At 59.7% G+C, this 59,272-nt stretch overlaps 4 protein-coding genes across 10 annotated transcripts; 2 read left to right on the top strand and 2 right to left on the bottom strand.

The window, feature by feature from the left end:
- Positions 1 to 446: 446 nt before the first annotated feature.
- On the top strand, positions 447 to 15,585 carry CACTIN (cactin, spliceosome C complex subunit). Its single transcript, XM_035284223.3, has 10 exons — positions 447 to 652; positions 3,732 to 4,215; positions 6,241 to 6,336; positions 6,431 to 6,576; positions 7,566 to 7,728; positions 7,807 to 7,921; positions 11,787 to 11,979; positions 12,787 to 12,909; positions 12,995 to 13,308; positions 13,898 to 15,585. Exons 1-10 carry the CDS (start codon positions 486 to 488, stop codon positions 14,386 to 14,388), a joined length of 2,292 nt encoding a protein of 763 aa, XP_035140114.3. The 5' UTR covers positions 447 to 485; the 3' UTR covers positions 14,389 to 15,585.
- A 3,714-nt stretch (positions 15,586 to 19,299) lies between these two features.
- TBXA2R (thromboxane A2 receptor) lies at positions 19,300 to 34,913 on the top strand. Of its 3 annotated transcripts, none has more exons than XM_054250730.2 (4): positions 19,300 to 19,662; positions 27,779 to 28,657; positions 33,741 to 33,937; positions 34,609 to 34,913. In XM_054250730.2, exons 2-4 carry the CDS (start codon positions 27,872 to 27,874, stop codon positions 34,856 to 34,858), a joined length of 1,233 nt encoding a protein of 410 aa, XP_054106705.1. In that variant the 5' UTR covers positions 19,300 to 19,662; positions 27,779 to 27,871; the 3' UTR covers positions 34,859 to 34,913. The 3 variants fall into 3 exon arrangements, with proteins under 3 accessions (XP_054106705.1, XP_035140115.1, XP_078217660.1); XM_078361534.1 differs by lacking the exon at positions 19,300 to 19,662 and adding an exon at positions 22,170 to 22,400; XM_035284224.3 differs by lacking the exon at positions 34,609 to 34,913 and having other exon boundaries at positions 33,741 to 34,535.
- Positions 34,914 to 36,401: 1,488 nt separating this feature from the next.
- Positions 36,402 to 43,624, bottom strand: GIPC3 (GIPC PDZ domain containing family member 3). Of its 2 annotated transcripts, none has more exons than XM_078361510.1 (6): positions 43,171 to 43,624; positions 42,319 to 42,504; positions 41,999 to 42,179; positions 41,025 to 41,137; positions 40,667 to 40,761; positions 36,402 to 40,568 (listed from the first exon to the last, which is right to left on the bottom strand). In XM_078361510.1, exons 1-6 carry the CDS (start codon positions 43,390 to 43,392, stop codon positions 36,662 to 36,664), a joined length of 4,704 nt encoding a protein of 1,567 aa, XP_078217636.1. In that variant the 5' UTR covers positions 43,393 to 43,624; the 3' UTR covers positions 36,402 to 36,661. The 2 variants fall into 2 exon arrangements, with proteins under 2 accessions (XP_078217636.1, XP_078217637.1); XM_078361511.1 differs by having other exon boundaries at positions 40,021 to 40,568; positions 40,680 to 40,761.
- A 6,058-nt stretch (positions 43,625 to 49,682) lies between these two features.
- On the bottom strand, positions 49,683 to 55,922 carry HMG20B (high mobility group 20B). 4 transcript variants are annotated; one of them, XM_035284666.3, is made up of 10 exons: positions 55,872 to 55,922; positions 55,523 to 55,595; positions 55,070 to 55,178; positions 54,295 to 54,498; positions 53,220 to 53,340; positions 52,579 to 52,625; positions 52,250 to 52,322; positions 51,766 to 51,981; positions 50,466 to 50,598; positions 49,683 to 50,222 (listed from the first exon to the last, which is right to left on the bottom strand). In XM_035284666.3, exons 2-10 carry the CDS (start codon positions 55,558 to 55,560, stop codon positions 50,210 to 50,212), a joined length of 954 nt encoding a protein of 317 aa, XP_035140557.1. In that variant the 5' UTR covers positions 55,561 to 55,595; positions 55,872 to 55,922; the 3' UTR covers positions 49,683 to 50,209. The 4 variants fall into 4 exon arrangements, with proteins under 4 accessions (XP_035140557.1, XP_035140558.1, XP_078217651.1 ...); XM_035284667.3 differs by having other exon boundaries at positions 52,579 to 52,622; XM_078361525.1 differs by having other exon boundaries at positions 55,523 to 55,578.
- Positions 55,923 to 59,272: the final 3,350 nt, after the last annotated feature.

The following is a 59,272-nucleotide window of genomic DNA, read 5'->3' as shown; positions in this document are numbered from 1 at the left end:
CCTTTTGGAGCTGCCTGGACTTTAAGACATTCTAGTTCCTCGCCTTTCGGAGACCTTGCTTCCCAGACACGCCTCTCCTGGGACACGCCCATGAAGCGCCACTTCCGTCCTAGACCGTCCTCTTATAGGTCCCGCCTCCGCAGGCTCCGCCCCTCACAAATTTTCTAATTTGCTCTTGCCCCGCCCACGGTCCCTCCGTTCCCCTGAGGTGCGAGGACCTGCCTGAGGCTGCCTCCAGCACTGCCTGAAGGGAGACTGCCCCACCCTGGAGGCGACAATCCCACCGGAGTCCATCACGTGACCACATTTGCAGACGGAGGGGAGAATCTGGGGGGTCGGAGTCCTCGCGCCCTGGAACGGCGGGACGAGTTGCTCTCTCCAGGCTCAGGCATGGATGGGGCAGCCTGGAACGCGCCGCGAGCAAGGAAGGCCCCCGACGGAGGCCCAGGCTATTGGTGTCGGCGCCGTGGCCACCGGCCCAGCCGATGGGTCGGGATACGCGCTCGCGCTCCCGGTCCGCGGGTCGCCGTGGCCGGAGGCAGCGGAGCCAGAGCGGGAGCCGAAGTCGGAGCAGGAGCCATGGGCGCCGAAACCGGCGGCGCCGGGAGGACGAGGGACGGCACAGACGGAGGCGGCGGAGCCAGGAGCGCAGGTAGGGTCGCTGCGGGAGCAGCGCTGGGGATCCGGCCCCTACTTCACCGAGGAGTTGGAGATCCCGGGGAGCTGAGAGGCCCCCGACGTACTCGGGGAGGGCTTCCTGGAGAAGGGAACAGCTGACCACGAGTCGGAATTAACTAGGCAGCGGAAGGAAAGCGAGAGGCGTTTCATACAGGGGACCGGGTGAGCGAGGCGGCGGGGAGGTAACGAGAGACCAGATCATACCGACTCCTGTGTGCTCAGCACGTTAGATGTTGGTCATTAGTCGGAGGGAAGTGGGGAGGCCTGAGAGGAATCTGGGCAGGGGAGTGACGCGGACTGACTTCGTGGCAAGCTTTCTGGCTTTGAGGTGGAGAAGGGGTGGAGAGGGGTAGGCAGGAGCGGCAGCAGAGGAGGGCGGCACAGTTGTCCGGACGGTCGATGATGAGAGGGAGGCTATAGGCACCCACAGCAGGGAAAGTGCGCAGATTTCGGAGGGATTCTGGAAGTAGAGGGGACAACTGTGCTATGGAGGTGGGCTGTGGGAGGGACGAAGACTCGGAGTCAGGTGGCAGGAGTCACAGCTGACTCCTCGTACCTGAATCTCGGCTTCCCCTCGGCCCACGGTCCTTTTCTTCTGGAGATGGAGCACTTGGGACTTGCTTTGAGCCGGCTCCAGTACAGAGAAACCAGCATGGTGACAGGGACTGATTCCCAGACCAGAGCCCCAGTCCCGGCCCAGCCCCTTCGTGGCTGTGACACTCACACCAGTCTTACCCCACACTGGGCCAAGTTCACTCATCTGTTCGTTCGTTCTTTCTTTTCTTTTTGTTTTTTATTTTTTTTACAAGATGGGGTTTCACCATGATGGCCAGGCTGGTCTTGAACTCCTGACCTCAGGTGATCCACCCACCTCGGCCTCCGAAAGTGCTGGGATTACAGGCATGAGCCACCGCGCCCGGCTCTTTTTCATTTTTTAAGGCAAGGGTTGCTCTGTTGTCAGGCTAGGGTGCAGTGGCACATACTCAGCTCACTGCAGCCTCTGCCTCCTGAGATCAAGCAATTCTTCAGCCTCAGTGTCCCAAGTAGCTGGGATTACAGGCGCGTGTCGCCACATCCAGCTAATTTTTGTATTTTTGGTGGAGATGGGTTTCTTCATGTTGGCCAGGCAGGTCTTGAACTCCTGGCCTCAAGTGAGCCGCCTGCCTTGGCCTCCCAAAGCGCTGGGATTACAGGCCTGAGCCACCGCGCTCGGTCGTAAGTCTTGCTAATGTCATCTTTGTGTTTTTTTCATCTGCCATTTTCTGGTATTGGAATTATTTGCAATAATTTGCCACAATAGATATGTAATTAGAATTAATGTTTATGAAAAGTCAGTCAAATTTGTGGCTGATATTTAAGGGCTCTGAAATAGTTGGTTTTCATTGTTTGGGTTTTTTTTTTTGAGACAGATTCTCACTCGCCCAGGCTGGAGTGCAGTGGCGTGATTTCAGCTCACTGCAACCTCTGCCTCCCAGGTTCAAGCAATTCTCTGCCTCAGCGTCCCTCATAGCTGGGATTACAGGCATCCACCACCATGCCTGGCTAAGTTTTTTGTTTTTTTAATAGAGACGGGGTTTCACCATTTGGGGCAGGCTGGTCTTGAACTCCTGAAGTGATCCATCCACGTTGTCCTCCCTGAGTGCTGGGATTACAGGCGTGAGCCACCGCGGCCAGCATGGTTTAGGTTTTTTGACATAAGCCTAGTGGCTAGAGCGTTTAACAAAACATTTGGCAGCTCTCTGTGTATAAACAGCTGGGTGCAGTGGCTCACGTCTGTAATCCCAAGACTTGGGGGCGCTAAGACAGGAGGATTGCCTGAGTCCCTGAGTTGAAGACCACCCTGGGCAACATAGCAAGACCCCCTCTGTACAAAAATATGTGAAAAGTTAGCTGGGCGTGGTGGTGTGCAACTGTAGTCCCAGTTACTCAGGAAGCTGCGGTGAGTGGATGACTTGAGCCCAGGAGCTCTGGTCGTGCCACTGCATTCCAGCCTGGGTGACAGAGAGAGACCCTGTCTGTAATAAATAAAAATGTAGACTTTGTCTCTAATAAACTCTATCTCTAATAAATAAAAATAAACGGCTGGGCACCGTGGCTCACGCCTGTAATCCCAGCACTTTGGGAGGCCGAGGCGGGCAGATCACGAGGTCAAGAGTTCAAGACCAGCCTGGCCAAGATGGCGAAACCCCGTCTGTACTGAAAACACACACAGAAAAATTAGCCGGGCGTGGTGGCACGCGCCTGTAGTCCCAGCTACTCAGGAGGCTGAGGCAGAAGAATCGCCTGAACCCAGGAGGCGGAGGTTGCAGTGAGCCAAGATGGCACCATTGCACTCCAGCCTGGGCGACAGAGTGAGACTCTGTCTCATAATAATAATAATAATAATGGCAGCCCCTGAGCCACCCCCAGGGTTTTGCATATTCCACTCCCTTCACTCTGTTAACTCCTGTCCATCCTGTGGGACCAGTTCAAATACTGCTTCCACCTGAGAAGCTCTCTGTTGACCACCTAGATGCCGTCGGGTCCCCCGCTCATACTCTGATAACTCCTGCACCACCGGCCCCCTCCCTGCCCCTGCCTCCTCCCTCTCCTGTGCACCGTCTCAGCCGCACAGCCCCCTCGTTGTTCTTAGCGTGTGCCAGGTCAAGGCCGGCCTCCAGGCTGTTGCGCTTGCTCCTGCTCTGCCTGGAGCACTCTCCCTGCAGGTCCTCCCGTCGCTGCCTCCCCACTCCTTGCGGGCCTTGGCTCAGTGTCAGCTCCTGAGAGAGCCCCTTTCTGCCCTCAGCCCTACAGCCCCAGGCCCTGTGCTCACCGTCGTTCCTCTGGGGCCTCTGCCTCTGCCGGGTCGCACAGTGTGTTTACTTGCTGATGTCTTACTTGTTGGGGCCCACCAGAGGGTGAGCCCAGGAAGGCAGAAGACATCACTATTTGGGTCACTGGTGCGTCTCCAGAACCTAGAACAGGGCCTGGCCCCCCGAGGGCACCCCGTGAGCTTCTGTGGAGCAGATGACAGCAGCGGGCACTGAGCGGGCATGTGTGGGTCCTCTCCGCAGGTCAGATTCAGAAGAGCGGTGGCAGCGCTCAGGGATGCGAAGCCGGAGCCCCCCGAGGTCCCGACGGCGCTCAAGGGATGGGTCCTCTCAGTCGGACTCGGGAGAGGAGCCATCACGGGACCAGTGGTCTCGGCGGCGGCGGCGGCGGCGGCGGAGAACGCGCTCCTGGTCCCCGGGCTCCTCGGCCTCCAGCTCCGCATCTCCTGGGCGATCCCAGAGCCCCCGGGCGGCCGCGGCCGCCCTGAGCCAGCAGCAGAGCCTGCAGGAGCGCCTGCGGCTGCGCGAGGAGCGGAAGCAGCAGGAGGAGCTGATGAAGGCCTTCGAGACGCCCGAGGAGAAGCGCGCGCGGCGGCTGGCGAAGAAGGAGGCCAAGGAGCGCAAGAAGCGGGAGAAGATGGGCTGGGGCGAGGAGTACATGGGCTACACCAACACCGACAACCCCTTCGGCGACAACAACCTGCTGGGCACCTTCATCTGGAGCAAGGTGGGCCCCGCCGGGCGCCCGCGTCTCCGCTGTTCCCGGAGACCCTCCCAGCCTGCGCGCGGTCGTGAGTTAGTTTTACGCACGCACGGATAAGCCAGCTTCTGCCGCCGTCAGCTTTTTTTTTTTCTTTGACGCAGTGCCCCGATCTGTCCCCCAGGCTGGAGTGCAGTGGCCTGATCGTAGCCCGCTGCAGCCTTGACCTCCTGGCCTCAAGTGATCCTCCCACCTCAGTCTTTTGACTTGCTGGGACCACAGCGCTGCCACCACACCCAACTAATTTTGTATTTATCTGTAGAGATGGGGTCTCACTGTGCTGGCCAGGCTGGTCTCGAATTCAAGTGATTTTCCCAGCTTGCACTTCCAAACTTCTGGGATTACGGGCATGTGCCACTGGGCCCGGCCCACCATCACTTTCTTGCCATTAGCTGTCTCTTGCAGTGTATGGCTTCGGTCATTCTTTCCCCAAGCACCAGCCAACCTGAAACGTGTCTAGAGAGCAAGCTGTTGGCGTCACGTACCCAGGACGGGGTTGCACGGTGCCCGGCGCGCTGTCGTCTGAGCTGGTTGGTTTGTTCTTTGCCAGCCGCTTAGTCATCAGCTGCGTGTGGCGTAAAACGATAATTTACCGTCTCTTCTTTCTGGAGGGCAGGAGTCCGAAATCAAGGTGTGGGCAGGGTCACAGTCTCATCAGGGGCCCAGGGGAGGCCGCTCCTGTGTCTCCCAGCTCCGAGTCGTGGCCGGCCATTCCTTGGCCCTCCCTGGCTTGTGGCCGCAGCGCCCGGCCTCCTGTTTTTCACAGCTGGCTCTTCCCCCGTGTTTGTCTCCACGTGGCGTTCTCCTGAGTGTGCCTGTGTCTAAGTGTCCCTCTTCTCATGAGGACACCAGGCATTGGATGATGGCCCGCCACCTCCAGGATGACCTCATCTTACCTATGTTTACAAGACCTCATTTCTTTTTTCTGAGATGGAGTCTCTCTCTGTCTCCCAGGCTGGAGTGCAGTGGCGTGATGTGGCCTCACTGCCACCTCTGCCTCCTGGGTTCAAGCGATTCTCCTGCCTCAGCCTCCTGAGTAGCTGGGACCACAGGCACGCGCCACCACACCCAGCTAATTTTTGTATTTTTAGTAGAGACAGGGTTTCACCATGGTAGCCAGGATGGTCTCCAACTCCTGGCCTCACAATCCTCCCGCCTCGGCCTCCCAAAGTGCTGGGATTACAGGCATGAGCCACCGCACCCAGCCAAGACCTCATTTCAAATAGGGTCATAGCTCTAGCTGCAGGGATTCGGATGGGGATGTGCCTGTGGGGGACACAGTTCATCCAAAGTGGTGCCCCCTGGTGGAGGGGGTGAAGCAGGCAGCGTGTGGGCTGGGCGGACTCCACCTGCTCCAGTTGCGCATTTGGGAACCATGGGGTCCCCAGGTGGCTTCTGCTCAGTGTTGGGAACACATTGAGGTCCTTCCACCTCAGGACCCTCACACCGCCCTGGCCCTGCCTGGACATGCTGCGCCCCTTCCCGGCTGTCCTCCTCCGCCACACCTCAGCTGACGGCTCCTCTTCAGAGAGCCCTTCCTGGCCCCGGGCCCTCCGGACCCCCCAGGGCTTCTTTTAAGGGACCCACTGCTGCCTGGCCCTTCATTGCCACCGTGTGCTGGGCACTGCCGTGGGCCCTGCGTGGGCAGCCGTGGAAGTGGAATGTGTGGTCACCATTCATGTGTGTGGCAGCGGCCCCAGGCTGGGCTAGAGAGACCACAGAGTGGCCCGGGCATCGGGGGTGGTCCCCAGCCAGGCAGCCTGTGTCCCTGGAGGCAGGTTCTTCCGGGCAGGAGGGTTCTTGGAAGCCCCTCATGGGACAGGGTGCTGGGAGCTTGGGGAAGGCGGTGGGGAAGTGGGTGCTCCACATCAGGCTCTCAGACAGCTGCCAGGAGAAGCCAGCTTTGAGGGTGTCCAGGCTGGGGTGGAGCTATCAGCGGCAGCGGTGGGGCTGGTGCTCCGTGCTCAAGGCAGGTGTGCCTGGTGCTTCCAGGCGCTGGAGAAGAAGGGGATTGGCCACCTGGAGGAGAAGGAGCTGAAGGAGCGGAACAAGAGGATCCAGGAGGACAACCGGCTGGAGCTGCAGAAGGTGGGTGCCCCTCCCCGGGCCAATCCGTGTGCCAGGACAGTTGGGCGGGGCCGGGCTCCCGTCACAGGCCGCCCTCAACCTCCTGTGCCCGCAGGTGAAGCAGCTTCGGCTGGAGCGGGAGCGGGAGAAGGCCATGCGTGAGCAGGAGCTGGAGATGCTGCAGCGGGAGAAGGAGGCGGAGCACTTCAAGACGTGGGAGGAGCAGGAGGACAACTTCCACCTCCAGCAGGCCAAGCTGCGGTGAGCGGCGGCCCTCCCCACCCTCCCTCTGACCCAGACATGGCAAGCTCGCACCTGCCCCGGGCGGGGGCACTGGCTGTCAGTCTGTCTGGAAGCCATGACTCTCCCATCCTTCAGGGTCCTTCAAGGTACCTCCTGGGGAGGCCCACCCTGATCCCTTCCTGGGTAGCCAGGCTGTTGCCTCCTGCCCTCGCCCACTGGGCTGGGTGCACAGGAGTCGGACCCAGGTGGACACACCCCACGCCATTGTGCGTGCTGGATGCCGGGTCTGCACCAACTGTGTCCCTCTCACACTTAGCCCACGAGGGCGGCGCCCTCATCCACCCGGGTTACAGACAGGAAAGCTGAGGCTCCAGGTTGCTTTGGGCCCCCTGGTGGGTATCCGAGCCCAGGCCCAAGTGTGCCTGCTCCCCAGCCCAGCCCTGGCCCCTGCCTTGCCCGGCGGCCTGCACCATTCCCAGCAAGGGGCTGACACTGGGTGACATCAGGCTCCTCCCAGCTCGGGCCTGCCTGGTGATGGGCTCCCTTGGGTTGGCCCAGGGCCCGCTTGTCATGTACCCCCCTGCAGGTGAACAGCAGAAGCCCTGGCTCCCCGCCCCAGTGGCCTGCCTGGGGGAGGCGGTGGATGCAAGGCAGTGACTGCTTTGGCTCCCCACCTGCCTCTGCTTCAGCGCCTCCACTCTTCCCCATCAGAGCTCATGGAGAAGCCACCCTCCCAGGCACCATCCCAGAGGCCTCTGGGAAGCCCCTCCCACCCAGCCCACCCTCCAGGTCCATGCTGTGTGCACTTTGTCTGCCCTACTGACCTGTGTCCTCTGGCTGACCCAGCTCACTCTACCTTATGCCTCCTCCTCTGGGAAGCCTTCCCTGACCACCACCCAGCGGTCAGGCTCCTTTCCAGCTCCCACTGGTGCAGTCAATCCAAGGGCAGGGTCTTCAGCAGGGAGGGTACAGACTGGGCTCTGATGCCGCCTCCCCTGCCCCCACAGCTCCAAGATTCGCATCCGTGACGGGCGGGCCAAGCCCATCGACCTGCTGGCCAAGTACATCAGCGCCGAGGACGACGACCTGGCCGTGGAGATGCACGAGCCGTACACGTTCCTCAACGGCCTCACCGTGGCCGACATGGAGGACCTGCTGGAGGACATCCAGGTACTGCCGCCTGTGCTCCGCCGGCCCTCGGGCTGCCCGTCTGCACGCGGCCCTGACCCCGCCCCCGTCCCCCACCAGGTCTACATGGAGCTGGAGCAGGGCAAGAATGCTGACTTTTGGCGTGACATGACCACCATCACCGAGGATGAGATCTCCAAGCTCCGCAAGCTGGAGGCCTCGGGCAAGGGGCCAGGTAACCGCGGCCGGGCGCCTGGGCTCAGGGGAGCTGCCAGGGGCTGCAAGGTTCACCCGGAAGCCCCGGACTTGCTGTGGGGCCCAGTGCTCTCTGCAGACCTCAGTTTCCCCAGCTGGGCTCTCTGGGCCAAGCCACCAGGGGGCAGCAGCGGGCAGCAGGCCCTGGGAAGGTTGGAGGGGTGGCGCCCTGTCTGGGGTGCAGGGCCAGCAGCGGCTAGACCTGGAGCTGACTCGGCGGGTTTCCGTGCTCTCAGCGGCTCTGCCTGGTCAAAGGCCGTGCAACCCTCGTTCCCCTCCCATCAGTCAGTTCGTGCCCCTCCAGCCTGATGGGCTTCTAAAATCACGCTTCCCTCCCCTGCGTGCAGTTGCACACGGGGTCCCCGAGGATGCTGTACAGCGTCTCCCCCAGCACTGCGGACCTTCGGGCTAGGCGGGGCCCTAGGGCGGGGCCAACCTGGGCACTGCAGCGTGCTGAGCAATGTCCCTGGCATCCACCCACTCCTAGTCCTGACAAGCATAAATGTCCCCAGGCATCGCTTAGGGTCCCCTTGGGGCAGAATTGCCTTAGATGAGACCCCCCCTGGAAAGAATTCCTGGGGGCAGAATTGCCCTAGGTGACACCCCCCTGGTCTAAAAGCCAACCACAGCAGCTCTGGCCCCTGTCCCCCAAGACCCACTCCCCTCGGTGGCTGTAACAGCCCCTGTGTCTCGTGGGCCTCGTCCCTGCCGGTAGACCCGGCCCTTCCCCTCCCCACTGTCTCTCAGGCCCTGGCTGCCGGCAGCCCATGGTGGCCAAGGATTGTGGGGAGGCTGGGTCCGTGTCATCTGCAGCCCTCAGCTGGTCTGTGGCAGAGCCTTCCCATAGGAAAGAGCCCGTGGCTTTCCTCTTTGTCAGTGGAGCTGTCTTCCCAGAGGCCGCGCAGTCATCCTGCCCCTCACGTGGCCCCTCCGCTGGCTGAATCCTCCCGTAACCTCAGAGAGAGGCAGGGGAATTCTGCGACATTAGAGGGGTCTTTGTGTGTTCCTGCTGGTGGCAGCAGGACCCGGGGAAGACTTCTGGGGGCTGGCCGTTTTCCTGCTGAAGCCCCAGAGCCCACCCACCGGCAGCTGGAAGCCTGGGACACTTCTCCAGCAGGCCCCATTGCCCTGGGCCCTGGGCCTCTCCCGCCACTCCCAAGCCCAGTCACGTGCAGCCTTCTCCCTCCGAGACGACCCTCTGCCCGCCTTCCGCTCACGTGTTACCGCTGGGGACCCCCGGTGGCTTCCGTGGCCTCTGAGGGAGTGTCTTCTGATTCTTTCAGCCTGATTTCCAGGAGCAGCGAACCGTGGGGTGGGTCTCCCCAGAGACCCACAGAGCCCTGCCTTGGTCCCCTCCGTTAAACCGGACTTTTTCTTGTCATTTTTCGCAGACAGGGTCTCACTGTTGTCCAGGCTAGAGTTCAGTGGCACAACCATGGCTCACTGTAGCCTCGATTTCCGGGGCTCAGGTGATCCTCCGGCCTCAGCCTCCCGAGTAGCTGGGATTACAGGCTCTCACCACCATGCCCAGCTAACTGGTTTGCAATTTTTATTTTTGAGGTGGAGTCTTGCTCTGTCGCCAGCCTGGAGTGCAGTGGTGTGATCTCGGCTCACTGCAACCTCCGCCTCCCGAATTCAAGCAATTCTCCTGCCTCAACCTCCCGAGGAGCTGGGACTACAGAGGGCGCACCACCATGCCCAGCTAATTTTTGTATTTTTATTAGACATGGGGTTTCACCATGTTGGCCAGGCTGGTCTCAATCTCTTGACCTCAGCTGATCTGCCCGCCTCAGCCTCCCAAAGTGCTGGAATTACAGGCGTGAGTCCCCATGCCCGGCCAATTTTTTTTTTTTTTTTGAGATGGAGTTTCGCTCTTGTTACCCAGGCTGGAGCACAATGGCGCCATCTCGGCTCACCGCAACCTCCGCCTCCTGGGTTCAGGCAATTCTCCTGCCTCAGCCTCCTGAGTAGCTGGGATGACAGGGGTGTACCACCGTGCCCGGCCTTTTTTTTTTTTTACTTTTTGTGGCGATGGGTCTCGCTGTGTTGCCCAGGCTAGTCTGGAACTCCTGGCCTTGAGCAGTTCTGCCTCCCTTCTGAAAGGGCTGGGATTAAAGGGGTGAGCCACTGCAGGCTTTTTCTTTTTTGACAAAGTTATGTAAGTTTTTATTTCTGTGGGTTATTGGGGAGCAGGTGGTGGTTGGTCGCGCGAATGAGCTCTTCAGTCGTGATCTGTGAGACTGGTGCACCCATCAACTAGCTTTCTCTTGGAAATTCTAACCCTACCATAGCATGTGCAGGAAAAAGTGGGTCTCATCCCAGCTCGGCCTCCTTAGCCTCCCACCCTGTATAGGGCCTGGCCTCCCCCAGGCAGCCTGGAGCTCTTGGCCTGCAGCCCCTGCCTCTAGCAGCTGCTGGGACCCCTACTCAACCCCACGGCCCCCTTGTGGATACTGGGGAGGCGTCCAGACCCAGCTTCTTACACAAGCTGCCTCGGCGCTTGGCTTGCAGGCCCTGCCCCGGGCTCTTCCGCTTGGGTTTCAGTGTTCGTGGCAGCCCTGCCTGTCTGAGCAGAGCCGCACTCTGCTTGGCTGGGGCTGCCACGGATTCCTGGGCCACTTAGGGCCCCGCAAACGGGCTGCAGCTCTGGGCCGAGTCCAGGTTCCCAGGCGATTGGCTGGAGGGGACTCGGGTCCCTCTAGACGCTCCAGTTCCCTGTGGTCTGGGTGTGGGCCTCTTGAGCCTCTGCCCACCACCGGGGGCTGGAAAAGGCAGGTTTCCAGCAGGGCACACATGCTGGTCATCCCCGCCTGGCATGTGCCCAGCAGCTCTGCACGGAGCTCTCCATGGGCCCAGCATGGCTCAGGGAACAGCAGCAGTTGAGCCCCAGTGCCCGCCTCGGGAAGCTGCCGTCGCTGGATGGTCAGGGAGGACTTCCTGATGGAGGAGAGGTTCTCCTGAGCATGGAGGATGAGAGGAGTTCAGGAGGTGGATGGGACAGAAGGACGGGTGGCTGGGAGGAGGCACAGCGTGTGCAAAGGCCCAGAGGTGGTAGGGGCCAGGTATGAGTGGCAAGGGGCAGGCTCATGGGACGAGACCAGACCCAGCAGGGTGGACGGCAGTGGCCCCCTTAGGCCGCCAGCATGCCATGGCATCTGCCCCGAGTGGGGTCAGGCTGGGGCTCCTGCCTCCCAGCATCTCACTCCTGCCCTCAGCAGCCTCCCCATCTAGTGAGGAGGGACTTGAGCCTTGGGCCCCAGGGCCAGTGATAGATTGCACACGGACTCCATGTGGGATGGGTGGGCAGCGAGGCATTTGTCCTGGGGCAGCCCCAGGGCCAGAGGGTGGCCTTTGCCTGGGCAGAGCCCCTCATTGGGCTTCACAGAGGAGAACCAAGGCCCAGTGATGGGGCAGGCCGCTCACCCATGGTCACACAGCCTGGGCTGGCAAAGCAGGTCTGAATTCCAGGGAGCTTGCTCGGTAGGAGCACATCCTCCACCCCCTCCAAGGCCTACCCAAGGTCAGGGCAGAGTTGGGCGAGGTTGGTGGGCCTGGCACATGACCAAAGTCCTCAGACTTACCCAGGAGGGGCTGAGAATGCCAGCCCCAGCCTCCCCCTGCCTGGGGGCCTGAGCCTCCAGGGCAAGGCCTTGGCATCTGCATTTAACACGGCTCCCAGCCATTCCCGGCTCTGGCCACGGTGGGGGTGACCTGAGACCAGGGAGGAGGTGGGACCCCGGGGAGGGGAGGGGAGAGGACTCCCCTGTGGCAGGGGCGGAGGCACTGATGGGGCGGAGGAGAGCCTGGGAAATGTGGAACTGCCCCCCCATGCCCGTCCCCTGCAGGCGAGCGCCGAGAGGGGGTCAACGCGTCCGTCAGCTCTGACGTGCAGTCGGTGTTCAAGGGGAAGACCTACAACCAGCTGCAGGTCATCTTCCAGGGCATCGAGGGCAAGATCCGCGCGGGCGGCCCCAACCTAGACATGGGCTACTGGGAGAGCCTCCTGCAGCAGCTGCGTGCCCACATGGCTCGGGCCCGGTGAGCGCTGGCCGCGGGCACTTGGGGCGGTGCTGTCCAGGTGGGGTGGCACTCGCCCCTGCCTGGGACCTTGGGGGGGTCGTTGTCGGAGAGGTGTGGTGGCTCTTGCCCTCTCCTGTGACCTTATAGGGGTGGGCAAAAGAGGTGCTGACTGGGGGGGGGGCCCATTCCTGACGGGGGGGGGGGATGCAGGCCCTAGGGGGAAGGCCCCAGGAGGCTCCAGTTCCCCCCACCCGGAGCTGTGAGCCAGGTAGTCAGCGGGGCCTCTCCGGACTCCCCAGCAGCTTCCGCCCTTTAATGTGGACCTGGCCGGCTCCAGCAGCCCCAGCATCACAGGAAGCCCGGAGGTAGCCTGTCCATGCCTTCCGCCCAGGCCGGCGCCCCCCCAGCGCTGCTGCCTCCTCTGGCTGTGTACAGATTCCTGGAGTGTTTGGCACCGCTGTGTAAATACGGTGTCTCCTCTGCTAATTTGTAAATGTCTCTAAATTTATCATGCTCCTTGGCTGGTGTCCTGCTGGGCCCCTTCTGGCCAGCCCCAGCCACAAGGCACTGAGACTCCAACCTGAGATAGAGACCCGCCCCTCCCTGCCGCAGAACAGTTCTCTGGGGTCCCTGGGTCCCCTCGTCCTCGCTGCCATAAGGCCTGACCCTGAACTGGCAAGGCCTGGGCAAAGGTCCCAGCCGGAGCCTTGGCTGCTCGCCACCTTCCCAGGGTCCTTGCAGTAAGAGGGGATGTGAGAATGTCGGTGGGGGTGGGGCTCGGAGCCCCTTCGCCTCCACGTGGGTAACCCCGGCCCTGTGTCCCAGGCTGCGCGAGCGCCACCAGGACGTGCTGCGGCAGAAGCTGTACAAGCTGAAGCAGGAGCAGGGCGTGGAGAGCGAGCCGCTGTTCCCCATCCTCAAGCAGGAGCCCCAGTCCCCTGGCCGCAGGTAGGCCCAGCGCGCACCCTGGGCAGGATGGAGGAGCCGCGGACAGTCTCCGCGCCTTCGCCCTGCAACGCTGTCTCCTCCCCAGCCTGGAGCCTGAGGACGCGGCCCCTACCCCGCCCGGGCCTTCCTCGGAGGGCGGCCCCGCAGAAGCCGAGGTGGACGGCTCAGCCCCTACAGAGGGTGACGGCGACGGTGATGGTGACGGTGACGGCGAGGGCGAGGGCGAGGCAGTGCTCATGGAGGAGGACCTGATCCAGCAGAGCCTGGATGACTATGACGCCGGCAGGTACAGTCCGCGGCTGCTCACGGCGCACGAGCTGCCACTGGACGCGCACGTGCTGGAGCCGGATGAGGACCTGCAGCGCCTACAGCTCTCGCGCCAGCAGCTCCAGGTCACGGGTAAGGGCGGGGCCGGAGGGGTAGGGGGCGGGGCCGGTGGAGCGAGCTGGGGGCGGGGCTGTGGCTCAGGGGCGGGGCCAGTGGAGGCCAGTGGGGCGTGGCTTGTCTCTGGGTGTACGTCGAGTCCCCTGTGCGCACTGGGGCATTCGCTCCTTCATTCTGGGCTTGCTGGCCCGCTGGCCTTGGGGACATGGGTGGTCGGAGCTTTCACAGGCCACTGTCAGCCCTCTGGAGAGCGTGGTCCCAGGACAGAGGAGGAAACAGGCCTCAGAAAATCCCTAGGCCGGGGTCCTCTAGGGGTTCTTGCGCGGGGCTGGGTCCCGCAGCCAGGCCCTAACCACCAGGCTCTCGCGCTCCGCGCTTGGTCCCTACCCAGGAGGACGATAGATGTGACGACCAAGGTCCGGGGCCCAGGGCAGGTGGTGCGGGTCTCAGGGTCCCCCAGACCCTGTCCCCGCCGTGTGTCTTCATTGGCCCCAGCCTCAGTTTCCCTTCTCGGGAGGCACCAACAGCTGCCCTTGCGGGAGGCTGAAGGAAGACTAGGACCCGGGGGGGAGGCCTGGGCCCGCGTTAACACGGTCCCCTGCAGGAGACGCCAGCGAGAGCGCCGAGGACATCTTCTTCCGGCGGGCCAAGGAGGGCATGGGCCAGGACGAGGCGCAGTTCAGCGTGGAGATGCCGCTCACGGGCAAGGCCTACCTGTGGGCAGACAAGTACCGGCCGCGGAAGCCGCGCTTCTTCAACCGCGTGCACACGGGCTTCGAGTGGAACAAGTACAACCAGACGCACTACGACTTCGACAACCCGCCGCCCAAGATCGTGCAGGGCTACAAGTTCAACATCTTCTACCCCGACCTCATCGACAAGCGCTCCACGCCCGAGTACTTCCTGGAGGCCTGCTCCGACAACAAGGACTTCGCCATCCTGCGCTTCCACGCGGGGCCGCCCTACGAGGACATCGCCTTCAAGATCGTCAACCGCGAGTGGGAGTACTCGCACCGCCACGGCTTCCGCTGCCAGTTCGCCAACGGCATCTTCCAGCTCTGGTTCCACTTCAAGCGCTACCGCTACCGGCGCTGACGGCCCGGGAACGGCGGGGCACCCTCGGCCGCGATCAGGGGGCTCCGTGAAGCTGGCGGTCACTGCGCTGAGGGGCCACGGGGTCACATCCCACCTCAGGGTGCATCTTCCCCTCACCAGGCCTCAGTTCCCCCCTATACAAAAGGGGGGTCACCATCAAGCCCGCCTCGGAGAGCTGAGGGGACGCTGGGACAGGCTGGCCCAGGGTCCCGATGCGTCAGAGGGGGCACTGCCCGTCTTCAGAGCCGGCTGACCTCGCCGTCCAGGCGGACACACTACCCCCTCAGCCAGGCTGGGTGTGGGGCCCACAGGGTCTGCCCCAGCCGAGACCACACGGGGTGCTGTGGGGATGGGCCACAGGGTCCTGGGCGTGGCGGTGCCTGGCTTGTGAGAGGCAGGAAACTCAAGGCCAGCCCCAACACATCGCAGGGTGCCCATCAGGCCTGAGGCAGAGCCCGAGGCACGGGGCAGCTGCAGCCCTGCCCACAGGCCGCCCTCACCCTCATCAGCAGCACTGAGGCTGGGACCCTGCTGGCGCCTGATCTGTCGCTGCAGAAGAGACCGTCGGTGGACACGTGCTTTCTGTAGAGACTGGCCCCCGACTCACCCCTGTGCCGGCTGTGGGGCCTGTTTCCCTGCAGCAGAGGAGGAGGAGGAGTTGGGGTCCCCAACTCCTTCAAGGTTATGGGAACCAAGGCTCGCTGAGCCGTCCTTGCCCGCCTCTGAGCACAGGGCCTGGGGGACGGGCTCCCCAAAGCCCGGCCGGTTAGAGGTTGGTGAGGGGCTTCCCCTGGGGATGCCCCCAGCTGGCCTGGTCACAGGGCCTTGGGGCATGAGACCAGTGACCCAGAGTTCCTGCCCGTGTCAGGACAGTGGTTCCTTGCTCCCCTTTCTAAGGCAAGGAGGGCTGAGGCCACATGGGTGCCACAGCCCTGCCTAGAGTGGCCCAGCAGGCAGGTTGGTTCCTTCAGCGTCTGCAACTGAAGCGAAGTGGAATGTGCCTCCCAGACCCCCAGAGGGCCACACCCAATCTCCCCAGTCGCCAGCCCCAGACCACCCGCAGCCCCTGCCCCATCTGGAAAGAGTTTCATTTGTTTTCTTAGACTTTTGTAGGTGGGGAAAAAATCTTTTATTCTCACGGAATTGGCCTGGTGGCAAGATTGCATGTTTTTAAATAAACATTTTATTTTAGAATAATCTCAGGTTTGCAGAAGTGCGGAGAGGGCAGCGTCCCTGGTGCCCACACCCACTGCCCTAGTTGCTGGTGGTGTTTGTGACTGGACCCATTTGTCACAAGGAAAGAGCCTGGGAAACAACACGGCACCCAACTGGGGACCGCCAGTCCCTCTGGGAGCTGTGTCAGGGCCTGAGTCTCCATCTTTGACCCCACCCCCCTGCCTTGTCTCCCACAGCAGGGGCAAACGTGCATTATTCCCCAGATGACAGGAGGGAGGGTACGAGGGTGGACTCAGCTGCGGGCCTGGGCCCAGGCTCTCGGGGCAGCACCTGGCCACACCTGGGGACAATCATGGTGGTCCCACCTGGGGCTGCTGCTGGCATGGAGTGGATGGAGGCCAGGGATGCCACCCAGTGTGCAGCCGTGTCCAGGATGAGTCTCCCCACATGTCCTCACCGCAGCAGGCAGAGGTGGGAGGCAGGTCCTGAACTTCCCCCGGGACACTGGTCACCTCCCAGCCCTGACCTGAAACAAGATCCCGGGAGTCTGGCACAGGGGCTTGGGGCTGGCCAGCTAGGCGCATCTGATCAAGGTGCCCCCTCTCCACATTGCAAATCCGGGCCCACCCTGCCCGGCCTGCTCCAGAATGCCCAATCGCAGTGCCGCACCCAGCGCCGCCATCCGGGGCCCAGCCTTTACCAGACATCACGAGTAGACAGCAGATGGCCAGAGCCGTCTTAGAAGCCACTGGGAAGCCTCTCGCATGGGTCCCTGGCCACTTCCACCGCCGATCGGTACAGGACAAGCCGCCGTGGGCAGCGCTGAGCCCGGGGGGCCCTGGGAGGCACTTTGTATGTTTGAGACGAGGTTTCACTCGCCCAGGGTGGAGTGCAGTGGCGTGACTGCCGCGGCTTTCCACGTCCTCAACGCCAGAAGGCGCCTCTGAGCCTAGAGCGGTGTTGGGGACAGAACAGCCTTCCTCCACCTCCCACTGCCCCCTCTTCGGGAGCCCCAGCCCCACATCCTCCTCCCCACGCCCACATCTGCCCTCCTTGCAGTTAGTATAGCAAGGACCTCATACTCTTTTGCCTCCAAAGCTTTATACATGCAATTCCTGTCACTGCCACATAGCCCAGACCTGGGGAGCTCCTATTCATCCCACAAAACGGGCCAGGTCGTGCTGTGTGGCTGCCGCAGCCCCCCACACCCCCGCACCCCACACCAGCTCTGTGTGACAGCATTTACTTCCATTTGGCTGCTCGGGACACAGGCTCACAGAAGCCCACGTTTTCCAGCCCAGAAAGCGGTTTCTCTACCTTGGAGAATCCCACTTCCAGACCACCACGCCGTCCCAGCCTCAGTTTCCCCACCTGCCCCTGCAGAGGTTCCCCCCACCCCCAGCATCCTGGTTCCCCCTCCCCTCGTGCCTTTTGGACCCCAAGGGAGATGGCCGTCCACCAACTGGCAAGGCACATGTTTTAACAGGGGCCCCAGTCTGGAGGGAGCAGAGCTGGGGCCCTGGGACCCCCAAAGGGTCATAGGCACTAGGCCTGAAAAGATGGGCTGCTGGCAGAGGAGGGGCACACAGGGCTCAGGAGCTAAGGAGCCAGGTCCTGGGGAGCAGGGCACCAGGGAGGCACGGAGGGCACGTGAGCTGGGGAGGGCCTCCGAGCTGGGTGTCAGGGTCACCCGGCAGGGAGACGGGAGGCCAGAGGTATGCTCTGCACACACCGCCCCCCAGCTACCCCGGGACTCCCCATCCCGGCCCCAGGTCCACCCGGTGTCGTGGAAGCTTCCCCCGCCCCCGCCCCAGCTTCCTGACTTGGGCTGTGTCCAGAGCTAAGAATAGACACTCCCTGCCCGGCCCCTGCCCTGCCGGAAACCACAACCATGGGGGGCACATCCTGAGCCTGGCCTCCATTCCCACTATCTGCCCCCAAGTCCTCCCACCAGAGCCTCCTGTGCTCCCACTGAACCTGAGGTGCTGGCGGAGGCGGGCCAAGACCGGGAGACCTCCGGCCACCAGCCTCAGACGGCAGGGAAGCCCAGCACCACAGTGAGGCATCATTCCCCCTTTGGGCCTCAGTTTCCCCGTCTCTAAAATGAGCATCTTTACCCGGATTTGCAGAGACGTGGTGAGACTTAAGCTCAGTGTCCTCTGAACCCCGACCAGGCTGTTTCCCCGAGGAGACATTGCCCTTGTTATCTCCGGACCTGGGACCGAGGAAGTGGGGACAGAACAGCCTTCCTCCACCTCCCACTGCCCCCTCTTCGGGAGCCCCAGCCCCACATCCTCCTCCCCACGCCCACATCTGCCCTCCTGGCAGTTAGTATAGCAAGGACCTCATACTTTTTAGCCTGCAAAGCTTTATACATGCAATTCCTGTCACTGCCACATATCCCAGACCTGGGAAGCTCCTATTCATCCCACAAAACCCCACTTCGTATGCCCTCTCCTCACTAGATGCCTTTCTAGCTCACCTCCGGGCTCTCCTAGGCCCTGTCACTTCCTTTGGTCCAGCCCTGACCCCAGGGGGCTGGAACAGGCTGTATCCAGTTCTTCCTCCAGCCTAGGGCATCCCAAAGGGCTGTCCTGGTTTCAGTCTCACTTGGAGCTGGGACACAGAGAGGGGCTGAGGAGAGTTAGACTTGGAGATCAGGTTGGCTTCACGGAGGAGTGGCCTTGGAGCCAGGGTTTTGCCAGATGTATAGGAGTTGAATGACCTCCCGGCCAGGGAAGAGAGTAGTGGTGTGAACCGGCTGGTGAGTCAATGGGACAGACCCTAGGGAGGGAGGCTGGGTGTGGCCAAAGGCCAGGAGGAGGAAGGATGGTGGGTGGGGTCGCCGGGGAAGGGGCTTCCGGACTCTGCTCACGGCAGGGCCGGGCGGGGCTGGGAATCCATCCCCTTCACTCACAGCCTGGCCCAGGGGATGGGGTGGGGTGGAGTCAGGGCCAGGCCAGGCTGTCCGGTCCCATTCCAGGCCCTAACTCAGGTTCCTGTCTTGAGGCCCAAGATCCTCCCTCCACAAAGACGGTCCCAGGCCCTGCATCCGGCGCTTCTCAGCCATTCCTATGGGGCTCCATCCCTCCTTCCCAGCCCGGGCAGGGGGACAGGCAGGAAAGAGTGCCCATCCCCCACTGCAGCCTCCGGCTCCAGATCCCTCCTCCTCTGGCTCCAAAGCCACCTCCGAGGCTCCTCCTCCAGAGACCCTCCCACGAAATGCCATCACCGCAGCCCCCCTGGCTTACCTGCTCTGAGACCCCCTTTCTCATTTGGCCTGTGGAGTCTGGTGCACCCCCATCCCTCTGTCCTCCCACCGCACCCCTGGAAGGGGCCTCAAATATGCCCTGCACGTATTAACCACCTACAGCGTGCCGGCCTCCAGCGCACCCCGTGAACTGGCTTGCAGTCGTGGGGTCTGGACGCCCCGGGGAGCCCATCCGTCTGGACCTGCCCCGCCCCCTCCAGGCCTTGGGTGCTGCCCAGATGTTGAATAATGTGGGCCTGGCAGGGCGGCCGGGCGGCTGGAGGGGCAGAGGCTCCCAAGGAGGAGCCCCTGTCACCCCCACTTGGGCCACCACATCCCGGCCACCTGCGGCCTGGAGGGGTCCCAACGGGTGCTGCCTTTCCCAGGAGGCTGAGGAGTGTCCCGGCCTGCTGGGGGCACCCACTGACCCCAAGTCAGCCAGGCCCGGGCCCGAGGGGTGTGGCCAGCGTGGGGTGGGCGGGGCTGATGAGAGACGGCGAGAGACAGAGACAGGACGCAGAGAGACAGGACGGAGAGACAGAGCTGCGGGCTGCCAGCAGCCCCCACGCGCCCCGGCTCGGCTTAGCCTCCGCAGACCCCTGCAGGCCGCGCCCCCGGGGTGTCCTGTGCCACCACGCCCTCCATCTGTGTCCCGTGGCGACGCGCCAGCGCCAGGGTCCTCTGCCGGGCCTGCCTCTGGCCGTGACTCAGTTTCCCCGGAAGGCCCACCGGAGCCTGGCCTTCCCGTCCCTCCGCAGATCCGCCAGCTCAGCTCTGGAAGGCGCTGGGACCTCTGCGCGCAGGATCCAGCCAGGTGGGGGCCCCGCAGAGCAGAGGAGCCTCCGCAGGTGAGGTGGCCCCGCGGCTCACGACGGGACACAGTGCTCTGGTGTGAGCCAGGCTGCTGGGCGCATCCGGCGCTGGCCCTGCCCTGATGTGGGCGTGTCCCAAAGCCCGCCGTGACAGGGGCCAGGTGCCAGGTGTCCCCTGTGTGGCCCAGCGGGTGGCATGGTGCCCCAGGCCTGCACTGGGCGCCCAGGTGGCTGGGTCTGGGGGACGCCCAGGCCGATTCTGTGAGGGGGCGCTCTCTGGTCTCTGTGGGGCCACTTGGCTGTGAACAGGTGGGGGGCCTGCAGCCGGGGAGGAGGCCCAGGCCCTGGGTGTGGCAGGGAGTGAGTGCGTCTGTGCAGCTGCATCTTGCTTTGGGGAGGGAACCAGGCGTAGCTCTGGCCGTGTGTCTGTGTGTGTGTGTGTGTGTGTGTCTGTGTGTGTGTGTCTGTGTGTGTGAGTGTGTGTCTGTGTGTGTGTCTGTGTGTGTGAGTGTGTGTCTGTGTGTGTGAGTGTGTGTCTGTGTGTGTGTGTCTGTGTGTGTCTGTGTGTCTGTGTGTGTGTCTGTGTGCGTCTGTGTGTGTGTGTGTCTGTGTGTGTGTCTATGTGTGTCTGTGTGTGTGTCTGTGTGTGTGTCTGTGTGTGTGTCTGTGTGTCGCTGTGTCTGTGTGTGTGTCTGGTGGTTGTGTGTGTGTGACCGTGTGTTGGTCTGTTTGTGCCTGAGAGTCTGTGACTGTTTACCATCGCGTGTTCATCCGTGTGTCTTTCTGTGTGTCTGTGTATGTCTGTGCATCTATTGTTTCTGCCTGCGTCTGTTTTTGTGTCACATTTCTGCCTGTGTCTCTGTGTGTCTGCGTGTGTCTGTGTAGCTGCCGTGTTCCTGTGTGTCTTTCTGTGCATGTCTGTGCATCTGTCTGCCGTGTTTCTGTGTGTCACGTTTCTGCCTGTGTGTGTCTGTGTGTATATGTGTCTGGCTATGTGTCTGTGTCTGTGTGTGTGGGTCTGTGTAGCTGCCGTGTTCCTGTGTGTCTTTCTGTGCATGTCTGTGCATCTGTCTGCTGTGTTTCTGTATGTTTGTCACATTTCTGCCTGTGTGTGTGTTTCTCTGTGTGTGTGTGTCTGGCTGTGTGTCTGTGTGTGTGAGTGTGTGTGTCTGTGTGTGTGGCTCTGTGTCTTTGTGTGTCTGTGTGTCTGTGTGTGTCTCTGTGTGTCTGTGTGAGTGCGTGTGTCTGGCCGTGTGTGTGTCTGTGTGGCTGTGTGGCTGTGTGTCTCTGTGTGTGTGTCTGTGTGTCGCTGTGTCTGTGTGTGTCTCTATGTCTGTGTGTGTGTGTGTCTGGCTGTGTCTGTGTCTGTGTGTGTCTGTGTGTCTGTGTCTGTGTGTGTGTCTGTCTGGCTGTGTCTGTGTGTGTGTGTCTGTGTCTGTGTCTGTGTGTGTGTGTGTCTGGCTGTGTCTGTGTCTGTGTGTGTCTGTGTGTCTGTGTCTATGTGTGTGTGTCTGTCTGGCTGTGTCTGTGTGTGTCTGTGTGTGTGTCTGTGTCTGTGTGTGTGTGTCTGTCTGGCTGTGTCTGTGTGTGTCTGTGTGTGTGTCGTCTGTGTGTGTGTCTGTGTCTGTGTGTGTGTGTCTGTGTGTCTGTCTGGCTGTGTCTGTGTCTGTGTGTCTGTGTCTGTGTGTCGCTGTGTCTGTGTGTGTCTCTATGTCTGTGTGTGTGTGTGTCTGTGTGTGTGTGTCTGTGTGTGTGTCTGTGTGTGTGTCTGTGTCTGTGTGTGTGTGTCTGTCTGGCTGTGTCTGTGTGTGTCTGTGTGTGTGTCTGTGTCTGTGTGTGTGTGTCTGTCTGGCTGTGTCTGTGTGTGTCTGTGTGTGTGTCTGTGTCTGTGTGTGTGTGTGTCTGTGTGTCTGTCTGGCTGTGTCTGTGTCTATGTGTCTGTGTCTGTGTGTCGCTGTGTCTGTGTGTGTCTCTATGTCTGTGTGTGTGTGTGTCTGTGTGTGTGTCTGTGTGTGTGTCTGTGTGTGTCTGTGTGTGTGTCTGTGTCTGTGTGTGTCTGTGTGTCTGTGTCTGTGTGTGTGTCTGTCTGGCTGTGTCTGTGTGTGTGTGTCTGTGTCTGTGTCTGTGTGTGTGTGTGTCTGGCTGTGTCTGTGTCTGTGTGTGTCTGTGTGTCTGTGTCTATGTGTGTGTGTCTGGCTGTGTCTGTGTGTGTCTGTGTGTGTGTGTCTGTGTCTGTGTGTCTGTCTGTGTGTCTTTGGTGCAGCAGCCTGAGGTTCATGTCTTTGGAATCACTGTAACCCGTGGTCCACCATCCACCAGCTGCCCGGCCTGTGTCCCGCCCCCTGGCCCCCTGCAGGCCCCCTGTGTGCTCCCTGGGGGCGTGCCCACTGGAGAGATGGGGAAACCGAGGCTCACAGGGTTGCCTGGCTGGCTGGGAAGCCCCCGCCCTGCACCCTCTGGGCTGGGGACCCTGTTGGTGTCACAAACAGGAAATGTTCCCGGAAACGGAGCTCTGTGGTGAAGGGCGGTGGGCCCCCAAGGGTGTGGAGTGTGTCTGCCTCGGCGCCGGTGCGGGGTCCACGCACACAGGCCTTCACATCCACAGCAGGCATGGGAGGGTCTGGCCTGGTCCCTGACGCTTCAGGCCCAGAAGAACCCTGTGGATCCAAGGTCTGAGGCCGACCTGGTGTCAGGGAGCCTCAGGGCTCCCGCCTGGCTGCCTGGTCACCCTGCAGGGAGCTGAGCTAGGAGGTCAGCGCAGGCGACCTGCGGAGGTGAGAGCCAGGGAGGCCTGGGGATCAGAATCTCACCCCCATTGCACAGAGCAGGGAAACTGAGGCCCAGCAAGGTGGAGCCCCAGCCTGGCAGTGGCAGATCGGGGACTAGAGCCTCCAAGCCTGTGTAGCGGGGGTTGGGGCGGGCCAGGCCGGGGGACAGGCAGGCAGGGTGGGGGATGAGGGGAGGGGACTTGCTGAGAAATGGATGGATGATGAGCAGGGAGGAGGAGGAGGGCGGGCCTTCGAGGATGGAGGAGGCTCCATTCCACTGGCAGCCACGCATGGGTGAGCCAAGCCGGGTGCCCATGCCCAGCCCAGCACCCAGGCCTCGGGTGGCATCCGGGGACGGAGAACTCACTGTCCGCCCTCCAGAAAGCAGCCAGGAGCTAGGGCAGAGCCTCCTGGAACCCAGGACCCAGCCAGACTCCCATCAGAATCAGCCTCTTGGGATTCTAGAATCCAGGCCTCCTGGATTCCAGGACTGGAAGCTCGTTAGAATTCCAGAAACCTCGAGGTTTGCTAAGGGCAACTCGGTTCTCAGGCTGCAAAATTCTGCACTTACTCAGCGTGGAAGACGGATCTTGGGTCCACACCTCCCCCCAGGCACAGGGGCAGTCGTTTCTGCAAAAGCCGCATAGTGCTGCTGTGGTCCCCTGCTGTGTGGGGGCCCTGCCACCCCTCCTGGCCAATGTGGGAGGGAAGGGAGGCCCTGCCAGGTCCCCTATTGGCCTCCTTGCCTGGAGAACCTGAGACGGTTGCTCTCACCTGAACCCGGCGTGGGGAGTGGAGGCGGGGGGACTGGAAACTGCCATCTATGGCCAGAAGGACTCAGTGCCAGTTTCCAGACTCCCCGGGGCCAAGAGCCTTTACTCTTGGGAGCTGTGAGGGAGGTGTGAGGACATCCCCGGTGTGTGACCCCCGTGAGTAGAGTACAGTGTGGTCAAGGAGACCATGAGACCCAGCAGGGACTGGAGGCTACTCCAGGCAGAGGCTGTGGCCGGGGCGGTGGCCGCAGGGACAGCCAACGTCCCAGGAATGTTCAGAAACACGTACCAGCTCTCAAGGGAGGAGCGCCCTGTCCAGGGGAAATCCAAGCGCAGGGATCCAAATCCCAGGCGGCAAAGCAGCGTGGGGTGGAGGGCGACGATCGCCAGAGGCCTCGAGGAGCGCCACCCCCACCACCACCTCATCGGCACTCCAGGCCTCAGTTTCCCCTCTGGAAGCCCCGCCTCCCACCAAGGCGGCAGTGGCCTTAGCTGTCCCCCCTGGAAGGGAGCTCAATGCCGCTGTCAGGAGCTGGATAATTCATGAGCCTGGATCAAGCATAGCCAAGCCCGGCATCTGGGCCGCAGACCCCCATCTGGCCGCTCCAGACGTGTGAACCGTGCGGCCCGCAAGGCAGGGGCCTCCAGGCCAGCGTGCACTGAGCGTGACTGTGGTGTGCTGAGCACTTCACGGGGGCCACTGCATCCCCGTCACCAGCACTCTGTTTTTTGTTGCTTTTGAGTTTCGCTCTCCTCACCCAATCTGGAGTGCGGTGGCGAAATCACAGCTCACCACAGCCTCCGCCTCCCAGGTTCAGCCTGCCTCAGCCTCCGGGTTCAAACGATTCTCCTGCCTCGGCCTCCGCCTCCCAGGTTCAGCCAATTCTCCTGCCTCAGCCTCTGGGTTCAAACGATTCTCCTGCCTCGGCCTCCGCCTCCCAGGTTCAGCCAATTCTCCTGCCTCAGCCTCCAGGTTCAAACGATTCTCCTGCCTCGGCCTCCGCCTCCCAGGTTCAGCCAATTCTCCTGCCTCAGCCTCTGGGTTCAAACGATTCTCCTGCCTCAGCCTCCCGAGTAGCTGCGATTACAGGCGCGCACCACCACGTCCAGCTAATTTTGTATTTTTAGTAGAAATGGGATTTCTCCATGTTGGTCAGGCTGGTCTCAAACCCCCGACCTCAGGTGATCCACCCACCTCAGCCTCCCAAAATGCTGGGATTACAGGCGTGCGATACCGCGCCCGGCCCAGGAGGCTGAGGCAGGAGAATTGCCTGAACCCAGGAGGCGGAGGTTGCGGTGAGCCGAGATCGCGCCATTGCACTCCAGCCTGGGTAACGAGAGCGAAACTCCGTCTCAAAAAAGAGAAAAATAAATAAAAAATAAGTAAAATCTCAGATCCGCTCCAGCCAGGTGTCACGCATGACCTTAGTTAGATAAGCAACTTAACTTCCCCGTGCCTCAGTTTCACCATCTGCAAAATGAGGATCCTAACAGGACGTTCTCGTTTTGTTTTATATATTTATTTACTTTTTTCTGAGATGGAATTTTGCACTTGTTGCCCAGGCTGGAGTGCAGTGGCGCCATCTCAGCTCACTGTAACCTCCACCTCCCAGGTTCGGGAGATTCTCCTGCCTCAGCCTCCAGCTTGGCGTCCAGAGTAGCTGGGATCACAGGCACGCGCCACCACACCCGGCTAATTTTTGTGTATATTTATTTTTTGCCAGAGACGGGGATTTGCCATGTTGGTCAGGCTGGTCTCGAACTCCTGACCTCAGGTGATGCACCCGCCTTGGCCTCCAAAGTGCTTGGATTATACAGGCGTGAGCCACGGCGCCCGGCCCTTTTTCTTTTTCTTGAGATGGAGTCCCGCTCTGTCACCAGGCTGGAGTGCAGTGGCACCATCTCGGCTCACTGCAACCTCCGCCTCCCGGGTTCAAGTGATTCTCCCGCCTCAGCCTCCCGAATAGCTGGGATTACAGGCACCCACCACCACGCCCGGCTACGTTTTGTGTTTTTAGTCAAGATGAGGTTTCAGCATGTTGGCCAGACTGGTTTCGAACACCTGACCTCAGGTGATCCTCCCACCCTGACCTCCCAAAGCGCTAGGATCACAGGTGTGAGCCACCGCACGTGGCTGGAGCTGGATTCGGAAACACCTTATTTTATTTTCACTTCACTCATCAAATCTGGCCCCAGTTTTTGGTTTTTGGGTCTTTTTTTTTGAGACAGGAGTGCAGTGGCACAATCATAGCTCACTACGGCCTTGACATCAGGGCTCAAGGGATCCTCCTGCCTCAGCCTCCCGAGTACCTGGGATTACAGGCAAATACCACTGGAGCCAGGTACTTTTTTTTTTTTAGAGATAGGATCTCACTACGTTGGCCAGGCTGATCTCAAACCCCTCACCTCAAGTGATCTGCCCGCTTTGGCCTCCCAAAGTGCCGGTATGAGAGCGTGAGCCACCGCACCAGGATGGGGTCCGATTTTGTTATGTAGGGTGGCTGGGCATTAGCCCCACACCGGGGAACGGGTCTCCCCCCACCACTGTCTACAGCCTGTCCCTGGGGAACCTCACTCCAAAGAAGCTGTGTTTTTTGTTCCCAAAATAGAACTGGATTTCAGGGTCTATTTCTTATTATAAAAGCGACACCACGAAAATGGAGGGGAAAAAAGGCTGCGTGCAATAGCCCACGCCTGTAATCCCAGCACTTTGGGAGGCCGAGGCGGGTGGATCACCTGAGGTTGGGAGTTCAAGACCAGCCTGGCCGTCATGGTGAAACCCCACCATTAAAAATAATAATAATAATAATAATAAATTAGCTGGGCACGGTGACACGTGCCTGTAATCCCAGCTACTCAGGAGGCTGAGGTAGGAGAATTGCCTGAACCCAGGAGGTGGAGGTTGCAGTGAGCTGAGAGGGATCCACTGCACTCCAGCCTGGGCAACAAAAGCGAAGCTCCTTCTCAAAAAAAAAAAAAAAAAAAAGAGCCCGGTGTGGAGGCTCACGCCTGTAATCCCAGCATTTTGGGAGGCTGAGGAGGGTGGATCACAAGGTCAAGAGATCGAGACCAGCCTGGCCAACATGGTGAAACCCCGTCTGTACTAAGAATACAAAAATTAGCTGGGCATGGTGGCGCGTGCCTGTATTCCCAGCTACTCGGGAGGCTGAGGCAGGAGACTGGCTTGAACCCAGGAGGCGGAGGTTGCGGTGAGCCGAGATCGCGCCATTGCACTCCAGCCTGGCGCCGGGCAACGGAATGAGACTCTTCTCTACAAAAAAAAAATGGAAAAAAAGGAATCCACACAGTTCTGACGTGTGGGGACAAAAGATCCTGGTTCCCCCTAAAATGCCAGCGAGCTTGGGCCACGGTCACAACACATTGTGACTCAAAGTTGACCTCCAAGTCCGAGTGAGAACCAGAGACTCTTGGCCAGCTGCTGCCTACCCACCCTCCCTGCTGACACTGGACCGGGTCTTGCTCTGTCTCCCAGGCTGGAGTGCAGTGGCACGATCACGGCTCACTACAGCCTCGACCTCCCGGGCTCAAGCGATCCTCCCACCTCAGCCTCCCGAATAGCTAGGACTATGGACACACACGAAGCCAGGCTAATTTCTGTATTATTTGTAGAGACGGGGTCTTGCTACATTGCCCAGGCAGGTCTTGAACTCCTGGGCTCAGGCGATCCTCCTGCCTTAGCCTCCCAAAGTGCTGGGGATACAGGCCTCAGCCACCACACCCAGCCAGTGTCAGAATATCTGTTTCACAATGGCTGAAATGTGTTCTAGGGTCTGCGATCTGCCCAGGGCGTGGATAGGTGACCAATGGGGAAACTGAGGCACAGAGAGTAGCAATCACTTGCCTGAGGTGACATAATGAGCACCAGGGCTAGAGTTCAAATCTAGGGCTCGTCAGCCCATCTCTGGGACCCACAAATACTTCCTGGTGTCCTCCACGGACCCTGGAAAACATGGCCTTGGTCTTTACCCTTGACAAGTCCAGAGGTAGTAAGAGCACAATGGTGGACCTCATCGCAGGAACAGTGGGAATACTCTCTGGGTGGAGACGGAGCTAAGTCGGGAAAGGCTTCCTCAGGGAGGCAATATCTGGGGCCAGGAGTTCAAGACCAGCCTGGGCAACATAGTGAGACCCTGTTTTTACAATAAATAAAAATAAAAATTAAGCTAAGCATGGTGATGCAGCCCACCTGTAATCCCAGCACTTTGGGAGGTTGAGGCAGGAGGATCGCTTGAGCTCAGGAATTCAAGACCAGCCTGGGCAACACAGGGAGACACCACCCCCCTCCGTTTCTACCAAAAAATAAAAATAAGAAATCAGCCAGGTAGAGTGGTACATGCCTATAGTCCCAGCTATTTGGGAGGCTGAGATGGAAGGATCATGGGGGTCCAGAGGTTGAGGCTACAGTCAGCCTTGATGGCACCATGGCACTCCAGCCTGGGTGACAGAGCAAGACTCTGTCTCAAAAGCAAAACGAAACAAAAAACAAGGAAGGGATATTTGAGTTGGGGCATTGAAGGTCGTATAGGAGTTCACCAGCGCTACTTACGCTGAAATGCAGAACTACAAGCAAATCTTTCTCTTGCCTCTCAGGTGTGGTGTGCCTGAACCGGTGCCAGCCAGCCCCGTCTGCAGCCTCGGCCTGGACTGATGGGGTGGTGACTGATCCCGCAGGGCTCCGGAGCCATGTGGCCCAACGGCAGTTCCCTGGGGCCCTGTTTCCGGCCCACGAACATCACCCTGGAGGAGCGGCGGCTGATCGCCTCGCCCTGGTTCGCCGCCTCCTTCTGCGTGGTGGGCCTGGCCTCCAACCTGCTGGCCCTGAGCGTGCTGGCGGGTGCCCGGCAGGGGGGCTCACACCCGCGCTCCTCCTTCCTCACCTTCCTCTGCGGCCTCGTGCTCACCGACTTCCTGGGGCTGCTGGTGACGGGCATCATCGTGGTGTCCCAGCACGCCGCACTCCTGGAGTGGCACGCCGTGGACCCCAGCTGCCGCCTCTGCCGCTTCATGGGCGTCGTCATGGTCTTCTTCGGCCTGTGCCCGCTGCTGCTGGGGGCCACCATGGCCTCGGAGCGCTACCTGGGCATCACCCGGCCCTTCTCCCGCCCGGCGGTCACCTCGCAGCGCCGCGCCTGGGCCACCGTGGGGCTGGTGTGGGCGGCCGCGCTGGCACTGGGCCTGCTGCCCCTGCTGGGCCTGGGCCGCTACACCGTGCAGTACCCGGGCTCCTGGTGCTTCCTGACGCTGGGCACCGAGCCCGGGGACGTGGCGTTCGGGCTGCTCTTCGCCATGCTGGGCGGCCTCTCGGTCGGACTGTCTTTCGTGTTGAACACGGTCAGCGTGGCCACCCTGTGCCACGTCTACCACGGGCAGGAGGCGGCCCAGCAGCGCCCCCGGGACAGCGAGGTGGAGATGATGGCCCAGCTCCTGGGGATCATGGTGGTGGCCAGCGTGTGTTGGCTGCCCCTGCTGGTGAGTGGCGGAGCTCTGCGGCGTCCTGCTACCCTCCTGACCGGGCCTCCGGTCACCCAGGGTGGATATAAACCCTGGCGATGGGCCGGGCGCGGTGGCTCAAGCCTATAATCCCACCACTTTGGGAGACCGAGGCAGGTGGATCACGAGGTCAAGAGATCGAGACCATCCTGGTCAACATGGTGAAACCCCGTCTCTACTAAAAATACAAAAATTAGCTGGGCACGGTGGCACGTGCCTGTAATCCCAGCTACTCGGGAGACTGAGGCAGGAGAATTGCTTGAACCCAGGAGGCGGAGGTTGCGGTGAGCCGAGATCGCGCCATTGCACCCCAGCCTGGGTAACAAGAGCGAAACTCCGTCTCAAAAAAAAAAAAAAAGAAAAATTAGCCGGACACGGGGGCAGGTGCCTGTAATCCCAGCACCTCGAGGGGTCAAGGCAGGAGGATTGCTGGAGCCTAGAGGTGGAGGCTGCAGTGAGCTGTGATCGCACCACTGTATTCCCAAAAGAAAAAAAAAGGCCGGGCGCGCTGGCTCACACCTGTATTCTCAACACTGTGGAGGCTGAGGCAGGTGGATCACAAGGTCAGGAGTTCGAGACCAGCCTGGCCAACATGGTGAAACCCCGTCTCTACTAAAAATACAAAAATTAGCCGGGTGTGGTGGCCGCCTTCATTCCAGCTACTCAGGAGGCTGAGGCAGGAGAATCACTTGAACCAGGGAGGCAGAGGTTGCGATGAGCTGAGACTGTGCCACTGCACTCCAGCCTGGGCAAGAGCAAAACTGTCCACACACACACACACACACACACACACCACACACACACACACCACACACACACACACCACACACCACACACACACACCACACACACACACACCACACACCAGACACACCACACACACACCACACACACCACACACACACACACCACACACACCACACACCAGACACACACCACACACACACCACACACACACACACCACACACACCACACACACACCACACACACACACCACACACACACACCACACACACACACCACACACACCACACACACCACACACACACACCACACACACACCACACACACACCACACACACACCACACACACACACACCACACACACACCACACACACACACCACACACACACACACACCACACACACACACCACACACACACCACACACACACACACCACACACCAGACACACCACACACACACCACACACACCACACACACACACACCACACACACCACACACCAGACACACACCACACACACACACACCACACACACCACACACACACCACACACACACACCACACACACACCACACACACACCACACACACCACACACACACACCACACACACACCACACACACACCACACACACACCACACACACACACACCACACACACACCACACACACACACCACACACACACCACACACACACCACACACACACCACACACACACCACACACACACACACACCACACACACCACACACACACCACACACACACACCACACACACACACACCACACACCAGACACACCACACACACACCACACACACCACACACACACACACCACACACACCACACACCAGACACACACCACACACACACACACCACACACACCACACACACACCACACACACACACCACACACACACCACACACACACCACACACACACCACACACACACCACACACACACACCACACACACACACCACACACACACCACACACACACACACCACACACACCACACACCCACACACACCACACACACACACACCACACACCCACACACACCACACACACACACCACACACACACACACACCACACACACACACCACACACACCACACACACCACACACACACACCACACACACACACCACACACACACCACACACACACCACACACACACACACCACACACACCACACACCCACACACACCACACACACACACACCACACACCCACACACACCACACACACACACCACACACACACACACCACACACACACACACCACACACACCACACACCACACACCCACACACACCACACACACACACACACCCCACACACACACACACCACACACACACACACACGAGTTGAAAGCCAGCACAGGAAACACGTAAAGGAGTGGGCGTGGCTGTAGCCAGTAAAACTTTACTGATCATTGAATGCTGATAGTTGAATTTCTTGTCATTTTTATGTCACTCAATTTTTGCCTCTATTTTTTTTTCTTCTAAGCATTTAAACATGGAAAGACATTCTTAGAAAAAGCAAACAGGCCAGGCACAGTGGCTCACACTTGTAATCCCAGCACTTTGAGAGGCTGAGGCAGGCAGATCACCCGAGGTCAGGAGTTCAAGACCAGCCTGGCCAACGTGGTAAAAAAAATACAAATATTCTGTATTTTTTGTGTGCGGTGGTGCGCGCCTGTAGTCCCAGCTACTTGGGAGGATGAGGCAGGAGAATTGCTTGAGCCCAGGAGGCAGAGGTTGCAGCGGGCCGAGATTGCACCACTGCACTCCAGCCCAGGTGACAGAGCAAGACTCCATCTCAGAAAAAAGAAAAAAGAAAGAAAGAAAAAGAAAAAAACAAAACAAGAAAAGCAAAAACCCAAAGCAAGTGTCAGGCTGGAATTGGCCGGTCGGTTGACCCTTACTCTAAACCCGCCCATGGCTCCCTATTGCCCTATGAAGAACGTTCTCACAGGCACTTCCTGCAGACAAACCTGGCCCCCTCCGATTTGCCCTTCGGCGACTTCCACAGGCCAGGTCAGGAATCTTCTCGGGGCTCTGACGCTGCTTTCCGGTCACAGCTTTGCCCACCCCATGCTGTAACCCCTGGGCCGGGTGTCCATCTCCTGACCGGACTGTGAGCCTATGACGGTGTGTCCTGGACTCTGTTGGCCACTGTTCTGTCCTCAGCTTCACCCAGCATACAGTAGATGCTCAGGAAATGATTTTATTTATTTATTTTAATGTTTTTGAGACGGAGTTTCACTCTTGTTCCCCAGGCCGGAGTGTGATGGCGCGATCTCAGCCCTCCACAACCTCCACCTCCCGGGTTCAAGCGATTCTCCTGCCTCAGTCTCCCAAGTAGCTGGGATTACAGGCACGCGCCACCACGCCTGGCTAGTTTTTGTATTTTTAGTAGAGACGGGGTTTCACCGTGTTGGCCAGGCTGGTCTCAAACTCCTGACCTCGTGATCCACCCACCTTGGCCTCCCAAAGTGCTGGGATTACAGGGGTGAGACACGGTGACCAGCCCTATTTTTTTTTTTTTTTTTTTTTGAGACCCTGCTGGACTGTGGCCCGGGCTGAAATGCGGTGGTGCCATCTTGGCTCACTGCAACCTCACCTCCCAGGTTCAAGCGATTCCCCCGTAATCCCAAAGTGCTGGGATTACAGGTGTGAGCCACCAGGCCTGGCCCAGGAAATGATTTGAATACAGTAATGCATTCTAATGTAATATAAGTTATTTTGGCCGGACGCGGCGACCCACTTCTCTAATCCCAGCACTTTGGGAGGCCGAGGCAGGTGGATCACTTGAGGCCAGGAGTTCGAGACCAGCTTGGCCAAAATAGTGAAAACCCCGTCTCTATTAAAAATGCAAAACATTAGCTGGGTGTGGTGGTGGGCACCTGTAATCCCAGCTACTGGGGAGACTCAGGTGGGAGGATTACTTGAACCTGGGAGGCGGAGGTTGCAGAGAGCTGAGATCACACCACTGCACTGCAGCCTGGGTGACAGAGGGAGATTCCATCTCAAAAAAAAAAAAAATGTATATGTATAGGCCAGGTGTGGTGGCTCACGCCGGTAATCCCAGCACTTTGGGAAGCTGAGGCGGGTGGATCACGAGGTCAAGAGATCAAGACCATCCTGATCAACATGGTGAAACCCCGTCTCTGCTAAAAATACAAAAAATTAGCTGGGCATGGTGGCGCCTGCCTGTAATCCCAGCTACTCGGGAGGCTGAAGCAGGAGAATTGCCTGAACCCGGGAAGTGGAGGTTACAGTGAGCCGAGATCGCACCATTGCACTCCAGCCTGGGCAAGAAGAATAAAACTCCATCACAAAATAAAAAAGAAGAAAAGGGCCGGGCGTGGTGGCTCATGCCTGTAATCCCAGCACTTTGGGAGGCCGAGGCGGGTGGATCACCTGAGGTCAGGAGTTCAAGACCAGCCTGGCCATCATGGTGAAACCCCATCTTTAAAAATAAATAAATAAATATAATAAAAATGAAAATGTTATTTATTTATTTTGAGACAGGCTCTTCCTCTGTCACCCAGGCTGGAGTGTCACCATGCCCGGTAACTTTTTCATTTATTTCTACCTTTTGTAGGCATACGATCTATATTTGCCTAAGCTGGTCTTGAACTCCTGGGCTCAGGTGATCCTCCCCATTGACCTGCATTGACCTGCGACCCACTGCCTGGCTAAGCCTGTGCTAATTCATGGTCCCATCAAAAGGAGCTCAGAGAGGTTAAGTAACTTGCCTGAGGTCACCCAGCAATGCAGTAACACACTGGTCAGGCGCGGTGGCTCATGCCTGTAATCCCAGCACTCTAGAAGGCTGAGGTGGGCAGATCACTTGAGGTCAGGAGTTCAAGACCAGCCTGGCCAATGTGGTGAAACCCAGTCTCTACTAAAAATATAAACGTTAGCCAGGTGTGCTGGCAAGCACCTGGAGTCCCAGCTACTCAGGAGGCTGAGGCAGGAGAATTGCTTGAACCTGGGAGGCGGCGGTTACAGTGAGCTGACATCACACCACTGCACTGCAGCCTGAGCGACAGAGCCAGACTCTGTCTAAAAATTAAATTAAGTTAAATTAAATTAAAAAGGCTGGGCGTGCTGGCTCACGCCTGTAATCCAAGCTCTTTGGAGGCCAAGGCAGGTGGATAACCTGAGGTCGGGAGTTCAAGACCAGCCTGACCAACATGGAAACTGCACCTTGGAACTCAGGGGCTAGAAGGTGCTGGGCAGGAACGGGCCGGCGGGGCTGCAGGCTGGGTCCTGGCTAACAGCTTTGCCCTCTGCAGGTCTTCATTGCCCAGACGGTGCTGCGGAGCCCACCTGCCATGAGCCCTGCGGGGCAACTGTCCCGCGCCACGGAGCAGGAGCTGCTCATCTACCTGCGAGTGGCCACCTGGAACCAGATCCTGGACCCCTGGGTGTACATCCTGTTCCGCCGCGCGGTGATCCGGCGCCTCCAGCCTCGCCTCAGCACCCGGCCCAGGTCGCTATCCCTCCAGCCCCAGCTGACACAGGGCTCCAGGCTGCAGTAGGAACCGGAGGGACCGCCCCTCCCGCACGTCCCCGAGGAGCCCTGGGTCCCCTCCGATGGCCCTTCTGCCTGTTCTGAGGGTCTCAGAGCTGGGGGTGCTGGATGGACAGTGGGCATCAGCAACAGGGTTTGGGGTGACCCTAATCCAAACTGCGGACCCGCAACTCCTCCCCGATCCTTTTACCAAGATCTCTCCCTCCCTCGTCCCCCTTTTCCCATCCGGAGCTCCCACCCCTCCTCTGCTGTCCCCCGAACCCCAGGAGGGGCATGGGGACATTGGCAGAGGGTCTTGCATTGCTGTTTTTTTGTGAGACAGAGTCTTGGTCTGTCGCCCAGGCTGGAGTGCAGTGGGGTGATCTCCCCTCACTGCAACCTCCGCCTCCCAGGTTCAAGCAATTCCCCTGCCTCAGCCTCCCGAGTAACTGGGATTACCGGCGCCTGCCACCACGCCCGGCTAATTTTTGTATTTTTAGTAGAGACGGGGTTTCACTGTGTTGGCCAGGCTGGTCTCAAACTCCTGACCTCAAGTGATCTTCCCACTTCGGCCTCCCAAAGTGCTGGGATTTACAGGCGTGAGCCATTGCACCCAGCGTTTTTTTTTTTTTTTTTTTTTTTTTCTTTAGGAGATGGAGTCTCGCTCTGTCACCAGGCTGGAGTGCAGTGGCGCGATCTCAACTCACTGCAACCTCCGCCTCCTGGGTTCAAGCGATTCTTGTGCCTCAGCCTCCCGAGCAGCTGGGACCACAGGTGTGCGTCACCGCACCCGGCCTTGCGTTGCTCCGTGACCCTCAATTCGACCTGCTTGCTGGGGTACAGTTGCTTCCTTTTGAACCCCCAGCCGGGAAGCCTGTGTCCAGAAAGGGCTGCATGTGAACGGGGCACCCCCCTTCTCTTGCCAAAATATATCTCTGTCTTTGGTTTTATTTTCCTTTGGGTCCAAAAGCCATCAGTCTCTGGCGTTTTGTGCACAGGACCTCGCCCAGGGCAGAGGAGGGCAGGGCTGGGGAGGCTGCAGAGGGGCAGAGGGGAAGTGGCTGCTCCTCCCCTTGTAGATTCCGTGTTTCCTAATCACCCGATGGGCCGCACTGCCTAGAATTCTCCCCGGAACCTGTAGCAGGAGGGCTAGCCCTGAAGTCTGCATTCAGACCATCCTTGAATCTCCGTATTGTATTTAGTGAGTGAGTTTGAGACAGAGTCTTGCCCTGTCTCCAGGCTGCAGTGCGGTGGCGCGATCTCGGCTCACTGCAACTGCCACCTCCCCGGTTCAAGCCATTCGCCTGCCTCTCAGCCTCCCAAGTAGCTGGGACTACAGGCCCAGCTAATTTTTGTGTTTTTAGTAGAGGCAGGGTTTCACCATGTTGGCCAGAATGGTCTCGATCTCCTGGCACGTGAGCCACCGTGCCCGGCCAGGAATCTACATGTTATTAAAAGTGGGTGGGCCGGGCGCAGTGGTGCACACCTGTAATCCCAGCAGGTTGGGAGGCCAAGGCGGGTGGAGCGCACCTGTAGTCCCAGCTACTCAGGAGGCTGAGGCAGGAGAATGGCATGAACCTGGGAGGCGGAGATTGCAGTGAGCCGAGATCTCGCCATTGCACTCCAGCCTGGTGACAGAGCGAGACTCCACTTAAAAAAAAGTGAGTAGGCCGGGCGCGGTGGCTCAAGCCTGTAATCCCAGCACTTTGGGAGGCCGAGGCAGGTGGATCACGAGGTCAAGAGATCGAGACCATCCTGGTCAACATGGTGAAACCCCGTCTCTACTAAAAATACAAAAAATTAGCTGGGCACGGTGGTGCGTGCCTATAATCCCAGCTACTCAGGAGGCTGAGGCAGGAGAATTGCCTGAACCCAGGAGGCGGAGGTTGTGGTGAGCCGAGATCGCACCATTGCACTCCAGCCTGGGTAACAAGAGCGAAACTCCGTCTCAAAAAAAAAAAAAAAAGTGAGTATAGGTGGGCCAGGCGTGAAAGCTCATGCCTGTAACCCCAGCACTTTGGGAGGCCGAGGCAGGTGGATCACAAGGTCAAGAGATTGAGACCTGTCTGGCCAACATGGTAAAACCCCAACTCTGCTAAAAATACAAAAAATTAGCCAGGCTTGGTGGTGGACACCTGTAGTCCCAGCTACTTGGGAGGCCTAGACAGGAGAATCGCTTGAACCCGGGAGGCGGAGGTTGCAGTGAGCTGAGACTGTGCCACTGCACTCCAGCCCGAGCGATGGAGTGAGAGTCCCAACGTCTGGGTCTTCATGGAGCACCCGTCGTGTGCAGGCACAAAAGCTCATGCCCACGTGGTGCTTAATGAAGTGCTTGGCACATAGTAGGTGGTCAGGAGGTGCTCAGAGTAGTTTCAGCCAGCAGCCCCAGCCCCACATCTCTGTGTTCCCCCTAATTCCCGGCAAAATGACATAGGAGGCTGCAGAGATGGGAGGCGCCTTTATTCACCATGAGCCTCAGGGTACACGTGGGGCAGATTGTCTCCTGCCCTCCTTCTCCCTCCCAGGACCTGGATGTGAGCCAGGCCTGGTGAAACCGAAGCCCCCAATTCTACCACCGTACCCCGCCCCACCCCCGCCACTACCTGCTGGGAATATAAGGTCACTTGCTGCTTCCGGGGGAACCAGCTGAGAGGGACAGGAGAGGATGGGAACCACAGGAACCAGGGCTAAGTCACCCCCAGTCTACAGCCCCCTGCGGTAATGGAGGGGTCCTGGTTTCCCCAGAGTGGGGGAAGGGGCAGGAACCAGAGCTGGGGACTCAGAAGGGTGGGAACTCAGGAGGGCTGCCCTGGGGGTGGGGCTAAGAGAGACAGATACGGTGGGTGGGGTGGACTTCTGGGGTCCCAGCTCAGGCTTTGGAGGGAGGGCTGGCTTTTGGGGGGTTGAGGAGGCCTGTGGCTGAGGGGCCAGGGGTGAGCCTGGAATGGGGCCAGGACTGACCTGGGTGCCATGGACCTTATCATGGGGCTGAGGCAGAGGCTGGGGGTCTCTGCTAGGGGTTGTGGTGGGGGTTCTGGGAGGTGGGCCTGGGGGCTGAGGTCGGGCTGGGGCCGGGGCCTCAAGCTGAATTCTAGGGTCAAGGCCAGGGGTCTGTGAACGGAGCCCATTTCTAGGGCTCAGCCAGATTCTTGAACTGGTATGAGTGCTGGAGCTGGACTGGGTTCCGGAGCTAAGGTGGGCTCCAGGGCTGGGCTGGATTCTGGAGCTGGGCCCGGTCTCAGTGCTGGACTGGGTTCCGGAGCTAAGGTGGGCTCCAGGATCAGGCTGAATTCTCAAGCTGGTCTGGGTTTCAGAGCTGGACTGAATCCCAGGACTGACGTGGGTTCTACAGCTGAGCTGGGTCCCAGAGCTAGGCTGACTTCCAGAGCTGGTCTGCTTCCCAAAGCCCGGTCGAATACCAGAGCTGTCTGGGGTTGTGCTCTGGAGCTGGTATCTAGAACCTGGCAGGGTTCCAGAGGTGAGTTGAGTCCCCGAGGTTGGTTGAACTCCTGGGCAGCGCTGGATCCTGGAGCTGGGCCTGCTGTCGGAACTAGACAGGGCCGCAGACCTTAACTCTCCTGCTGCAGGGTCCTGGGTCCCAGGACTAGACCGGACTCCAGAGTTTAGCTGGATTCTGGAGTGTGGTTGGGTCTCGGCCACTGTCTTGGTGCTGGCTGGGATTTTAGAACCAGTCTGTGCTGCAGAACTGAGACGAGTTCTAGAGTCGGCTGCGGTGCCCAGGCTGGGTTGAGCTCTGGAGCTTGGCCAGGCCTTGAAATTAGTCTGAGTCCCGGAAGCAAACTGCATTCTAGAGCTGATCTGCGTTCTGCTGGGAGAGTGGGGCTCAGCACCAAGCTGTGTGCCGGAGCTGGGCCCTGCTTCCGAGATGGACCGCGTTCCAGAGCTGGTCTGAATCCTGGAGGTGGACCGGGTTGTAGCACTAGGTGAGGTTCTAGAGCTGGGCTCAGTCTCAGAGCTGGAATCATCACTGGAGCTGGACCGGGCGGCAGGATACGGATGGGTGCTTGTATGCAGCTGGGTTTTAGAGCAGGGCTGGGGCTGGAATCTGGACTGGGCAGCTGCGTTGGTCTGGGTTTCTGAGCTGGTGTGAGTTCTTGAATACGGTTTGATTTGGAAGCTGTCTCTGAATCCTGAGCTGGCTGGGGTTCCAGAGCTGGGCTGCTTCATGAATCTTACGTGGGTTCCAAAGTTAACTGGGGTTCTGGAGCTAGACCGAGAGTCCAGAGTTCCAGAGTCTGTCTGCGTGTTCCGGTAGGGCTTGGCCTCCAAGCTGGCCTGGATTCTGGAACCAGGATTCATCTCCAAGCTGGCCTGGGTCTTAAAATGTGTCTGCATTCCAGAGCTAGGCTTGATATCAGGGCTCATCTGGGTTCTAGAGCTGGGCGTGGCCTCAGACCTCATCTGGGTTCTAGAGCTGGGCGTGGCCTCAGAGCTCATCTGGGTTCTAGAGCTGGGCGTGGTCTCAGACCTCATCTGGGTTCTAGAGCTGGGCGTGGCCTCAGAGCTCCTCTGGGTTCTAGAGCTGGGCGTGGCCTCAGACCTCATCTGGGTTCTGGAGCTGGGCGTGGTCTCAGTCCTCATCTGGGTTCTGGAGCTGGGCGTGGTCTCAGAGCTCATCTGGGTTCTAGAGCTGGGCGTGGCCTCAGAGCTCATCTGGGTTCTAGAGCTGGGCGTGGCCTCAGAGCTCATCTGGGTTCTGGAGCTGGGCGTGGCCTCAGAGCTCATCTGGGTTCTAGAGCTGGGCGTGGTCTCAGAGCTCATCTGGGTTCTAGAGCTGGGCGTGGCCTCAGACCTCATCTGGGTTCTGGAGCTGGGCGTGGCCTCAGAGCTCATCCGGGTTCTGGAGCTGGGCGTGGCCTCAGAGCTCATCTGGGTTCTAGAGCTGGGCGTGGCCTCAGAGCTCATCTGGGTTCTAGAGCTGGGCGTGGTCTCAGACCTCATCTGGGTTCTAGAGCTGGGCGTGGCCTCAGAGCTCATCTGGGTTCTGGAGCTGGGCGTGGCCTCAGAGCTCATCTGGGTTCTGGAGCTGGGCGTGGCCTCAGAGCTCATCTGGGTTCTAGAGCTGGGCGTGGTCTCAGAGCTCATCTGGGTTCTAGAGCTGGGCGTGGCCTCAGAGCTCATCTGGGTTCTAGAGCTGGGCGTGGCCTCAGACCTCATCCGGGTTCTGGAGCTGGGCGTGGCCTCAGAGCTCATCTGGGTTCTGGAGCTGGGCGTGGCCTCAGACCTCATCTGGGTTCTGGAGCTGGGCGTGGTCTCAGAGCTCATCTGGGTTCTAGAGCTGGGCGTGGTCTCAGAGCTCATCTGGGTTCTAGAGCTGGGCGTGGCCTCAGAGCTCCTCTGGGTTCTAGAGCTGGGCGTGGCCTCAGAGCTCCTCTGGGTTCTAGAGCTGGGCGTGGCCTCAGACCTCATCTGGGTTCTAGAGCTGGGCGTGGCCTCAGAGCTCATCCGGGTTCTAGAGCTGGGCGTGGCCTCAGAGCTCATCTGGGTTCTGGAGCTGGGCGTGGTCTCAGTCCTCATCTGGGTTCTGGAGCTGGGCGTGGCCTCAGAGCTCATCTGGGTTCTAGGGCTGGGTGTGGCCTCAGAGCTCATCTGGGTTCTAGAGCTGGGCGTGGCCTCAGAGCTCATATGGGTTCTAGAGCTGGGCGTGGCCTCAGAGCTCATCTGGGTTCTAGAGCTGGGCGTGGCCTCAGAGCTCATCTGGGTTCTAGGGCTGGGCGTGGTCTCAGAGCTCATCTGGGTTCTAGGGCTGGGCGTGGCCTCAGAGCTCATCTGGGTTCTAGAGCTGGGCGTGGTCTCAGAGCTCATATGGGTTCTAGAGCTGGGCGTGGCCTCAGAGCTCATCTGGGTTCTAGAGCTGGGCGTGGTCTCAGAGCTCATCTGGGTTCTAGGGCTGGGCGTGGCCTCAGAGCTCATCTGGGTTCTAGGGCTGGGCGTGGCCTCAGAGCTGGTCTGAGTTTTAGAACAGGGCTTGGTCTCAATGCTGGGCTTGGTCTCAGAACTCCTGTGGATTCTAGGGCTGGGCATGGTCTCAGAGCTCATGCGAGTTCTAGAGCTGGGCGTGGCCTCAGAGCTCCTCTGGGTTCTGGAGCTGGGCGTGGCCTCAGAGCTCATCTGGGTTCTGGAGCTGGGCGTGGTCTCAGAGCTCATCTGGGTTCTAGAGCTGGGCTTTGTCTCAGGGGTGGCCTGGGCTCTAGAATAGGGCTTGGTCTCGATGCTGGGCTTCGTCTCAGAGCTGGTCTGGGTGCTAGCACATAGCTTGGCCTCAGACCTAGGCTGGATTCTAGAGAAGGGCAGGGTTCTGGAGCTGGGGTGGGGCTCCCAACTGGATTGGGTTCTAGAGAGGAACTTGGCCTCCGAGCTGGGCGGGGTTCTGGAGCAGGGCCGGGGCAGGGGGCTGGGCTCCGGTCTGGGGCTGTGCTGGGCCCCCCCGGGGCAGACTAGCCGCAGGCCTCCCTGGCCTCTCCAATGGCGGCCCACACCTCCACCACAAACTCGTCGGGGAAGGCGAACTCGCCCAAGACGGAGTCTAAACAGCGCGCAAACTCCTGGGCACTCTCTGTCTTCTTGGACGTCTCCACCATGGTGGACGCTGCGGGCCATGCCGGAGGGGTGGTCAGCAAGGGCACTTCCCGCTGGGACCCTGCCCCCTCCCGTGGGCCGCCCTCCCCCCAGGGCCCCCTGGCTTACCCTGGCCCCTTACCCAGCTCGGGGTCCCGAATGCCCATGTAGCTTTCCAGCAGGTCATCAACCTTCCGAGACGCCTCCTCCTCAAACTCACTGGGCTGGAGGCACCAGGGAGGGAAGTCGGGGTGAAAACCCTTGGATCCCTCGAGCCCAGCCCCCTCCCGACCCCCACCCCTGAGGGAAGAGCAGACTGGACCCTCACACGAGTGGTGGTGGCACCAGCATCACTGCCCCATCTTTCAATGAGGACCCATTTTGCAGGCAGAGAAACCGAGGCTCCGAGGTCTTGTCTAGGGCTGCACTGACTCAGCAGCAGAGCTGTGGGGGCAGAAGCCTTGGAAGAACCCCTCCCCTCACTCACCGCTTCCTCCACCGAGGCGGCCCCCCCAGAACGAAGCCGCAGGGTCTCCCTCCCGCTGGTCACTTTCGCCTCTACGGGACATTTGCTCGTCCGACTTCTCTGGCCAATCATATCTTGAGGAAACAGTGAGCGGATGGCCATGAGTTCTGGGTGGATCCACATCTTTGTAAACCCTGGGAGGCCACCAGCTGAGCCTTTCTAGAATCTTCTTACCCTTCAAAGTCCTCTTTATGTCTGTGCGGCGAATCTCCAGAGACCCATTCGAGATCCCCCTCTTCCCATCCCCAGCAAACTAAACCACTAGTCCAGGATAAGCTGCTGTGATGGAGCAGGTGTAGAACCAACCCCAGGCCGGGCGCGGTGGCTCACGCCTGTGATCCCAGCACTTTGGGAGGCCGAGGCGGGTGGATCACCTGAGGTCAGGAGTTCAAGACCAGCCTGGCCAACATGGTGAAACCCCGTCTCTACTAAAAACACAAAAATTAGCCGGGCACGGTGGTGCGCGCCTGTAATCCCAGCTACTCGGGAGGCTGAGGCAGGAGAATTGCCTGAACCCAGGAGGCGGAGGTTGCTGTGAGCCGAGATCGCGCCATTGCACTCCAGCCTGGGAGACAGAGCAAGGCTCCATCTCAAAAAAAAAAAGAAAAGAAAGGAAACCATTCCCACATTCCCATTCTCTAGAAGGCACCGTGACCTCAAAGTGTTGCTTTAAAAGCTCCTAGCTGGGCTGCAAAGTGGTTCTGGACGCCCCGTCCTCCCGGGTTGGGGGAGTCTGCACCCAGTCTTTCCCCCTCCCTCCCCCACAGACTGACTCCATGACAGTCTGTTAATGGAAATGACCTACTCTCTCTGATGCCAGAACCCCTCGGCATGCGCCGGATGCACCTAGAACCTTCCGGCCCGTCCCGTCCCCCACCCACCTCCACCCCACGCACCCGTAGAACCCGTCTGGGAAGAGCTCCCACCCGCCTCACCGAAGGCCCTCTTGGGCTGCACCAGCCTCAGGGTGAAGGGCTGGGCCTTGGGAAGCTCCCGGAGCATCTTGGCCACCTCGTAGTGGCGGCAGCCCACGATGGAGTGGTCGTTGATGGCTTCGATGCTGTCCCCCACGCTCACCGCCTCGATCCGGTTGATGATACTGCCTTCCTTGATTCTCTGCGGGGACCCAGAGCTACTGGCGGGGCAACCCCAGCCACCCGCCTCGGATCCCCAGAACCCACGTAGACCCAGAGGGGAGAGGAGGGGCAGTGGCTGGACCCCAGGAAGCCACCCGTCCACCCCCTCTCCCAGGCACCTTGATGAAGGCGTAGCCGGCCCCGTTGTCCGTGATGGTCAGCCCCAGAGCGTCCTCCGTTTTAGTGACCTCCACCTCCTTGGTCTCGCCTCGCACGTGGGCGAAGATGAAGTCCTCCAGGCCTATCTGACCCCCTAGGAGCTTCTGCATGTCCACTTTGTGGCTGTTGAGGGTGCAGAATAAGATCTTTCCCCGGGAGAGGGGGAGCCTCGAGTTAGGACACGCGGCCCCCGAGCAGTGCCCTGTCTACGCAGGCCCCTCCCTGCCTCGAGCAACCAGGAGCCCAGCCCATGGGAAAGGGCAGGGCATGGGACCCCCAGAATGGAAAGAGGAGGGAGATGGAGGCTTCGGGCAGGTCGAGACCCCTGTCCAGACCCCGGGCCCTCCAGCCCCGGGTTTAATCTGCTAGCGCCCCCTGGGGGCTGCAAACCCAAGGAACCTGGATTGGAAAAACGCCCAGGACCCCTCCAACCCCCACCCCACAGCGGCCTCAGACTTCCCACCTTTAAGCTGGAGGCGCCTGGAGCCCCAGATCCCAGTTACGTCCGGGAAGCGCAGGGGCGCTTTTCCGAGGGCAGCTGGGATCCGCTCCAAGCCAGGTGTGCGCAGGGGATCTTCTGGAATATCTAGGGGTCCCCCAGCCCTAAGACCTGCCCATCTTTTGCGCAGAGCGTGCAAAGGGGGTCCGACACCCCGGGACCTGAGGGTTGTGCGTCTGAGATCCGGCGATTACGCGGCCACCCCGACGTGTGGGATCTGGGTCTCCCACTCCTCACCCCGTCACGAGGGTGGCCTCGGGCGCGGGTGTCCGGGAGCCTTACCTCGGTGGGCGCGGGTGTCCGGGAGCCTTACCTCGGTGGGCGCGATGCCGAAGGCCTCGGCGATCTTGGCGTACAGCTCGCGGACGTTGGTGAAGCCCTCGATCTTGCCCGTGGGGCTCCCGTGCGCCAGCTGCGTGCGGAAGACCAGGCGCGGGCGGGCGCGGGGCGCGGCCGGGGGCTCCGAGGGCGGGGGCGGGGGCGGCGCACAAGGGGTCTCGGCCCCCCGGGCCTCGCGGGCCGCTGCGCTCTCCATGGCGGGGAAGCTCGGCCACCCACCCGGCCCTCGCCGCCTCCGGATCCGCGGTTTCCTGCAGCCTCCCCTCCCCCGGCCCAGGGCGCGACAGCCGAGACGCCCTGGTAAGGGGATCCGGGAACCCGAGCCGCCCGGGAAGGAGACACCGCCGGGGGCGCAGGGGTGAGTCGGGCCCCAGGTGTCCGGGTCCTGCCAGAGCCAGCCGCGCCCTCCCCGGGGATACCCGCAGTCTGGCGGGGGGGTGGGGGTGGGGGGGGGCGCCTCAGCTCAGGACCCTGGAAGAACAGGGACCTCAAATAAGGACCCGGACAGGCCGGTGTGGTGGCTCAGGCCTGTAATCCCAGCACTTTGGGAGGCCGAGGCGGGTGGATCACCCGAGGTCAGGAGTTCGAGACCAGCCTGGGCAACATGGTGAAACCCGGTCTCTACTAAAAAATACAAGATTTAGCCGGGCGTGGTGGCGGGCGCCTGTAATCCCAGCTAATCAGGAGGCTGAGGCAGGAGAATTGCCTGGGAGGCAGAGGTTAAAGTCAGCCGAGATGGCGCCACTGCACTCCAGCCTGGGCCACGGAGCAACACTCTGTCTCTACATAAATAAATAAGAAACATGTTTTTTTTTTTTTTTTTACCAATCAGTTTGAGCTTATGAGGTTGCTCAGGTTAGCCTTGAACTCATGACCTCGCCTTCACAAGCGCCACGACCTCCGGCGGGAGCCACTGTGGCCCCCGTGATTAATTTTTTGTACAGCTAGGCTGTCACTCTGTTGCCAAGCTGGTCTCAAACTCAACACCAGAGGCTGCAGCCACCCTCCAGCCTTGGCCTCCCAAAGTGCGAGGATTAGAGATGTGAACCACTGGGCCCAGCCTCTCCCCAGCATTTAAAGCTACCATCTGATGTATCAGATATTTTATTTTTTGAGACAGGGTCTCTCTCTCCCACCCAGGCTGGAGTGCAGTGGCACCATCTCAGCTCACCGCAACCTCTGCCTTCCCGGTTCAAGCGATTCTCCTTCCTCAGCCTCCCAATTAGCTGGGATTACAGGCACCTGCCACCACGCCTGGCTAATTTTTGTACTTTTAGTAAGGACAGGGGTTTCACCATGTTGGCCAGGCTGGTCTCGAACTCCTCACCTCAAGGGATCCTCCGGCTGATATGTTATTGCATTGTCTCCAGGACTGGAGGAATGTCAGCTCTAGGAGGAGCTCCGGGGGTTGTTCCCCTGATGTGTCCCCATGCCCAGTGCCCAGTGCCTGGCACACAGCAAGTGCTCAGCGATCTTTCGTGAGGAATGAATGGATGTCCAGGTCATAGAGGGAGGAGACCCCAGGCACCAGGAGGCATTGGTCAACCTCCGCTGGAATGCAATGCCAGAGACACCTGTGCATCCATCAAATTCCTACGCAGGAAAGTTGGCTCAATAACAGCCATCCTGACTGCGGGGTGAGCCCTACAGCAGAGCCAGACACGGCCTCCGCCTGGGAGGAGCCTCACAGACCAAACACGCGTGGAGAAAAGCAAGTGGCAGAAGGGTTTGGAGAACGTATGAAAGTTTATGTGAGGCCGGGCGCGGTGGCTCAGCCTGTAATCCCAGCACTGTGAGAGCTGAGGCGGGCAGACTGCTTGAGGCCAGGAGTTTGAGATGAGCCTGGACAACATGGTGAAAGCTCATCAGCTCATCTCTGCTAAAAATACAAAAATGAGCCGGGCGCGGTGGTGGGTGCCTGTAATCCCACCTACTCGGGAGGCTGAGGCAGGAGAATTGTTTGAACCTGGAGGCCGAGGTTGCAGTGAGCCAGGATCGCGCCACTGCACTCCAGCCTGGGCAACAGAGTCAGACTCTGTCTCAAAAAACAAAACAAAAAAAACTGCCGGGCACAGTGGCTCACGCCTGTAATCCCAGCACTTTGGGAGGCCAAGGCGGGTGGATCACGAGGTCAAGAGATCGAGACCATCCTGGTCAACAAGGTGAAACCCCGTCTCTACTAAAAATACAAAAATTAGCTGGGCACGGTGGCACGTGCCTGTAATCCCAGCTACTCAGGAGGCTGAGGCAGGAGAATCGCCTGAACCCAGGAGGGGGAGGTTGCGGTGAGCCGGGATCGCGCCATTGCACTCCAGCCTGGGTAACAAGAGCGAAACTTCATCTCAATTAAAAAAAAAAAAAACACAAAACTGTATGTAAAGTATAAACTTCAGCAAAACGTGCTGCAAGCTGCAAGCTATGACGTGGATGAATTTTGAGGACACCACGCCCAGTGAGAGAGAAGCCACGGGAGTCTCAGTGAGACACGAAAGGCCACACAGCATGTGATCTCATTTCTATGAAATGTGCAGGGCAGACTCCTCCACAGAGACAGGAAGGGGATAACGGGGGTGTCAGGAATAGGGGAGGGGATGGGGATTGACGTTGATGGAGACAGGGTTTCCTCTGGGGGTGGTGATGGAATGTTCTGGAATTAGAGGTGATGATTGCACAGCTTTTTTTTTTCTTCCTGAGACAGACTCTCACTCTGCCTTCCAGGCTAGAGCGCAATGGCGCGATCTCGGCTCACTGCAACCTCCGCCTCCCGGGTTCAGGCAATTCTCCTGCCTCAGCCTCCCGAGTAGCTGGGATTACAGGTACGCGCCACCATGCCCAGCTAATTTTTTGTATTTTTAGTAGAGATGGGGTTTCACCATGTTGACCAGGATGGTCTTGATCTCTTGACCTTGTGATCCACCCACCTCGGCCTCCCAAAGTGCTGGGATTACAGGCTTGAGCCACCGCGCCCGGCCTTTTTTTTTTTTTTTAAAAAGACGGGTTTTCACCATGTTGGTCAGGCTGGTCTTGAACTCCCGACCTTAGGTGATCTGCTCACCTTGGCCTCCAAAGTGCTTGGATTACAGGCATGAGCCACTGGGCCCAGTCCACGCAGCTTTTTGAATGTACTAAAACCTACTGAATTGTATACTGGAATTTTTTTAAAGTAAAAAAATCTGCTACAAAATGGTATTTTCCAGGCCTGCCTAGAAATGAGAAGCTCTAAATTTCCTGGCACAGGAGATGTGAGACGGTCTGGCGGGGGTCGGGGGTTGGCAGTATCAGTTTCCCTGATCGCAGGGCAGCCGTAACAAAGCACCACAAAGTGGGTGGGGTGAGGTGGCTCTCGCCTGTGATCCCAGCACTTTGGGAGGCTGAGGCGGGAGCATCATTTGAGCCCGTGAGTTTGGGACCAGCCTGGGGAACAAGGTGACACCCCCATCTCTACAAAAAATACAAAATTAGCTGGACGTGGTGGCACACACCTGTGGTCCCAGCTACTTGGGATGCCGAGGTGGGAAGATTGAGCCCAGGAGGCGCAGGCTGCAGTGAGCTGTGTTCACGTCTCTGAACTCCAGCCTGGGCCACGGAGCAAGATCCTCTCGCAACCGCAAAGAAACAGCTGGGCACAGTGGCTTATGCCTGTAATCTTAGCACTTTGAGAGGCTGACCAGACCCATCACTTGAATCCAGTCGTTAGACCAGTCTGGGCAACATAGTGAGACCCCATCTCTAAAAAAATACAAACAAATTGGCCAGGCACAGTGGCTCATGCCTGGAATCCCAGCACTTTGGGAGGCTGAGGCAGGTGGATCACCTAAGGTCAGGAGTTCGAGACTAGCCTGGCCACCATGGTAAAACCCATCTCTACTCAGAATACAAAAATTAGAGCTGGGCGTGATGGCGGGTGCCTGTAATCCTAAGTACTTGAGAGGCTGAGGTGGGAGAATCACTTGAACCTGGGAGGTAGAGGTTGCAGTGAGCTGAGATTGCACCTCTGCACTCCAGCCTGGGCAACAGAGGGAGAGTCTGTCTCAAAAAAAAAAAAAAATTGGTCAGTAGTGATGGCAGGTACTTGTGGTCTCAGCTACTCACAGGAACCAGGAGGGAGGATCACCTGACCCCGGGAGGTCAAGCCTTCGGTGAGCTACGATTGTCACACTGCATTCATTGCAGCCTGGGCAACATGCCGAGACCCTGCCTCAAAAACGAAGTGACCGAGCGCAGTGACTCACACCTGGAATCCCAGCACTCTGGGAGGTCAAGACACGAGGACTCTTGAGCCCAGGAGTTCAAGACCAGCCTGGGCAGCATAGGGAGCCAGGTGAATTGCTTGAACCTCTAAAAAATAAAAAACGGCTGGGCGCAGTGGCTCATGCCTGTAATCCCAGCAGTTTGGGAGGCTGAGGTGGGCAGATCACATGAGGTTGGGAGTTCAAGACCAGCCTGACCAACATGGAGAAATTCTGTCTTTAAAAAAAAATTTTTTTTTAATTAAAAATATAACAAAAACAGGCCGGGCGTGGTGGCTCACACCTGGAATCCCAGCACTTTGGAGGCCAAGGCGGGCGGATCACCTGAGGTCGGGAGTTCAAGACCAGCCTGACCAACATGGTGAAACCCCGTCTTTAAAAAAAAACAAAAACAAAGCACCACAAACAGGTGGCAGAAATGGATCCTCTCACAGCTCCAGAGGCCAGAATCCCACAATCGAGGTGCTGGCAGAGCCTCGCTCCCGCAGAGCCCCTGGGTAGAACCGTTCCTGGCGTGCACAGTTTCTGGCTGTGGGTGGCCTTCGTTGGCGTCCCTTGGCTTGTAGACACATCACTCCACTCTCGGCCTCTGTTGTCACTTGGCTGTCTCTTCCCTGTGTCTGTGTCCAGATTTTATCTTCTTATAAGGAAAGGAGTCTCATTGAAGGCTCACCCTACTTCAGAATGACTTCATCTTAACTAATTATATCTGCGACGACCCTATTTCCAAATACGGTCACATTCGGAGGTTCTGGGGTTCAGACGGTTTGCTGAGTTTTTTAGGAGGTCTTGTCTATGCCATTCAACGCTGAAGTCTCTGGGAAGGTTTCTCAATAAGCCACACACACACACACACACACACACACACACACACAGCAAAACGCAGAGCTCCAAGTCATCTAGTGGAAAATGGGCACTCTAACAAAATCGTGTACATGAATGTCCACAGCCGCATTACTCACAAGTAAATGTTAGAAACAGCTAAGTGTCCTTGGACAGCCAGATGGGCCAGTACAGATGGTGTGGGTTCATCCACACCACAGCTGGACTCAGCCACGAAAAGGAACCGGGCTCTGATACAGGCCACAGCGTGGATGAACCTTGAGGACGTCACGCTCAGTGAGAGAGGCCAGACACAAAAGGACACACAAGCCAGGTGTGGTGGCTCGCGCCTGTGGTCCCAGCACTTTGGGAGGCTGAGGGAGGAGGATCACCTGAGGCCGGGAGTTCGAGACCAGCCTGGCCAACATGGCAAAACCCAATCTCTACTAAAAATACAAAAATTAGCCAGGTGTGGTGGTGGACGCCTGTAATCCCAGCACTTTGGGAGGCCGAGGCAGGTGGATCACGAGGTCAGGAGATCGAGACCATCCTGGTCAACAAGGTGAAACCCCGTCTGTACTAAAAATACAAGAAAATTAGGGCATGGTGGTGTGCGCCTGTAGTCCCAGCTACTCGGGAGGCTGAGGCAGGAGAATTGCCTGAACGCAGAAGGTGGAGGTTGCAGTGAGCTGAGATGGTGCCATTGCACTCCAGCCTGGGCAACAAGCTGGGCAACAACTCCGTCTCAAAAAAAAAAAAAAAAGAGTGACTGTTGATGGGGGAGATTAGAATGAGCAGAGATTCTATAAAGGTGATGATTGCCTAACACTGTGGATAAACCAGGTGCCACTGAATTGTGCATTTTGAAATGGCCGAAACGGCCAGGCGAGGTGGCTCATGCCTGCAATCCCAGGGCTTTGGGAGGCTGAGGCAGGAGGGTCTCTTGAGCCCGGAAGTTCAAGGCTGCAGTGAGCTGTGACTGGGCCACTGCACTGCAGCCCGCGTGGCAGAGCGAGACCCAGTCTCTCATACACAAAATGGCTGTAATGGCAAGGTTTATGTTGCCGAATTTACACAATGAACAAAACCAGTGACAGTCTGCTGGGGAAGGACCTGAACCCCCGTGTGGACCCAAGTTGAAGGATGAACTGAGCAGCTGTTGACTGTCCCGAGCCCCAAGCCCCCCACGTGTGCTGAGCCCACACAGGTAGAATGCAGGATGGAGATGCCTGCCCTGCCGCTGGCTGGCTCTGTGAACCCCAGCAAGTTTGGGTCCCAGCCTCCCTCAGAAACTCTGAAGCGCTGCTGGAGGTAAGAGAGCAGGCCTGGCACCCCCAGCAGCGATGTCATGGGGGCCACAGCCACACCTCCTGAGCCCTCCACACCACCCCAAACAACTTACACACTCACCAGCTGAAAACACGAATTCTGTTTCTATTTATTTAAAAAGTCCGGATCCAGCACTGGGAAGGGGCCGCACCCAGGAGGGTCCCCTGGCCGGAGGACGGCAGGATGGGCAAGATCACCACCCCCATCTGGGGGCAGGCATTTGGGGACCCATCCCAGGTAAGTCCCCACAAGGCAGCTGCCTGTGTGACCCAGGGAACACACCTGGGTAATCTGGGGGTCCTGCCATGTGCTGGGGGTGGTTGTCTGTCCTGGTCCCGGGGATAATGGGGAGAGCCGCGCGGTGCATGGCTGTCCTCCGAGGAGGGGTACCCGCGGCTGTGCGGTCGCAGTGTTTCTTGTGGGATCAGAGGGCTGGGGTGATTGAAAGCTAAAGGGATGCTGCAGAAATTTAATTTTAGGGGGGCTGGAGCCCCCAAGGTGCAGGATGGGACCAGGCCCCAAAGGGTGAACCCTCAGCTTCTCGTCTGTGGGGCAGATTGGGGCAGGGCCGCGCCCACAGCTTCTCCTCTGCATCGTGGGCCCGCCCACTCCTCACAGGTGCTCACTGAAACCAGAGACAGGAGGGCCCGGGATGAGGACCGTATCATCTCTGGCCCCCACCAGACCCAGAGGAACCCCAAAGGCCATGCATCAGCTACTCCGACAGATGCCAGGGTTGGGGGGCAGGTGTGGATCGAACCTAATCCAGGCACTGGGATCCGCCCTGAGAAGCTTTGGGGAACTTCTGGCGCCCCCCAACTGAGTGAGCCCGGCCCCGCCCCCGCCCCCCGCCCCACCGGGCACACACCTGGCGACCTGGGCCAGGATTTCCTTGATGCGGATGATGAGCTTCTCGTGCTGTGCGGGGTCGCGCTCGATGGCACCGTGCAGCCGGGCCATGTAGAAGTCCAGGGTGCCTAGCGTGGGCGTCTCGCCAGTGCCTGGGGGACACATAAGGTGAGTCAGGCGAGGGTTCCGGGGAGTCGCAGGGCGGGGACTCCAGGGCAAGGGGCAGAGGTGGGGGGTGTACTGTCAGGGCGGGTCTCGAGGAGGGCGCGGGGACGCGAGTCGGTGGAGTCCCCCGTGCGCTCAGAGGTCGCGACCCTGGCTAGCGCGGGCGGGGCGCACGGTGGGTCAGGGTCAGCCGAGGCAGGCGGCTGGCGAGGGCGGGGCGGGGGAGGCGTGGGTGACGGGGGCGCGGGGAGGTGGGGTCAGTGCCCAAGGCCAGTCGGGGGCTGGCGAGGGAGAGAAGCCAGCGAGGTTGGGGCCGGCAGGGAGCGGTGCCTGGAGCGTCCGAGGTGGGGGCACGAAGGGGCTGTGGGAGGAAGAGGGGTCAGTGGGGACCAGGCGGGAGAGATCGTGGCCGGGAAGTGCGGTCCGTGGGGGCGAGGCCAGGGACGGAGGCGAGCAATGGGGCGCGGAGTGGAGCAATGGGGTAGAGATGCGGGGTTCTGGAGGGGGCGGAGCTCGGGGGTGTGTGGTGAAGGCGGGACGATAGGCAGGGCCGGGTGACTGGGGAACCGGACGGGAGTGGGGTCCGGGTGACGGGAAGGGGGGGAAATGGACGGGGCGACAGGCGGGGCTGGGTGACGGGATGGGGAGATGGGCGGGGCCGGGTGCCTGGGGCAGTGGGAGATGGGCGGGGCAGGGTGACGGGCAGGGGGAGATGAGCGGAGCAGGGGGGAGATGGGCGGGACCGGGCGACTGGGGCAGGGAGATGGGCGGGGCTGGGTGCCTGGGGCAGGGGGAGATGGGCGGGACCGGGCGACTGGGGCAGTGGGAGATGGGCGGGGCAGGGTGACGGGCAGGGGGAGATGAGCGGAGCAGGGGGGAGATGGGCGGGACCGGGCGACTGGGGCAGGGAGATGGGCGGGGCTGGGTGCCTGGGGCAGGGGGAGATGGGCGGGACCGGGCGACTGGGGCAGGGAGATGGGCGGGGCCGGGTGACGGGCAGGGGGAGATGGGCGGGGCCAGGTGACGGGCAGGTGGGAGATGGGCGGGGCCGGGCGACTGGGGCAGGGGGGAGATGGGCGGGGCCGGGCGACTGGGGCGGGGGGGAGATGGGCGGGGCCGGGCGACCGGGGCGGGGCCATGGGCGGGGTCCGCACCCGGCACGGGCAGCGAGGCGAAGCTGGCGGTGAGCGCCTGGCGCACCGCCTGGAGCTGCTGCTGCAACGCCAGCGTCCGCCGCTCCTCCAGCGCCAGCTCCTGCTCCAGACGCTCGCGCGCGCTGCTCATGCTCTGCGTGTGCCTCTGCAGCACCGCGTTCTGCTCCTCGAAGGCCACGTTCATCTTCCGCAAGCGCCGCAGCTCTGCCTCGCGGGCTGGGCCGGGGTGAGCGGGGTCAGAGTCTGCGCCTCCCCACTCCCCTCATCGCCCGGCTTTAGCCCGGGACGAGTCCCTGCCGGGGTTTCCATCACTGCACCCTCTGCCTCCTGCTCTATATCAGTTCCTGGGGCGACAGCGGGTGCCTGGGCGCTCAGAGGAAACCTCCCGATCCGCCCCCTCCCACCTTGGGGGCCCTCCTGGCCCACGCTCCCCTCCACCACCCACTTCCACGGAGTTTGCATCAGGACCGCAGTTGACAGTTACCTTTGTTTTGGTCCAAGAACTCTTCAGTGAAGATGGGAACATCGAAGGTGGAGAAGCCGTCGCAGTCCCCACCCTGAAGAAGGGACAAGGTGGAAATTTGCTGGTGGTAGGGGGCAGCCACGTTCTTTCTGGGTGTGCCCCAAACCTAGGAGGGTCTCCTGGGGCACCCTGAGTGCGAGTACAATCAAGAGCGTCCCCGCAGTGCGGTGGCACCACCCCTGCTTGCATACATCTGGGCGAGGGGCCATGGCTTCCTCCTCGAAGCGCCGGTTTTAGAAATCTCCAGACCTTTCTACCTCAGGTGATTTGCTAGGAGGAGAGTCGCTTACCTTGTGTCCATTCAGGAGGGTGTTCATGAGCCCCGAGCCCGAGTCTTCTGGTAGAGGAGGGGAAGAGAAGGGTCAGCCTCCCAGGTCTCCAGGGACCACGCCCTGCACCCAAGGTCAGCCCTGCTCATCGGCTGCAGCTCCGCACCTTCGTCCCCCCGAGTCTGGGCATCCCCTACTGTACTGAGTGAGCTCCCTTCACTTCTGTCTGGCTATGTATTCCTCCCCTGCCCACCCCATGGGACTGTGCCTCATGTAGCAGAGGCCTTACCTGGGCTGCGGTCGCACCCCACAGAGCAGGACCCCAACTGCTCCCGCTGGCCCCTCCCACCATTTTTCTTTCTTTTTTTTTTTAAGACTGGGTCTTGCCCTGTCACCCGCGCTGGAGTGCAGTGGTGCAATCTCGGCTAACCGCAACCTCTGCCTCCTGGGTTAAAGCGATTATCCTGCCTTAGCCTCCCGAGTAGCTGGGACTGCAGGCACATGCCACCATGCACAGCTAATTTTTGTATTTTTAGTAGAGAGGCGGTTTCACCATGTTGGTGAGACTCGTCTCGAGCTCTTGACCTCAGGTGATCCACCTGCCTCGACCTCCCGAAGTGCTGGGATTACAGGCGTGAGCCGTTGTGCGTGGCCTCTCCCACCTTTCTTGATCTTCTTCTCCTGCATCTTCTCCGTGCACATCTTGTAGGCTTCCGACTGCTGGTATGCCCGCAGCTCCCTCATGTACTGCTGCTTCTCTCTCTCCGCCTCATCCAGGTACCGCTGGAGGGCAGCACCAGAAGACTTGACCCACCCAGAGGCAGGGGAAGCCTCCAACGTCAGGACCCAGTCTCCATCACTCAGCTTTCACTGCGCCCTCCCCCTCTCCTGAACCTTCGATAGCTCCCTATTCCCTTCAGACAGACAACCAACTCCTCAGCCTGTTGCTCAGGGACCTCCGAGCTCCCACATCACTTCCCATGCCCCTGACTGGTTCGGCCGTGACAAGCCCCTCCCAGATGCCAGTCATGGGCAGGCACCCACCTCCAGGATATGCGAATGCCTGGACTCCCTCCTACACCCGTTTCTCTTTTTGAAATCTCACAAGGGTGCATATTGGTGGTGGCTTTGATATATTTTCTTAACGTTTTTGCAATTTTTAAATTAACAGAATATGAAAATCAGGTTTCACAGAAACTCCAGGCCACACCCAACTTCTGAGACATATCCTTGTTGGTCCTCCAGTTTTCAATCTGTCTGGCCTCTTGCTAGCCCCGCCCCCAAAAGCTGGTTGCGGGCCGGGCTCGGTGGCTCACGCCTGTAATCCCAACACTCTGGGAGGCGGAGGCTGTTGGATCACTGGAGGTCAGAAGTTCGAGACCAGCTTGGCCAACATGGAGAAACGCTGTTTCTACTAAAAATACAAAAATCAGCCGGGCATGGTGGCAGGTGCCTGTAATCCCAGCTACTCCGGAGGCTGAGACAGGACAATTGCTTAAACCTGGGAGTCGGAGATTGCGGTGAACAAATATCTCACCACTGCACTCCAGCCTGGGCAGCAGAGCCAGACTCCATCTCAAAACAACCACAAAAAAAACCCACCAAAAAAACCTGGTCATGGGTGGACATTTCTCCGGCCGGAAAAAAAAACCCTGCACGTGGAATCCTTTGGGGGTCAGGGCTACTGGGGGGTGGTCAGTGGACCCATCGGCACTGTTCGGGGACCCGCCCCCCCACCTGCTTCTCTGTTGGCTGCAGCTTGCTCCACTCGGCGCCCAGCATCTTGGTGATCTCGGGAAAGGGCAGGTCCGGGTGGCGCGTGCGGATCTGCTCGCGCCGCTCGTTCAGGAAGCGCACGTAGCCGGTGACCGGTGCCTTGGGCCCATTCGGCAGAATCTTCTTCCGCTTCTTACCCTTGGGCCAGCCGCGTTTCTTCACCGGCTGCAGAACCGGGCTGCGTCGTTGGGAGGGCGGCCTGACGGCCTGGGGCGGGGCTCAGAGGGGCATGGGCGGGGCCTAGTGCATGGGCGGGGATAGGGGTGGGGCCTAGCTGGGAGGAAGAACCCGGAAGAGATGGAGGTAGGGCCGGGTTAGGAGTCAGGACACAGAGGATTAGAGGGGTCCCGAGCCAGGGGTGAGGGGATCTGAGGGGACTAGGGGCCGAGGTTTGAGCCCAGGGGTAGGTTGTGGGCGTGGCCTATTCTCGGTGGGAGTGGCTCCTTGATGGAAAGGGCCCACAGGACCATAGGAAAGGGTGCCGCCCCCAAGGAGTGGAAGTCAGCGGGGCCTTAGCGTGGGCAGAGCTGGCATTGGGCGGCGAGCGGAGCCTGGATTTAGAGTGGCAGAGGATCTGTCAGGGGCGTGGCAGCTCGCACGGGGCGGGGTCTCAGCTTCCGGAGGAAAATCTGGGCTGTGGGCGGAGCCACAAGCAATTCAAATCTAGCTTGGGGCGGGGCTTCAAGGCTGGGGCGGGAGCCCGGGGCCTCCCCAAGCTCAGCGCAGGGACTCTCACCTCCTCCTCGTGGGACCCCTTCTCGCCGGCGCGTGGACCCTCGCCGCGCTCTTGCTTGACAGCCACCACGAAGCCCCCATGCTGGCCCGGAGCCTTGCCGCCCGTCGGCCTGGAGCCAAGGATACCAGGGTCAGCCTCGTCCCTAGAACCTCCCCTCCCCGCAACGCCCACCCCAGGGCTTTTAGACCCCCGACGGCGGGGCTGCAGCGAGGGTGCGTGAGCCCGAGGAGGCGGGGTCTGATGGGGTCAGGATCCGAGGAAGGTGGGACAAGCGGGGCTCCTGGGAGGGACTGGAGGCCGAGGTGGGGGGTGCAGCACCGGGTGGAGGGAGAAGCCCCGTGACCCAGGTCGGGCAGTCAAGACCCAGGTCGGCGGGACTGAGGCGGGGGTTCTGGAGCTAGAGCTGCAGCCGGGAAGGTGGCGTGGGCGTGGGGAGAGGGTCGGCGGACTCACGCGGCGGCCGCGCCGGGCTGCTTGGGGCCGTGGGACATGGCCGCTCCGGGCCGGACCTGGAACACGGACGCGGCTGGAGGTGAAAGGCGCCCGGGTCGCCCGGTGGCGGACCACGAACTGGGGTACCCCGCGATGGAGCCCCGGGATGCCGGGCCCGAAGCGCTGGGGGGGCCGGATCCGGGGGCGGGGAAGTCCTCGAGGGCGGGCGCCCCAAGAATCCTTTGTTGGGCGATCGCCCCCCGGGAGGCCTAGGTCGCTTCCCCCCAGCCCGGGAAAGACCCCGGCCCGGCCCCGGGACCCCCGCACCCCCGCCCCCTCGCAGGGCCTGAAGTTCCGCGGCTGTTTTCACCTCCTAAGAAACTTTCCCGGACCTCCCGACTGCGCGACGCTCCAACCAACCGCCCGCAGCCCGTCCCCCGCCCCCGCCGGCCGCCCCGCCCCGCCCCTGGCATGCTAATGATGGCCTCGGCGAACGGTCCCATTGGGTGCGGTCTTCCCCTGGGGCGTGGCCATGCAGATACAGATCGGCGCGCTGGCTGGCGATTGGCTGGGGAGGCCGCTGAGCCGCGTGGGTGGTTGGTAGGGAAGGCGGCGGGCGGTGCGTCAAGTTCGGCTGCGCTCGGCCGCGCTCGGGACCAATCGGAAGCGTGTGGCCGACTTGCCGGGCGGAGCCACTTAAAGGGCCAGTAGGCTCGGCGCGGACTCCTCCGACTCTGAAGGCGAGACTCGCAGCCGCTGCCGGATGGGGCGACCGGCGGATCCGGGTCGGACCACGCCCCGGTTGCCATGGGGACGGACGGAGGCGGGTTGCTAGGCTTAAGGTCCCGCGGGGCAGCCCCCAGCCCTGGGGCCTGGTGGGTTGTGTTCTTAGCTTCCTGCAAAACCTAGTTGGGAAGTTTCCTATTGATTTACTCAGGTTAGAGCCCGCGACGTCCTGATCCCGGGACTTCTGGCCGCAGGGGCTGCTCGCTCTCTGGGACCCCGGCTTCCCCTCCCGTGCTACGGGAACATCGCAGGATGCTGCGAGGCCGAGAACGGGGGGTGGGGTCGGGAGCTGGGCTGGAAGTGTTTTGGGAAAGATGGTGAAGGGAGGTTGCAAGGGCCTCGTGAGGATGGGGGTGGGAGGCTCCCCGCTAGGGGATCGGAGACCTCCCAGCAGGAGCCTAGTCTTCTGGCCCTAGGTGAGGCTGCCTCTGCTCCTGAGGTCACTGGCTGCAGACCTCAGCCCCCTAGACCCTACACCACCTGCCCACGTCATGTCCCTGCCTTCCTCTTCCTCTTTTTTTTTTTTTTTTTTTGAGACGGAGTTTCGCTCTTGTCACCCAGGCTGGAGTGCAATGGCGCGATCTCGGCTCACCGCAACCTCCGCCTCCTGGGTTCAGGCAATTCTCCTGCCTCAGCCTCCCGAGTAGCTGGGATTACAGGCACGCACCACCATGCCCAGCTAATTTTTTGTATTTTTAGTAGAGACGGGGTTTCACCATGTTGACCGGGATGGTCTCGATCTCTTGACCTCGTGATCCACTCGCCTCGGCTTCCCAAAGTGCTGGGATTACAGGCTTGAGCCACCGCACCCGGCCCCCTCCCATTTTTTTTTTTTTGAGATGGAGTCTCACTCTGTCCCCAGGGTGGAGTACAGTGGCTTGATCTCGACTCACTGCAACCTCAGCCTCCTGGGTTCAGGCGATTCTCCTGTCTCAGCCTCGTGAGTAGCTGGGATTACAGGTTTGAGTCATCACACCCAGCTAATTTTTTGGTATTTTTTATTACTATTTTTATTTTTTACAGAGTCTTGTTCTGTCGCCCAGGCTGGAGTGCAGTGTCTCGATCTGGGTCTCACTGCAACCTCCTGCCTCCCAGGTAGATGGGACTATAGCTATGTGCCACCGCGCCTGGCTAATTTTTGTGTTTTTAGTAAAGACAGGGTTTCACCATGGGAGCCAGGCTGGTCTCAAACTCCTGACCTCAAGCAATCTGCCCACCTCGGCCTCCCAAAGTGCTGAGGCTACAGACTCCTGAGCCACCGCCCCTGGCCAATTTTTTTGGTATTTTTAGTAGACACGGGGTTTCCCGTGTTGGTCAGGCTGGTCTGAAATCCTGACCTCAGGTGATCCTCCCACCTTGGCCTCCCAAACTGCTGGGATTACAAGGATGAGCCACCGCGCCCAGCCTCCTTCATTTAAGTCTGCTCAAATGTCACCTGCTCAGCCAGGCCTTCTCTGCTTTGTTTTTTTCTTCAAAAGTCGGCTTCCTCCATGTGGCCTGCCCTTTGGGTTCACGGCAGTGGCCATAGTGGGTACTCAGTACACATTCATGGAACCCTACAAGTGTCCAGGAGGCAGATGCAGCTGCTTTGGAAAACAGTCTGGCGTTTCCTCAAAGGGTTAAGTAAACATGGACTTGGCCAGGCGCGGTGGCTCAAGCCTGTAATCCCAGCACTTTGGGAGGCCGAGGCGAGTGGATCACGAGGTCAAGAGATCGAGACCATCCCGGTCAACATGGTGAAACCCCGTCTCTACTCAAAATACAAAAAAATTAGCTGGGCATGGTGGCGCGTGCCTGTAATCCCAGCTACTCGGGAGGCTGAGGCAGGAGAATTGCCTGAACCCAGGAGGTGGAGGTTGCGGTGAGCTGAGATCGCGCCATTGCACTCCAGCCTGGGTAACAAGAGCGAAACTCCGCCTCAAAAAAAGAAAAACATGGACTCACCACGCCATTGATGAGTTCGCTCCTAGGAATATGCTCCACGCAACTGAAAACAGGTGTTCAAACAAAAGCAGGTTCGCAAGCGTCCCACGTCCCTAGCCGCCTGCTTCATAATGGCCAGTACTGATGCATGGATCAGTGGCGTGACACATGGTTACAACAGAATCTTAGCGGCCACTTGGCCATAGCCAGCTGCGGTGGCTCACACCTGAATCCCAGCACTCTGGGAGGCCGCAGTGGGCAGATCACTTCAAGTCAGGAGGTTGAGACCAGCCTGGCCAACATGGTGAAACCCTGTCTCTGCTAAAAATACAAAAATTAGTCAGGCGTGGTGGGACATGCCTGTAATTCCAGCTACTCTGGAGGCTGAGGCAGGAGAATCCCTTGAACCGGGAGGTAGAGGTTGCGGTGAGCCGAGATTGCGCCACTACAACCAGTGCCCTGGGCCCAGAGCAAGACCCCGTCTCAAAAAAACAATATTGGGGGCGGTGGCTCATGCCTGCAATCCCAGCACTTTGGGAGCCGAGGCAGGAGGAGAACCTGAGGTCAGGAGTTCGAGACCAACCTGACCAGCATGGAGAAACCCTATCTCTACGAAAAATACAAAATAAGCCGGGCGTGGTGGCACATGCCTGTAATTTCAGCTACTCGGGAGGCTGAGGCAGGAGAATTGCTTTAACCCTCGAGGTGGAGGTTGCGGTGAGCTGAGATTGCGCCACTGCACTCCATCCTGGACAACAAGAGCGAAACTCCATCTAAAAAAAAAAAAAAAAAGAATATTATCGGCCGTTAGAAAACACGGAGTGAGTGTCTGACAGGCCACAGCATGGATGTACCTTGAAGGCATCACATTTAATGAGAACCCAGATCCGAAAGGCCACACAATGTATGATCCCAATTTTTTTTGACAGTGTCCCGCTCTGTCGCCAGGCTGGAATGCAATGGCATGATCTTGGCTCACTGCAATCTCTGCCTCCCAGGTTGAAGCGATTCCCCTGCTGCAGCCTCCCAAGTAGCTAGGACTACAGGCGTGCACCACCACCC

This window comes from Callithrix jacchus, chromosome 22, assembly GCF_049354715.1.
Source record: "Callithrix jacchus isolate 240 chromosome 22, calJac240_pri, whole genome shotgun sequence".
Taxonomy (NCBI): Eukaryota; Metazoa; Chordata; class Mammalia; order Primates; family Cebidae; genus Callithrix; species Callithrix jacchus.
The sequence above is the reverse complement of the archived record's forward strand: the minus strand, read 5'-3'. Positions and strand labels throughout refer to the sequence as shown.

Bases quoted from the DNA above. Each gene is read 5' to 3' on its own strand.
- TBXA2R (XM_054250730.2), top strand. From the start codon at position 27,872: ATGTGGCCCAACGGCAGTTCCCTGGGGCCCTGTTTCCGGCCCACGAAC. The intron at 28,658-33,740 runs GTGAGTGGCGGA...TGCCCTCTGCAG, and splicing joins TGTGTTGGCTGCCCCTGCTG to GTCTTCATTGCCCAGACGGT. The intron at 33,938-34,608 runs GTCGCTATCCCT...TTTTTTCTTTAG, and splicing joins CGCCTCAGCACCCGGCCCAG to GAGATGGAGTCTCGCTCTGT.
- GIPC3 (XM_078361510.1), bottom strand. From the start codon at position 43,392: ATGGAGAGCGCAGCGGCCCGCGAGGCCCGGGGGGCCGAGACCCCTTGT. The intron at 41,138-41,998 runs GTGAGGCGGGTG...TGTTTCCTCAAG, and splicing joins GCAGCCCAAGAGGGCCTTCG to ATATGATTGGCCAGAGAAGT. The intron at 40,762-41,024 runs GTGAGTGAGGGG...TGGTGCCTCCAG, and splicing joins CCGCCTCGGTGGAGGAAGCG to CCCAGTGAGTTTGAGGAGGA.
- CACTIN (XM_035284223.3), top strand. From the start codon at position 486: ATGGGTCGGGATACGCGCTCGCGCTCCCGGTCCGCGGGTCGCCGTGGC. The intron at 6,337-6,430 runs GTGGGTGCCCCT...CTGTGCCCGCAG, and splicing joins ACCGGCTGGAGCTGCAGAAG to GTGAAGCAGCTTCGGCTGGA. The intron at 7,729-7,806 runs GTACTGCCGCCT...GTCCCCCACCAG, and splicing joins ACCTGCTGGAGGACATCCAG to GTCTACATGGAGCTGGAGCA.
- HMG20B (XM_035284666.3), bottom strand. From the start codon at position 55,560: ATGTCCCACGGCCCCAAGCAGCCCGGCGCGGCCGCCGC. The intron at 52,323-52,578 runs GTAAGCGACTCT...TCCCTTCTTCAG, and splicing joins CCCTCCTGAATGGACACAAG to GGTGGGGACTGCGACGGCTT. The intron at 51,982-52,249 runs GTAACTGTCAAC...ACCCCGGCCCAG, and splicing joins GTTCTTGGACCAAAACAAAG to CCCGCGAGGCAGAGCTGCGG.